This window comes from Mytilus edulis, chromosome 3, assembly GCF_963676685.1.
Source record: "Mytilus edulis chromosome 3, xbMytEdul2.2, whole genome shotgun sequence".
NCBI classification, from domain to species: Eukaryota; Metazoa; Mollusca; class Bivalvia; order Mytilida; family Mytilidae; genus Mytilus; species Mytilus edulis.
Window position 1 is genome coordinate 42,539,069 of NC_092346.1, and position 72,089 is coordinate 42,611,157.

Genomic DNA, 72,089 nt, shown 5'->3' on the forward strand with positions numbered 1-72,089 from the left:
CGTAAACAAACATATCACTGGCACTACCAAGCTATAACTTTAAAATGTTTGGCTTAAAGCCCCTTCCAAACATTTGAAAGTCCCTATTATGTACTGGTCACATAAACTACACAAACTACCATTTAAATTATGTTTCATTTCTGCATCTAGTAAGTGTTCTACTACTAATGAATCCATCAGTGCTTCTAACTACATCCATTACTACTATCAAAGAACTTGTTATTAACTTTTGTAATAAATAAAAGTATTAATTATTTGTGGATTGTTAATTTTTTTTTTGAAGTTTTAGATAAAATACATGCTTTTGGTGACATTTTGGATTTTTCAGCTCTCTTCACTAAACTTCCACACAAACTCATCAAGTAAAAGTTTTCATATTTATTTAAATGGTCTCTTGAAAAGTCTCATTGCAAATTTATTTGCTTTAACTCTTTTAAAGCCTTTTTCTGTAACGAAAGAGGAAAGTAGGCTAGATACACTTACCGGAAATGTGGAGATACGATTGAAGCTTTAGATTTTCTACTGGACAACATATATGTACATTTCGGTAAAAACGGGTATCGACAGGTAGTAGGTATTCCTATGGAAACTAACTGTACCCCCTAAATAGCAGATGTATTCCTATATTGCTATGAATCTCAGTTTATGGCCAAACTCAGTAAGGACCCGTCATTATTACATTTGGTTGATACATTCAACAATACCTACCGTTATATTGATGATATTTTTTTGTTGAATAATCCAGAGTTCTCTAAATTTACTTCCAAAATTAACCCAAAGGAACTTACTTTAATTAATTCTAACATAAACAGCAGTAGTTGTACTCATACTAAAATTTACGAAAAAAGAGACATATTTTCCATCCCTATTTTTTCTATATAGAGGTTAACTATCATACAACCGGTCGATACTTTTTTTGTCCATGAGGTTAAGATACTAAATCCCTAGGATGTGTTTAAGTTGATTTTAGTCTCTGATGCATGATTTATTATTTTTTTTTTTAATTAGCTTTCAGTTACTGGTATTACTCTCAATTCCCATTCGTACTTTTATGTTAATTTGACCTGTTGGTACAATTGTAATGTTTTTATTATCTAATGTTTCTCTGTTTTTAATATACATACCAGGAGCAGTATACCAGCTTATTATAGTATGATTATAATTTTCCACTTCTGTTTCTCGTACAATATGAACAACAAAATTATTTATTTTGTAAAAATATTTCTGTTCTCCAACTTACAACAAAATTATTTTTTTTACATATGCACAATTTTCTATTTGGCAGAGTTTATGGTTTACCTTCTGTAATGAAAACATTTTTAAACAGCTGTATAATACTGTTGCCTTTATTTATTCAAATCTTATTTTATTGGTTAGTATTTACAGTGTGTCATAGATCAAATTTATTCGTCAGTAAGTGTATCACTTGTGTTTATTATATATGTCGATTAAGTTAAGCCATTTTAATTGATATTTTATAGTGTGTATTTCTATGTTATTATGAACAGTCTATTATGGGGTAAGGATGAAGCTCGATACCTATTAAACCGTTTTAACCCGCCACAAACTGTCTTAAGTCAGGAACCTGATGTTCAGTATTTGTCGTTTGTTGGTGTTATTCATAAGTGTCAGTTGCGGATCTAGAATTTTTCATAAGTGGGGGCCCATTTACTGCCTAAGAGGGGCCCACTTTAGTCACGCTTCGATGATTCCCTATATAAGCCACCAAATAGTTTCCAAAAAAGGGGAGCCCGGGCCCCTGCCCCCCTCCCAATCCGCCTCTCAGTGTTTCTCGTTTCGTTTTCTTTTTATAGATTAGACCGTTGGTTTTCCATTTTAAATGGGTTTACATAAGTATTTTTCTGGAGCCCTTTATAGCCTCTTGTTTGCAAAAGTGATGCAGACGCAAAAGAAACCATTCAGCTATGTTCAGCCTGTCTGCATTGCCCCGGTCAGCACCTGTTAACAGTTTGGTGCCAGACTTAAAGAAAGTCAATAAAGAGCAAGGCCGCATGTTTTTAAAGCTCGTAAAGCAGTTTGAGGTTGTTGGTGTTAATTTTTGTTTCAAAACTAATAGAACATATTTTTATTAAAAGTTTTAATCCGAATATCGTTTTTTTTTGTTTGGGCTCGTATGCTTTAAATTGCTTATGTATATTATATATTTTTTTGAAAAGAAATATTTTCAGACTTCCTATTCAAGAGGAAAAGTCCTTATATCAATTTTACAGCAGATTTCAGTCAGTATGTAGATCTATGTAGCTAATGGTAATTTATCTTTGGTTAGCTTGCTTGTTAGCTGAACCGTGAAGTCATTGTTAGGTTAGATAAGCTACCCTCCTAATAGTAGACTAGCCCAACATGTAACCAATCTATCTCTTTGTAGGACTAAACTACTTTAAAGGGAGGGTAGTATACCTTACCTAACCATGACTTCACGGTTCAGCTAACAAGCAAGCTAACCAAAGGTATTACCATTAGCTAGATACTGACTGAAATTTGCTGTAATATTTATGCTTTTTTTCTCCTATTAAAGAAAAAGGTACTAGTATCAATTTTAATATTATTATGCATTTTTAAACTTCATGATATTTTAAAAAGACATGTTTTAGAGACTTCTTATTAAAGGAAAGAATATCAATTTTGATATGCACGTTTTGTATAAATGTTTGAAGAAGACATATCTGTATAGAGACTTCTTATTGAAGTGTATGTTTCTATGTTTTTTCTATTCTTTTAATTTCTAAACTACTATTTTATGCAAAACTCTAATTAAATCAAAAAGCCACTGTTATCATTTAAATATGCAATAATGCAGGAAAAGGGTGTCTGATTTTTTTTTTAGATATTTGAACACTTATTTGTTAATCTCGAACGATATCCATGGTATATGAAAACTGAGCGAGCACCTGTTATATTAACGGAAATTTTCGTTGCTGTTCCGAATTCGGACTTTTTAGAGGCAGTGTCCTTGACAGCCAATCAAATAGATTTATTTTTACCAGTGCAGCTGAGCTGACTTACATATTTTTCTGCAGCTGATCTACGTAGAAGGATGTCATCGTCAGTTTTACGTGCGATACGACTTGGCAAGCATGTAAGAAACTTAACCTGTTATCCACGTAAAATAAACTTCACAAATAAATTCGTTGCAACAACTTACAATTGTTGAAACAATGTTTTTCTTATGTAAAAAGCTTATATAGATTGTCATTTTGACCTACATGTATGAGGCTATGTGGTGCAATTAATTTGGCATGACATAATTAATGATAAGAATAAGAACCTGTTGAACATTTGTAGTAAAATGTCTACTTAAGAAAATATATCCAAGATAAATTCTGGAAACAAAACTATACCCTTGTCCTTGGGATATTTTTTGGTGATAATATTATATAATAGAAATGGAACACTTTACCTGCCAGTGTTGCTAAAGCAGGATCAGATGAAGATTTCCGCTCAGGGCTACAGACAACACATTAATACCAGACTCAACGACTGTACATAATTTTAATCGTAACAAGCTGATTTTATTGTAAAGTAAATAGTCTGTATATAGCCCACTATAGGGGACTAGATGTACATGTATTGACACCATGCATAGTCGGGCAGAATTTAATTGTTTCATAAAGGAACCAAACTCTTATATGGAAAAAGAAGATGATTAACACTTTGCAGCTGTCATGGCTGTCCAGAGCTCCAGATAAGCTGCGTATTTGCGTGATCACGCAATACAAATAATAGAAAACCCAATGCAATTGTCCATTGAAGGGTTCAACAACCCAATTAATTCAACGGAAAACCCAATTATATGCCAAAACCATGAGTTCTCAACCCTTTTATTGGCTACCGTTTGTGTTATTTACCCTGATCTGTTTACAGTCGTCGCGTAAACTATTTTTATAATATTTATAATTGGAAATTTCCTGTCGTTCTAAAAATAGATCCCTGCATCAAGTAGCTGAAATGGGTCCCTGTTTGAGTTTTCCGTTGCTCAAAAGGTACACGTGTTTTTGTAAATATTTCGATCTTCTCGGTGTTTATCCTATTAGCGTGTGTCATGGAGTCATATTTTTTTTGCATTGCTTGGGATTTTTCATAACATACATCGAATTAAAACGAAAGTGAATGTCCAGTTAAAATATTGAATAGAAGCATGTTTTCGGCTTATTTTGGAAAACTGAGGGAAAGTTGTAATGATGACAAGACTCAGCCAGTGTCTTAAGAAGCGTCTGTCGAACGCACGGGCGTGTGTGCGTACCATAACGAAAACATTGCTAATAAACACGGGGTTTCATCAAAAACGAATTCAGTTGGAAAAAGTGAAAGGCCCAATCAATTAAGAAATGATAAAGCATCAGAAATCAAAAGTTCTAATAAAAGACAACTAAACCCAGATTTATGTAAATTGAATAAAAGAAAATCATTCAAGTATAATTAGAGTTTATATACAGTAACTATTTTTTATTCATTTTACGGTTAATTAATGAATACACACACCATGCACACAGCCACTGATCAGGCACTGGTCTCAGAATTTATTATATAAAGGTATAAGACGAGTGCCTGTGAATACACATATCCTTTTTTGTGAGAAAATACAAAACTGGCAAAAGGTTTCAAACGGGACACAAATTAAACCTACAATTGCTCCTCAGTGAATAAACCAAATAAAACAGCTAGCAAATAACCCTAACCATAACCTTAAACCAAATAAAAGAGCTAAACAAAGACAGAAACATATTAATTTAAGATGGAAAAAATTGGGGTTGATATTGCCTAAATATTCAATTTTGTGTCGATGGAAAAACCCAATACATTAAGGAGCTTGGTGGTGAAAAACCCAATTTGATATTAACCTGAGGGGTTAATTGGAATTGATAATGCAATTAAAAAACTTTATCACCCAATTATATAAGAAAATGTTGGGTAAAAACCCCAATTAATGAATTCTTATCTGGAGCTCTGGCTGTCTTTTGGAAGTTGTTATTTTGAAAGCGAAAATATATGCATTTGCATGGGTAGACATTTTTAAATATATGTTTTTTACCATCTTATTTTGTTGTTTTAAAGAAGCTAGTATACAATATTTAGGTGTAATTTCAAATATGGAATGGTTTCATACTACTGTAAATTAAGAAATTATTGCAGGCATTTAATAGTTATGTGGTATTGTCATTTTAGACTAAAATGTGATTTTAATATTTGTGATAATATTGAGAAAAATCCTGTTTATTTCATATAAAAAGGTTCTGAAATGCCCATTGAAATTACTGTGAAAGTACTTTTATTCGTGGGGTACCAATTTTCGTGGTTTTCGTGGATGACTTTATCCACGAATTTAAGTGTCCAACGAAATAAAACAACCATTGTCCAAATCAAGACATAGAAAGATCCCTATCCGTAGGTTTGACTACTGATATGATCTAGAGAATATATTGAATAACACCAAACCTGAAAATACTTTAATAGCAGTCACATAAAATAAGAATGCAAGAGTATACCCATTTAATTTTGAATAACCCAAAGTGTACAACTTTTGATCTTTTAATTCTCATAAAACATATTTTTTTATTGATAAAAGTCAGATTTCCGGTATACATGTAGATATGCTAGCATACATTGTATGATATGTTAACATTTATCGGTCTCATCCGAGTGCTCCTAAACAGGAGGGATTTACAAAAGAAGAAGAAGTTAGTATGATAAAGCGAGTGATAAAGAGTTCATTTTATATCCTCATAGTTGTCGTACATATGGGTAATAATAATTTCATACTGGGCTTGATTTTGATAAGAATTACCTATTTGACAATCCAAGATATGTTTATAGCATTTGTTTATGTTACTGTTTTCTTAAGGTGACATGTGTATGGCCTAATTATAACACATTTGATGGTCTTTAATCTGTTGATCACTTTACCATGGGTTAATTAATTAGTGTTATCACTACGATTTACACAGTCAATGTTTACTTTGCAATTTCCATCAATCCATACTAATTTTAATCTTTGTTTCTACAATTTTTCAATTTTTGTTTTAGAAGTAAAATCCATGAATTCAAAAACCCACGAACATGTAAATATTGCTCAAACCACGAAAATTGATACCCACGAATTAAAGTACTTTCACAGTATTGCAATTATAACCCTATTACCTTTTTTGCAATAATAAAAACATCGCAATAATTTCTGAGTTTACAGAATGTATGGAATGATCTTTTGATATCACAGCCTTTCTTTTAACATGTTTAAGCTGGATTTCTTAACTGTGAAAATCTTACTATCCTTAACAGTTTACAGTTTCATGTAATAAATCATTTTATTACTGATTGATTGTATATCATTGACATAGTTTGAGAAGGAATTATTTCTGTTTGTCAGCATGTTAGAGGACAAAGTGCACAATTTCTTCTTGCCATGCTGCAAAGGGTACAATGTACAAAATGTATATCAGTTTGTTTTTATACGACCGCAAAATTTGAAAAACTTTTCGTCGTATATTGCTATCACGTTGGCGTCGGCGTCGTCGTCGTCCGGCGTCCGAATACTTTTAGTTTTCGCACTCTAACTTTAGTAAAAGTGAATGGAAATCTATGAAATTTTAACACAAGGTTTATGACCACAAAAGGAAGGTTGGTATTGATTTTGGGAGTTTTGGTCCCAATATTTTAGGAATTAGGGGCCAAAAAGGGCACAAATAAGCATTTTCTTGGTTTTCGCACTATAACTTTAGTTTAAGTTAATAGAAATCTATGAAATTTTGACACAAGGTTTATGACCACAAAAGAACGGTTGGGATTGATTTTGGGAGTTTAGGTTTCAACAGTTTAGGAATTAGGGGCCAAAAAAGGGCCCAAATAAGCATTATTCTTGGTTTTCACACAATGACTTTAGTTTAAGTAAATAGAAATCAATGAAATTTAAACACAATGTTAATGACTACAAAAGGAAGGTTGGTATTGATTTTGGGAGTTTAGATCCCAACAGTTTAGGAATTAGGGGCCAAAAAGGGACCCAAATAAGCATTTTTCTTGGTTTTCGCACCACAACGTTAGTATAAGTAAATAGAAATCTATGAAATTTAAACACAAGGTTTATGACCATAAAAGGAAGGTTGGTATTGATTTTGGGAGTTTTGGTCCCAACAGAATAAGGGACCCAAAGGGTCCAAAATTAAACTTTGTTTGATTTCATCAAAATTGAATAATTGGGGTTCTTTGATATGCCGAATCTAACTGTCATGACTGTGTATGTAGATTCTTAACTTTTGGTCCCGTTTTCAAATTGGTCTACATTAAGGTCCAAAGGGTCCAAAATTAAACTTAGTTTGATTTTGACAAAAAATGAATCAGTTAGGTTCTTTGATATGCTGAATCTAAAAATGTACTTAGATTCTTGATTATTGGTCCAGTTTTCAAGTTGGTCCAAATCAGGGTCCAAAATTAAACTTTGTTTGATTTCATCAAAAATTGAATAAATGGGGTTCTTTGATATACCAAATCTAACTGTGTATGTAGATTCTTCATTTTTGGTCCTGTTTTCAAATTGGTCTACACTAAAGTCCAAAGGGTCCAAAATTAAACTTAGTCTGATTTCAACAAAAATTGAAATCTTGGGGTTCTTTGATATGCTGAATCCAAAAATGTACTTAGATTTTTTATTATGGGCCCAGTTTTCAAGTTGGTCAAAATCAGGATCTTAAATTATTATATTAAGTATTGTGCAATAGCAAGTCTTTTCAATTGCACAGTATTGCGCAATGGCAAGAAATATCTAATTGCACAATATTGTGAAATAGCAATTTTTTTTTTAATTAGAGTTATCTTTCTTTGTCCAGAATAGTAAGCAAGAAATATCTAATTGCAAAATATTGTGCAATAGCAAGATTTTTTTTTAATTGGAGTTATCTTTCTTTGTCAAGAATCAACTTAAATCTTTGTTATATACAATATACAATGTATATTCACTTTTTACTACCAACTGATAAATTATAATAAATAACATTCAGTGATAACAAGCAGTTTTTTTTACATCTTAATATTTTATGATGTATTTAAATGAGTAGTTATTGTTGCAAACTCCATTAGAAATTTTAATTGAGATTAGTTTTGGAATAAGGGAAAGGGGGATGTGATTAAAAAAATTGGGTTCAATTTTTCTCATTTGAAATTTCATAAATAAAAAAGAAAATTTCTTCAAACATTTTTATGCCCCACCTACGATAGTAGAGGGGCATTATGTTTTCTGGTCTGTGCGTCCGTCCGTCAGTCCGTCTGTCTGGTCGTCCGTCCGTTCGTCCGTCCGTCTGTCCCGCTTCAGGTTAAAGTTTTTGGTCAAGGTAGTTTTTGATGAAGTTTAATTCCAATCGACTTCAAACTTAGTACACATGTCCCCTATGATATGATCTTTCTAATTTTAATGCCAAATTAGAGTTTTTACCCCAATTTCACGGTCCACTGAACATGGAAAATGATAGTGTGAGTGGGGAATTCGTGTACTGAGGACACATTCTTGTTTTGAGAGGATTAATATTCAACAGCATAGTGAATTGCTCTAAGAGAAAACAAAAATTTTAAGTTCATTAGAACACATTCATTCTGTGTCAGAAACCTATGCTGTGTCAACTATTTAATCACAATCCAAATTTAGAGCTGAATCCAGCTTGAATGTTGTGTCCATACTTGCCCCAACCGTTCAGGGTTCAACCTCTGCGGTCGTATAAAGCTACGCCCTGCGGAGCATCTGGTTCTATATATATTATTAAATAACTATGATGTTTTATCCACAGGTTGGATTGAGCAGTCCTTCTCGGTTGTATGGTTCTGTATCCCCAGTAAGTATGAATTATATATTGCACAAGAACTGATCATGTTTGAACTTATATCTATTGTAAAGATTGAAACTATTGTTACACTTCTTTCCTAAGGCATCAGCCTCAATTACTATGTAGAATGTAGACAGGTTTGCCACTAAATCTATACATCTGAAACATAGTCGCAAAAACTTCTCATTTCTTAGTAAAATATGCACAATCAACTTAAAAAAAATAAGGTTGTATATTTAGAGCAGTTAATTCAAGTATAAAGGTCAAAAAGTTCACTAGTTTGGTATTTTTTATAAAGAGTTCTGATTCATATCAATTCATACAAAACCACTATGCTAATATAAATGATAAATAAAAAAACAATTGCCAAAATGATGGGAGTTTTTATTGATACTCTGCCTCTCTTTCATATAGCAAAGAAAATACAAATACAATTACAAAAACACTTAGATTATACACTGCATGTCCTCTGTTTATTTCTGATAACTGTCAATCAATCGTGTTTTATTTTCCAGATTGACTTAACGCTAATAAAATTTTATTTTACTACAGGCCACTACAAAGTTGTTTATTGATGGAAAGTTTGTGGAATCAAAAACAGATAAATGGATTGATGTACATAATCCTGTAAGTATTACATATTATTATGTAAATCAATGGAGGTTCAGAAGTCAACCATATGAGTAAGGTGCAATTGGTTTTTACATGGAATCATAAATTCAGATTGACTACTTTTTTTGTGACTTTAAAGCATTTTGAATTAATCATTCAGGCATAGAACCGCTTATTTGGCTCTCTGTCAGAAAAAAACGTACAAGAAAGTACAAGTAGTAATCTTCATGTTTTAAAAAAGTGATGCATGTCCATAACTGACTGTAACTTTGTTAATAAGTGAAATGTTTGGGTAATTTTGGTATCATAATCAATTAAACAGTTAAAGGTATGTTGATTTTTTTCAGAACAAGTCAGGATAAGGTATAGTTTTGACAAGAAATGACTTTTACTTTATTTAAACTATATACAAAATAGCTTTGACAGCTTGAAGTTGCAGAATCTAACATAGAAAGCAAGGGGGCTATTGATTATTAGTGGTGTAATTTCTTTAGAAAATAATGCTTATACAGATACAAATACATGTATACAAGTTTTTAGACCTCTACGTGTTAGTGTCATTTTTGAACTCCAAGATACATGTACAATGTATAGACAATTGCAAAATTTGATGGATATATAAATGTTGTTGAAAAACTATCCAAGTATGCATAATAATGTATTTGTTGAATCTAAAATAAGATAAAATTTTGTGCTTTTATTTGATATTCTGCAATGTATTAAATACAGTATTTATGGGTTTCCAGTCTGGATGGTATAAATCTGATACTTAAGAGGTCCTTTTGATGGAAATTATCAACATCTTGATAAAATGTGTAGAAAACTTTGCAGTTTTACTGTAGAATAATTATGTCAACTTTTTAAATATTATTATGTCAGTTCCATTATCCTGGCCAAAAATTTTGAAATAATTCTGATTTACTTTTAATCAGTCTTTTACATATATATTAACCTGTCAATTGTTTTCCTATAGGCCACCAATGAAGTTGTGACAAGGGTACCAGAAGCTACAAGAGATGAAATGGAAACAGCTGCAGAATCATGCAAGAAAGCCTATGAAACATGGTCAAAAACGACAGTGCTCACCCGGCAGCAAGTTATGTTTAACTTGCAGAATCTTATTAAAACAAATCTGGTAAGTGCTCACCCTGCACCAAGTTATGTTTAACTTACAGAATCTTATCAAAACAAATCTGGTAAGTGCTCACCCGGCAACACGTTATGTTTAATTTACAGAACATTATCAAAACAAATCTAGTAAGTGATCACCTGGCAACAATTATGTTTAATTTAATACAGAATATTATCATAGCAAATCTGGTAAGTAAATTCTTATTAAGCAGCAGAACATAGAAATCATACTTACATTACTGATTTGATTGTTTTTATAATCGTTTGAAACTACATTAAATGTTGAAATAGAAATTAATTTTGATGCAAAGTAGAGAATAAATAATATGTTAAATTATCAAGAAAAAATATTGGCCTGTTCAACAGGTTTATCACACTATTCACAAGACCAGATACTGTGGATTCATTTATTTTTGTGGGGATCAATTTTCTTAGATGGAGAAAAATAGTATTTTTGTGGATATTTGATTTCATGGTTTTGAATAAATCTGCATAAAAGGCTATAGGAAATTGTATTTGACTGACATCTTGGTTCCACTATAACAACCTGATCAATGAAAATATGAACCTAACGATTAAAATGATATTACAAAGCTGTTATTTATTTCAATCTGGTTGAGATATCAATTTGTTATTATAATTGAGTGAGTGATTGATTTAATGTCACTTATTGTTCAAAGAAAAGAATTTTTAATTTGAAATTCTACATTTGTGTATTTTCAGAAAGATATTGCCAAGAATATAACACTAGAACAAGGAAAGACAATTGTTGATGCTGAAGGTGATGTTACCAGAGGTTTACGTAAGTAAGACATGGGCATACTTTAAAGCACTATCTATCTCTTCTAAAGTATCAACAGTTTTAAGAGAACCTAGGTGGCCGAGTGGTCTAAGTAGTTACTACTGTCATCACTGGCCATTCAACACTGAGGTTGTGAGTTCAAACCCTGCTCATGCAGGTGCACTCGACCCTAATCTTAATTGACTAGGATTATCAGTTTTCCTATCAGTCGTGGTTTTCTCCTGGCACTCAAACTTCCTCCATCAATAAAAACTGACCACTACGAAATAGCTCAAGAAGCGATGATTAAAAGAGGTGTTAAAAACACAAAATTCAAATCAAATCAACAAGGTTAAGAAAGATTACTGAAACTTTTCTAGTTTTGTTTTGGCATCTTCTTTTATATATATTAAGTAACTAGCCAAAATACTATCTTAAAAATCTTAGTAAGGACTAAGGAGCTTACCATAATTAAATATCTTGACTTTCACTGCACTTTACCCATACTTTAGGCAATGGTTGTTTGTTGATTGCCCCAACATTTATAAAAAGATGGCCCTATTTAGACATTGGACAATTTTTTTAACAAGAATTTCTGAAATTTGGTTTCAGAGATTATAAAAGTCAGCTAAACTGTGTGATGAGTTGATTCATTACTCAACAACTTCCTGTTTACCGAACACTTGTATCATTTTCCACATCATAGCCAAGTTTAAAATTTTTGCCACATTTTTCTCAGGAACTACAAAACAAGAATTTCTGAAAGTTTGGTTTCAGAGTTTATATAAGTCAGATATAAGTCAGAGTTTTCAGATTCATCACTCAACAACTTCCTGTTTACCTTATACTTTTAGTGGGCAAGGTATGTATCATTGGTGAGCAGTAGATCACAGATTCACTTGTTATTTTACTGCAGTTTTATATCTACTAATTATAAACAATAACAGGCAAATGTTTAAATTGTTTAGAATTTCACATGAAATTTATTTAATTTCAGAGGTTGTTGAACATTGCTGCAGTATTACCTCATTACAGCTGGGAGAAACAATGCCTGGTATTGCAAAAGACATGGATACAATGAGTTTTAGAGTACCACTAGGTGTCACTGCTGGCATTACTCCATTCAACTTTCCTGCTATGATTCCTTTGTGGGTAAGATATTTATCACTGCAAATCAAAATATCATTCATCGTGATTTGTATACCTTTGAGCTTTTGATGTGAGCTGCTATTCAATTTTAAACAGTGTGAGTCACTAAATTAAAAAAAAAAAGAGTTTTAAATTATTAAAATTAGATTTATAGGGATGGATATCTGGTCAGATTTTAAAAAGCTGATATCTAAATACTGTCACAATAAAAAATTCAAGGCTCATTCTTGCAAGTTATTGGGGAAACTAAGTTTATTTTACACTACTGTAGGAGTCTTCCATTAAAATTTACCAAAAAGAGATCTGAAGTTGCTATGAAGTAAAGCAATGAACAGACATATTCTTTTTTAACAGTCAAAGCCGGTGTCTCATTTTTTACACTAATTTTTATGCCCAATTTATGGGCATTATGTTTTCTGGTCTGTGCGTCCGTCTGATCAACTTGAAACTTAGAATACATGTTCCCTTCAAAATGATCTTTCTAATTGTAATGCCAAATTAGAGATTTTACCAAATTTAACAGTCCACTGAACATAGAAAATTATAGTGAGGATGGAGCATCTGTGTACTTGGGACACATTCTTGTTTTATGGGTTTTGATGATAACATTTTCACTTATTATACAATTATGGCCCGTTGAAAAGGTGAATATCCAAAATTGTCAACACTAGAAGGTTATTTCAATGAGGGCAAAGTCCGAAGTGAAATAACTTTCAAGGGTTGACAATTTTGGATATTCATAGATTCTAAGGGGCCATAATTGTTTTATTATACCGAACTTATTACTATATTAAAACAGTGGAAAGGCCTTTCAAACACTTTCTATATTTTTTAAACTTTAATCATCAGCTGCTGGCACTCTATTCATGTCCAATGCCTTATTTCCTCGACTCTCGGTGGGCTTCCAGTGTACGTGAACGCTGCCATTTTGTTTATTTACTTCTGTGACATCATTTTCATGGGAGATAACTCAAGTTCAAATCAACAATCTCAAAAGGTTATTCCCCAGTGAATAATAGGGTTATTCACCGCTGGTGGAAATTTTTAGGGTTATTCGTCCATCCCTGCAATTGAATGAAAAACAACTGAATTATTCCATGTCACGTGATAACCTTTTACCCAATAGAATTGTTTAAAATATATGTAAGGTATAATAATCTTAATTGTATACCCGGTAATATTGTATTTTACAAAATGATAAACATTTTGATAATTTGTTTATAGTAGCCAAAGTATTTAATGTTGACTCCAAACTCATTTAACAGCATTGTTTTTTAACAGTTAGAAGAGGATGAAAAATAACATAACATAACTTCATTTTTTAAATATTTTTTTCAGATGTTTCCTACGGCACTTGTCTGTGGTAACACCATGATAATGAAACCATCAGAGAGAGATCCTGGAGCCTGTATGATGTTAGTGGAAATGGCAAAGGAGGCTGGTCTTCCTGATGGAACCCTCAATGTCATTCATGGAAGACACGATTGTAAGAACAGAACTCATTGTGTTAATGTAAAGATACATGTGATAAGGCTATGGTTGGCAATGACTGATATTTGTTGTAGAAAAAATTAAAATAACAAAAATACCAACTTAGTAAAATCATGTTTTTTGCAAACATGATGCTGTTGTATCATATTTCACAAGACATAGCCCATTATTATTCTCCTGTCCCAAAGGAAGGTAAAGTTTGGTTTACATATATTTGTTAGTCTGTCCATGCATTAGTTGGTTCCAGGAACATTTCTGTCACATTCTTCTAAACAACTAAAAGTACATGCTTTTTACATACCTGCCAACTTTTGAAAGTGCCCATGGGGGTTTTAGTGCGCGACAACAATTTCAAAGGTTAAATTCTTTGCGATGTATTTTCCGCGTTCTGTTTTGTGGTGTAGAAAAAGTGTCATATTTGTATGATGAGCTTACAAGCCTTTTTCTTAAGTTTATTTGCATGATTCTAGTTATTATATCAGTAGAAAAGATGAGCGTGTAGCTATAAGACCAGGATTTATTTTCATGTGTAAGGATATTAAATGATTGTTGGCTTTTCCAATTTAAAATTATGCACAAAGAAGGACCTTTATCAAGTTGGGAACAACACCTAGGTGTAACCCCTAAATGTAAGGCCATTAAAACCCACTTTTTAACAAATGAGCACATATTCATACTATCTGAAGAAATTTTCCCAAAGAACTACATGTACAAATGTATACATCTTATGGTCTATCTGGTATTATATGGTCAACACATGTACAATAGTTTTGAAATGCTCTTAGACTTATATCTTCTTTATTATTCAAAATAATTGGACCCCTCATTTAGAAAAGTTTTTCCAAATATAATGAATTTTCCCATTTTTAAGTTAAAAAATCTAAATTTTTCTAATTTATTTTTTAGCTCACCTGTCCCGAAGGGACAAGTGAGCTTATGCCATCACTTGGCGTCCGTTGTCTGTCGTCGTAAACTATTTCAAGAATCTTCTCCTCTGAAACTACTGGGCCAAATACTTTCAAACTTTAACTGAATGTTCCTTAGGGTATCTAATTTATAAATTGTATCCGAAGTTTTGATCTATCAACAAACATGGTCGCCATTGCTAAAAATAGAACATAGGGGTCAAATGCAGTTTTTGGCTTATAACTCAAAAACCAAAGCATTTAGAGCAAATCTGACAAGGGATAATATTGTTTATCAGGTCAAGATCTATCTGCCCTGAAATTTTCAGATGAATCAGACAACCTGTTGTTGGGTTACTGCCCCTGAATTGGTAATTTTAAAGAAATTTTGCTGTTTTTGGTTATTATCTTGAATATTATTATAGATAGAGATAAACTGTAAACAGCAATAATGTTCAGCAAAGTAAGATTTACAAATAAGTCAACATGACGGAAATGGTCAGTTGACCCCTTTAGGAGTTATTGCCCTTTATAGTCAATTTTTAACCATTTTTAGCTCACCTGGCCCGAAGGGCCAAGTGAGCTTTTCTCATCACTTGGCGTCCGGCGTCCGTCGTCCGGCGTCGTCGTCGTCCGTCGTTAACTTTTACAAAAATCTTCTCCTCTGAAACTACTGGACCAAATTAAACCAAACTTGGCCACAATCATCATTGGGGTATCTAGTTAAAAAAATTGTGTCCGGTGACCCGCCCAACCAACCAAGATGGCCGCCTTGGCTAAAAATAGAACATAGGGGTAAAATGCAGTTTTTGGCTTATAACTCAAAAACCAAAGCATTTAGAGCAAATCTGACATGGGGTAAAATTGTTTATCAGGTAAAGATGTATCTGCCCTGAAATTTTCAGATGAATCGGACAACCCGTTGATAGGTTGCTGCCCCTGAATTGGTAATTTTGAGAAAATTTTGCTGTTTTTGGTTATTATCCTGAATATTATTATAGATAGAGATAAACTGTGAACAGCAAAAATGTTCAACAAAGTAAGATCTACAAATAAGTCAACATGACCAAAATGGTCTGTTGACCCCTTTAGAAGTTATTGCCCTTTATAGTCAATTTTTAACCATTTTTCGTAAATCTTAATTATCTTTTACAAAAATCTTCTCCTCTGAAACTACTGGATCAAATTAAACCAAACTAGGCCACAATCATCATTGGGGTATCTAGTTTAAAAATTGTGTCCGGTGACCCGCCCGCCCAACCAAGATGGCCGCCAGGGCTAAAAATAGAACATAGGGGTAAAATGCAGTTTTTGGCTTATCACTCAAAAACGGAAGCATTTAGAGCAAATCTGACATGTAGTAAAATTGTTTATCAGGTCAAGATCTATCTGCCCTGAAATTTTGAGATGAATCGGACAATTCGTTGATAGGTTGCTGCCCCTGAATTGGTAATTTTAAGGAAATTTTGCTGTTTTTGGTTATTATCTTGAATATTATTATAGATAGAGATAAACTGTAAACAGCAAAAATGTTCAGCTAAATAAGATCTACAAATAAGTCAACATGACCAAAATGGTCTGTTGACCCCTTTAGGAGTTATTGCCCTTTATAGTCAATTTTTAACCATTTTTCGTAAATCTTAGTTATCTTTTACAAAAATCTTCTCCTCTGAAACTACTGGACCAAATTAAACCAAACTTGGCCACAATCATCATTGGGGTATCTACTTTAAAAATTGTGTACGGTGACCCGGCCAACCAATCAAGATGGCCGCCATGGCTAAAAATAGAACATAGGGGTAAAATGCAGTTTTTGGCTTATCACTCAAAAACCAAAGCATTTAGAGCAAATCTGACATGTGGTAAAATTGCTTATCAGGTCAAGATCTATCTGCAACAACAAAAGAAAGAGAGTTTTTAACGACCTCAGCTGGCTATACAACCCTTGCACAATCAACTGAATTTTGCAGAAATCATGAATAGTTACTTTGCATTTCTTGTTAGATAAATTTTACAAAAATTCTCCACTGAAACAACTGTTGAATTTAAACAAACTTGGTTTAAATCACCACTAGGATATCCAGGGACCACTGTGTATGATGACCCTGCCTGCCCACATGGCTGAAATAAAACATAGGTTTCAAATGCACTTTTTAGTATTATATCTCTGAAACTAAATGACAGTACAACAGTTGCATTTATCATGCAACAATTGTAAATAAAAATATCAGGTGAGCGACACAGGGTCCTTGGACCCTCTAGTTCGTAAATCTTAGTAATCTTTTACAAAAATCTTCTCCTCTGAAACTACTGGGCCAAATACTTCCAAAATTTAAATGAATGTTCCTTAGGGTATATAGTTTGTAAATTGTATCCGAAGTTATGATCTATCAACAAACATGGTCGCCATTGCTAAAAATAGAACATAGGGGTCAAATGCAGTTTTTGGCTTATAACTCAAAAACCAAAGCATTTAGAGCAAATCTGACATGGGTAATATTGTTTATCAGGTCAAGATCTATCTGCCCTGAAATTTTCAGATGAATCAGACAACCTGTTGTTGGGTTGCTGCCCCTGAATTGATAATTTTAAGGAAATTTTGCTGTTTTTGTTTATTATCTTGAATATAATTATAGATAGAAATAAACTGTAAACAGCAATAATGTTCAGCAAAGTAGGATCTTCAATTAAGTCAATTTGACCAAAATTGTCAATTGACCCCTTAAGGAGTTATTGCCCTTTAAAGACTTTTTTCACAATTTGTTTATCATGTTGACTTACTTTAAAAAATCTTCTCCTTTGAAACTGCTGTATCAATTTCAGCCAAACTTAGGCTAAATGAGTTTCAGAGTATCTAGTATAAATTTTATATTTTATTTCCTTGTATGTCAAGAAACATAGCTCCTATGGCTAAAATAGAACATAGGAGAAAATGATCATTTTTTTGGGCTTTTGAAGAAAATAGGACGATCCAAAAAACATTTAAATAAATTGAAAAGCCAAAATAATCATTGATGAGAGATTTAACCAAAAGAATTAAGGTGAGCGATTCAGGCTCTTGAGAGCCTCTTGTTACAATAGTAAAATTACCCCTGGTCTTAGGGACAGACCCTCATTTAAGGGGTATCCCTCATGTGGGGGGTTGTTCCAAACCTGTTTGTTTGGTCCTTGTGAAAGAATAGTACATTGTTCTTTAAATGATTTGGTAATGTAATTGAATACATAAATAACATATGTTACAGCAAGTGTAATGTCAATAATTTAGTGAATAAACTACTATTTATTATCTTTATGGTAGTACTGCATCATTTAATTTTGTCAATCAGCCATTCTTTTATTCTTAATCTGTGTAAGAACCTCATTAAGTGTGCCATGTTCACGATTTTACAATTCTGACTAACACACAGATGAATACAACACAAGTTCAAAATCTAGCATGTTAGAATAATCTTGAGAGAAAACGTTTTTTATTGGCTCATTAATTTGATCATGAGAAACACTGAATTTGATTGGCTGAACATGATTTTCATCCCTTGGACACAGTTCAAAATTAGTTCAAAATCGAGAACAATGAAATTTTTCATGTAGATTTTCACAAAATTGTGTTTTAGAGGTTTTTTCACGATCACGATCATGCAATCCTGACAAAGGGTCAAAATCCTGTAGTACACGCCTAAATCGTGAAAGTTGGCAGGTATGTTTTTATATACTTCACCAAGCTTTATCTGTTTCTTTCTAGGTTATGATATATTTTTATACGACCGCAAAAATTTTAATTTTTCGTCGTATATTGCTATCATGTTGGCATCGTCGTCGTCTTGCGTCGTCGTCGTCCGAATACTTTTAGTTTTCGCTCTCTAACTTTCGTAAAAGTGAATAGAAATCTATGAAATTTTAACACAAGGTTTATGACCACAAAAGGAAGGTTGGGATTGATTTTGGGAGTTTTGATCCCAACATTTTAGGAATTAGGGGCCAAAAAGGGCCCAAATAAGCATTTTCTTGGTTTTCGCACTATAACTTCAGTTTAAGTAAATTGAAATCTATGAAATTTTGACAGAAGGTTTATGACCACAAAAGGAAGGTTGGGATTAATTTTGGGAGTTTTGGTTCCAACAGTTTAGGAATTAGGGGCCAAAAAAGGGCCCAAATAAGCATTATTCTTGGTTTTCATACAATAACTTTAGTATAAGTGAATAGAAATCAATGAAATTTAAACACAAGGTTTATGAACACAAAAGGAAGGTTGGGATTGATTTTGGGAGTTTTGGTCCCAACAGTTTAGGAATTAGGGGCCAAAAAGGGGCCCAAATAAGCATTATTCTTGGTTTTTGCACCATAACTTTAGTATAAGTAAATAGAAATCTATGAAATTTAAACACTAGGTTTTGACAGAAGGTTTATGACCACAAAAGGGAGATTGGGTTTGATTTTGGGAGGTTTGGTCCCAACAGTTTAGGAATAAGGGGCCCAAAGGGTCCAAAATTGAACTTTGTTTGATTTCATCAAAAATTGAATAATTTGGGTTCTTTGATATGCTGAATCTAACTGTGTATGTAGATTCTTAATTTTTGCTCCCGTTTTCAAATTGGTCTACATTAAAGTCCAAAGGGTCCAAAATAAAACTAAGTTTGATTTTAACAAAAATTGAATTCTTGGGCTTTTTTGATATGCTGAATCTTAAAATGTACTTAGATTTTTTATTATTGGCCCAGTTTTCAAGTTGGTCCAAATCGGGGTCAAAAATTAAACTTTATTTGATTTCATCAAAAATTGAATAATTGGGGTTCTTTGATATGCCAAATCTAACTGTGTATGTAGATTCTTAATTTTTGGTCCCGTTTTCAAATTGGTCTACATTAAGGTCCAAAGGGTCCAAAATTAAACTAAGTTTGATTTTAACAAAAATTGAATTCTTGGGCTTTTTTGATATGCTGAATCTAAACATATACTTAGATTTTTGATTATGGGCCCAGTTTTCAAGTTGATTCAAATCAGGATCCAAAATTATTATATTAAGTATTGTGCAATAGCAAGAAATTTTCAATTGCACAGTATTCAGCAATAGCAAGAAATCTTCAATTGCACAGTATTGTGCAATAGCAAATATTTTCAATTGCACTTTATTGCGCAATAGCAAGAAATATCTAATTGCACAATATTGTGCAATAGCAAGAAATTTTCAATTGGAGTTATCTTTCTTTGTCCAGAATAGTAGTTGAATCAACTTAAATCATTGTTTTATACAATATACAATGTATATTCACTTTTACTACCAACTGATAAATTAAAACAATCTTTACCATTCAGTGATAACAAAGCACTTTATTTTACATTTTAATATTTTATGATGTATTTAAATGAGTAGTTATTGTTGCAAACTCCATTAGGAATTTGAATTGAGATCAGTTTTGGAAAAAGGAAAGGGGAATGTGAAAAAAAAATTTCAGATTTCATAAATAAAAAGAAAATTTCTTCAAACATTTTTTTGAGAGGATTAATATTCAACAGCATAGTGAGTTGCTCAAAGGCAAAAAAAATATTTTAAGTTCATTAGACCACATTCATTCTGTGTCAGAAACCTATGCTGTGTCAACTATTTAATCACAATCCAAATTTAGAGCTGAATCCAGCTTAAATGTTGTGTCCATACTTGCCCCAACTGTTCAGGGTTCAACCTCTGCGGTCGTATATAGCTGCACCCTGCGGAGCATTTGGTTTAAGTTCCTTCCATTTTATACAATGGTAAGAACTTCACTTTTAACAAATATTTTTTTCTGTATTTTACAGCTGTGAATTTCATCTGTGATCATCCAGCAATAAAAGCTATTTCATTTGTTGGATCTGACCAAGCTGTAAGTTATCTGCATGTGAATTCTCCTATTTTTACAAAACTGAGAAATTACTTATTGAATTGAACATCTTAGATGGATGCTATTTATATAATCGAAAATTAAACTTGATAGTTTTCTGAGAGAGAAAAAAAAAAAAAAAATAAATAAATTTGGTCAATGTTCAACTTAGATCTAACATATTGTCAATGGCTTTTAAATTATTTTAATAATCCAACATTTTCACCGTTTAAATTGTATTATAGAACAAGACCTTTAAGGGGCAATCTTACCTTTGTCAAGTAAAATCAGAGACTTTATTGATTATTCACAAAACATATCAATTTTAGTGAGTTTTAAACTGAAAATTACAAAATAATAGAGAATCATTTTAATTTTAGGGAAGTTACATATATGAGAGAGGATCAAAGAATGGAAAGAGAGTCCAGTCAAATATGGTAGGTTAACATAAGCATGATAAGTTGAACAAATATTTGATACATTTTGTCTTTAGAGATGTGGCTGAATGCATTGAAATTTTTCAACTTAAAATAACATTATGTATTTGATCTAAATCAATCTTCATTACATTTTACTAGCTTTCTTTCACTCTACCTGACAGATAGCTATTCAAATATGTAAACTTGAATGGACTGATGTCATTTAAATGTTTTACATAGCTACAGCCTAAACAATTTAAATGAAACTTTATTACAGGGAGCCAAAAATCATGGAGTTATTATGCCAGATGCAAACAAAGAAAACACACTAAATCAGGTTAGTTTTTATTGTTATACGACCGCAAAATTTGAAAAATTTTTCGTCGTATATTGCTATCACGTTGGCGTCGGCGTCGTCGTCGTCGTCGTCGGCATCGGCGTCAGCGTCGTCGTCGTTGTCGTCCGGCGTCCGAATACTTTTAGTTTTCGCACTCTAACTTTAGTAAAAGTGAATGGAAATCTATGAAATTTTAACACAAGGTTTATGACCACAAAAGGAAGGTTGGTATTGATTTTGGGAGTTTTGGTCCCAACATTTTAGGAATTAGGGGCCAAAAAGGGCCCAAATAAGCATTTTCTTGGTTTTCGCACTATAACTTTAGTTTAAGTTAATAGAAATCTATGAAATTTTGACACAAGGTTTATGACCACAAAAGGAAGGTTGGGATTGATTTTGGGGGTTTTGGTTCCAACAGTTTAGGAATTAAGGGCCAAAAAAGGGCCCAAATAAGCATTATTCTTGGTTTTCGCACAATAACTTTAGTATAAGTAAATAGAAATCAATGAAATTTTAGCACAAGGTTTATGACCACAAAAGGAAGGTTGGGATTGATTTTTGGAGTTGAGGTCACAACAGTTAATGAATTAGGGGCCAAAAAGGGGCCCTATTAAGCATTATTTTTGGTTTTTGCACCATAACTTTAGTATAAGTAAATAGAAATCTATGAAATTTAAACACAAGGTTTATGACCATAAAAGGAACGTTGGGTTTGATTTTGGGAGTTTTGGTCCTAACAGTTTAGGAATAAGGGGCCCAAAGGGTCCAAAATTGAACTTTGTGTGATTTCATCAAAAATTGAATAATTGGGGTTCTTTGATATGCCGAATCTAACTATGTATGTAGATTCTTAATTTTTGGTCCCGTTTTCAAATTGGTTACATTAAGGTCCAAAGGGTCCAAAATTAAACTTAGTTTGATTTTAACAAAAATTGAATCCTTGGGGTTCTTTGATATGCTGAATTTAAAAATGTACTTAGATTTTTAATTATTGGTCTAGTTTTCAAGTTGGTCCAAATGGGGGTCCAAAATTAAACTTTGTTTGATTTCTTCAAAAATTGAATAAATGGGTTCTTTGATATGCCAAATCTAACTGTGTATGTAGATTCTTAATTTTTGGTCCAGTTTTCAAATTGGTCTACATTAAGGTCCAAAGGGTCCAAATTAAACTAAGTTTGATTTTAACAAAAATTAAATTCTTGGGCTTATTTGATATGCTTTATCTAAATATGTACTTTGATTTTTGATTATGGGCCCAGTTTTAAAGTTGGTCCAAATCAGGATTCCATATCAAGTATTGTGCAATAGCAAGAAATTTTCAATTGCACACTATTGCACAATAGCAAGAAATATCTAATTGCACAATATTGTGCAATAGCAATTAATTTTCAATTGGAGTTATCTTTCTTTGTATAGAATAGTAGTTGATAATATATGTTGAAAATTTGCCAGACATGACTATGATGTCATTTTCTATTTTTATTTGCCAATAACTTTATGTAAATAACTTCATTGGAAATTTGCCAATATAAAATGTTGCTGATGAAGCTTTTTTTCCTTATCTTATCTAAAATGTTTTAGATAATGTATGTTGGAAATTTGCCAGACATGACTATGATGTCATTTTCTATTTTTATTTGCCAATAACTTTATGTAAATAACTTCATTGGAAATTTGCCAATATAAAATGTTGCTGATGAAGTTTTTTTTATTGTTTTATACAATAAACAATGTATATTCACTTTTACTACCAACCAATCTTTACCATTCAGTGATAACAAGCACTTTATTTTACATTTTAATATTTTATGATGTATTTAAAAGAGTAGTTATTGTTGCAAACTCCATTAGAAATTTGAATTGATATCAGTTTTGGAAAAAGGGAAACGGGGATGTGAAAAAAGGGGGGGGGGGGGTTAAATTTTTCTCATTTCAGATTTCATAAATAAAAAGAAAATTTCTTCAAACATTTTTTTGAGAGGATTAATATTCAACAGCATAGTGAATTGCTCAAAGGCAAAAAAAAACTTTTAAGTTCATTAGACCACATTCATTCTGTGTCAGAAACCTATGCTGTGTCAACTATTTAATTTTAGATTTAAATAAGAAGAAATCTTTAATTGATTTGTAAAATCTTGACATTTGTTTTGTGTAAAAAAACCCATGTAATGTCAAAAATTTGATCACAATCCAAATTCAGAGCTGTATCACGCTTGAATGTTTTGTCCATACTTGCCCCAACTGTTCAGGGTTCGACCTCTGCGGTCGTATAAAGCTGCGCCCTGCGGAGCACCTGGTGTCAAATATAAGATGTGTTGGATTTGCAATTAAGATTTATTCCAATCATTCTTTCAAAAGTGAAAGAATTTCTAAATTTGTTGTGAGGATTAACAAATACATAGGATTCATATATATATATAGTGAATTAATTCTTGACACAAAATCAATATGTGCACATTAAAATAAACAAAGCTTTTATTCCTGTTCATGTTCCAAAAGTCACTGAGGCCTTCAAAATAGGGCAACAACTCTCCTCCCTGCAAGTTTAAGATGGCTCCTAGCAACAGTTTGAGCAGAATTTCTTTCTAGATGTTCATTAAAGGACACAGTTGCAGAGAAATTTCAACAAATTGCGAACAAAATATGCAAAGATATTGAACTAATACTGACAAAAAAAAACAAGAAAAATTGAATCTTAAAATTATACAGATTCAATATAAACTAGATTAACATGAGGCTTGTCATAATATATGTTAGATACCTTGGCAGGTAAGTACATATAAATGTGGTAAACAAATTAAGTGAACTGAATATAAGTTTCAGTATAAAAACTGGCCAAAAAGAAAGGAAAAAAGAAGCACACAAATAACAAAAATTATTTTAAAAATGAATACACCATTATAATAAAAATATAAGAGCATACATCTCAGAAACTGATTTAGGTGGGGCCTCCCTTTCGAGGAAAAAAAAAAGGTTAATTATAGGGAATCACTGAAGCTTGACAATAACAGTGTATAAATGTGGAAGGTTTAAAAATGTTTTCCTGTGCTATAGATGCAGTGGCGGATCCATAAATTTTATAAGAGCTGGCCTTCTTTGAGGCAGTTAGTGGGCCCCTCTTATAAAATTTCTGGATTCGCCACTGCATCTATAGCACAGGGAAACATTTTTCAACCTACAACATATATGCACTGTAATTTTAACTTTTACCATATTGCTATTTAGTTGATAGGTGCAGCCTTTGGAGCAGCAGGACAAAGATGTATGGCTTTGTCTACAGCCATCTTTGTTGGAGAGGCAAAGGAATGGATACCAGAACTTATAGAGAAGGCCAAAAAACTCAAAGTTAATGCAGGTTTGTATTACCATTTTTCTCGTGCTTGCATTACCATTTTTCTCATGTTTGTATTACTATTTTTCTCATGCTTGTATTACCATTTTTCTCATGCTTGTATTACAATTTTTCTCATGTTTGTATTACTATTTTTCTGATGCTTGTATTACCATTTTTCTCATGTCTGGTGATAACTACTACTTACTTTTGACAATTGTGTAGAAATAAGTGTAATATTTTAGGTTCCTTGAAGAATAAATCTCATGTAATTTGACTGTAATTGCTTAATAAGACTTTCCTTAAAAAGTAGGCGTGTTTAACATGCCTTGACCGATAACTTTAACAAGTTATAGGTTAAGGTATAATTATGACAGAGCATTCATCCATTGACAGATTTAAGATTTTATTTGGTAACTCCTTGGTTTTATTTTCTTAGTTTGACTAGTTTATGTAGCTTCTTCTTACATGGTACATCAATTTTGATTTTGAATAGATTTTTGGTGTTTTAACACCACTTTTAAGCACCACATTTAGGCTATTTCGTGACATCCAATTTTTATTGGTGGAGGAAGTCAGAGTGCCTGGAGAAAACCACGACCTTCGATAGGAAAACTGACAATCCTAGTCAATTTTAAGATTTGAGTTGAGTGCACCCGCACGAGTGGGGTTCGAACTCACAACTTCAGTGTTGACTGGCTAGTGATTACAGTGGTAAATACTTAGACCACTCGGCCACCAAGGCCCCCATCAATTTAGAAAGATTTGCATTATGATTTTATAAATTTATATAGCATTCAGTGTGGCAAGGTTTTTTTTCTAAATATAGGAAATGAACCAGATGCTGATATAGGACCACTCATTTCACCTGAATCTAAGAATAGAGTTTGTGAATTGGTCCAGAGTGGTGTTGATGAAGGAGCACAACTGTTGTTAGATGGTAGAGATATTACAGTCAAAGGTTATGAACAAGGAAACTTTGTTGGACCTACCGTTTTGCACTATGTCAAGGTAAAACACCATCTAGACAATGGTACTCTGTAAACTAACTCAATTTTCCATATTAGCAAGTGGGGAAGATGTGGAGGAAAATAGTCAAAATTAAACTTGGATTGTCTTTACTATATAATGAATACACAGAAAATAAGAAAATATTGATTTGAAATTGCCAGACAAAGGTTAAAAATGTAAAAATGAATCTGCAATAATAAGTTGGTTAGCATTATGCATAACATAGATACATGTACTGACTAATAAAATATGATAATAAATTATATACAGTACATTTTTCATCGAAAATATAAATCGTTTAGAATTTGAAGGCTCTCTATTCTTTTAACTTCTTGAGTGATAATTGCTTAACATTCAAGATTCTTTTCCATGCTAAGTTAAAGTCGTATTGATAATTTGTAATAAATCAATATTTGGGGAAGGTGGTGGTTTCAATGTTGTTGAGCACTTGCACGAAATATATGTTCAAATATTCTTTTTCATGGATAAATCTATCAGAGTTTGTAATATATTTAGAATGCATTGCATCCTTTTTACTAGAAGATCTTTCAATTATTAGCTACTCAAAGGAATACAAGTTGAAAACCATTTCTGTGTTCTGTATATCTGAAATTATGACTAACTTGTGACATTTCAATTTGTCAACTTTGCTCATTCTTTGCAAAATGAAACAAAAGTTCTCTTAATGATAAAAAAAAATAACAAATATAAACGCTATTGTTATAATTAGCATAAAATTATTAATATTCGAAATTCTTTGAAAAATGTGTAATGATTGTATTTTCACAGCCTGAAATGAAATGTTACACAGAGGAAATATTTGGTCCAGTGTTGGTCAGTATGGAGGTTGAAACTTTAGATGATGCCATTAATATGATTAATGCTAATCCCTATGGAAATGGAACAGCAATCTTTACTAACAATGGCGCCACAGCCAGAAAGTTTACAATGGATACTGATGTTGGACAGGTATGTATTTGATTGGATGAAATTGTTATGCCCAACCTACAATAGTAGAGGGGCATTATAGTTTTAGGTCAGTGCATCCATTCGTTGTCTGTCCCACTTCATGTTAAAGTTTTTGGTCAAGGTAGTTTTTGATAAAGTTGAAGTCAGCTTGAAGAAACTTAGTACTCATGTTCCCAATGGTATGATCTTTCTGATTTTAATGCCTAATTAGAGTTTTGACCTCGATTTCAAGGTCCATTCAACATTGATAATGATAGTGTGAGTGGGGCATCTGTTTATTATGGACACATTCTTGTTTCAATATCATTTTGATCATACTATGGTTAAAGCAGTGAGGTAAAGTAAAAAAAAACCAGTTAAAGTATAATTATTCTATATTGTCGAGTAAATTTCTGATCAGAGATGTGAAAGAAAGACTAAGTATATTATATAACATTTTTTTGGGTCAATTGATGACCTTTTAACATCATTCAGAGTGAAGAAGTTTTGTATTTTTCATTGCTATTAAAACATTCTTGGGTTGTTTCAAGATAGAGAAATATTAACACTTGTTTTGTTTTATTTTCAGTACTCTAAGAGATGTAATATGTTCCCGAGTTGAATAATTTAAATAATTTCAAAAAGGTTATGTGATTTAGATTGAAGATTGTGTGCTCAAGCCATTGAAAACCTATATCATTTGTTTCAGGGATACAAATAAACAAAAAAATGAACACCTCTGCTGTGATGCCCTATTTAGTGAAAATATTGAAGAACTTAGAAACAAATATTTGCAATTAAGATAATTTATCATAAATGATTCATCACTATTGCTTTGTTATATATTTTGTGTATATTTTACTGTAACAATACTAATTATCTAGCATATTACAATAAACTGGTATGCTGTCCAAAATTGATAATCTATTTCTCAACAGTAAAGAAGACTAAGAAAGACATAAGGTTTCCTATATATAATTCAACTTGGTAATTTTATGCTCTGTCCTTTATTTTAATATCTTTTTATAAACAGGTTGGAGTGAATGTACCTATCCCAGTGCCTTTACCTATGTTCTCCTTCACTGGTTCTAGAGGATCATTCAAGGGTGACCAAAACTTCTATGGAAAAGCTGTAAGTATTATACATATCTCATTTATAGCAATAACTATTAATGACTCTTATTGGTTTGGAATCAGTTACCATCATGAATATTGATAGTAACAAATACAGTATTGTGTAATGATCTTTGCATAATATTTATGGGTAGGAGGATCATTTACCTTCACTTTTGAATCAAACCACAAAATGTTTTAAAATTTGAAATTTACATTTGTTTTTGAATTTGAAAAAAAAAAGAAATCTTTAGCAAGCTTCAATAGTTATTTCCTTTCTCTGAAAAAAGCAATTTTGCCCAAATCTAGAATGTTGTGTGTATATTTCGACGATGAGTGAACAAAACAGAAATTTAAATATTTTTTTTTAATCAGATCAAACAGAACAAGAGAGTTTACAAATTTCTTCTTAGAACAAGAATACTTTGAAATGCAGAAAATCATAAAATAGGAAAATGTTGTATGCATATAATTGAAATGTAAAATCAGAACAAAATTTTTATATTGAAAAAAAAAACTGGCTAATTTTTATCCAAATAATTTTCATGTAACTGCTTATAGCATTGTTCACTTACAATGCCTTTTGTTTGTATAATAAAGTTATAGTAAAACACATAACATATCTTTTACAGGGAGTAAACTTTTACACACAGTTAAAAACAGTCACACAGATGTGGAGATCAGATGATGCAGATTTATCGTCCAAAGCTAGTCCATACGCCATGCCAATCATGAAATAAACAAACAAACATTGCATAATATTTAATTTGGGAATTTGGTAAACTGTTATAATCAGATATGCATAGATGTGGCATTGATGAATTAGAAAATTTAAGTTGATGGTAGTATTTTCAGACTTGCTCACTTGAACAAAATTTCTTGTTTTTGAAGTGCTATTAATATATACATTTTTATATGTATTTTATTGAGATTTATACAAGTGATAAGCATTTGCATTTTGTATATTTATCAGATTATACAGAATTGTTATGGAATTTATATGATACTTTTAAATCATTTATTTTATAAAATGATGAACGAAATATTTATACACATTCACATTTGTAAATAAACCACTTATAAAGAATGATATCATGTCTCTTTTTCATTTTCTAAGATGCTGGAGTACTGATTAATTATATAGTTTTATTACTCAAAAAAGTCATACACTATGATGAACCATATTTTATCATAAATATAAAACGCCATGAATATGTCAAACTCTGATCTTCTCTGATGTGAAATAAGGAAAACTGTGAAATTAAATTACTTCTCAGTATACTGGAAAGGGGATATATAGCCTTCAATTGAGAATGGAAATAAGGAATGTGTCAAAGAGACAACAACCCTACCAAAGAGCAGAAACAGCCAAAGGCCACCATTGGATCTACAATACAGCAAGAAATTCCTGCACCCAGAGGCAGGCTTCAGCTGGCCCTTTAAACAACAATATGTACTAGTACTAGTGAAATGGATGTCACATTAAACTCTGAAACATATAAATCAACTAAAAAAACAAACCAGACAAGACTAAGGCTCCTGACTTGGAACGGGTGCAAAAATGCAAAAAAAAATCATATTGGAGAATTTTACTGTGTGACACATTTACAGATATCTCACTTTTTACTTCCTGTTTGGCCTACACATGTATGTTTTTCCATTGACAATGGTTGATGCATGTATATGAAGTTTTCATCACATAATTTCAAACAACTACAAACCTGTGCTTCTTGGTAATTTGTTCACCAAGCTTCATATTGGTAGGCTGTAATGTGTCATTATGTGTGACTCACTTATACATCTGCAGATATGAATAAGGGGAGATGTTCAAGTACAAAATGTATATATCAGACAACAATCCAATTAAAAAAAAGACATTTAGAGAGTAACAAATTGTCTTCAACATTAAAAGGTGTCTACAATACTTCAAGCCATAAACCATCCAACATGTGAATAAATATGACTAACACTCTAAGACCTGACATCAATACCCAATTCTCCAAATAGAAAAAAAGTATTAGTATATGATATACTTCTACTGACAAGGTTCCTGACTTGGGACAGGCACATACAAATGTAGGTTCTTGGCATGGGTGCATATTTAAAAAGAAATACAAACTGTAAATCTGTGTTTAATTCTTAAATCGTTGTAAGTGCTACTTGATAATGAAGTATACATGTAATTTTATTATTGCACCATATGGGATTATAGAGAGGATGCATATGCCTGCCAAATGACTTGATTTCAGCAGTAATGGTCCAGGGTATTTCCACTTGTCTTAAATTTCTATCAAACAAACTGAAATTTCAGTCTTATTTTAGTTATACATGTATATTAAGTCATGTAGTTCAGATCATGTCTGAAATACAGCCCTTTTTTATGCCCCATTTATGGGCATTATGTTTTCTGGTCTATGCGTCTGTTCGTTTGTTCGTTAATTCGTTCCTTCGTCTGTCCCGCTTCAAATTATAGTTTTTGGTCAAGGTAGATTTTGATGAAGATGAAGTCCAATCAACTTGAAACTTGGTACACAGGTTCCCTATGATATGATCTTTCTAATTTTAATGCCAAATTAAGAGTTTTTACCTCATTTTCACGGTCCACTGAACATAGAAAATGAGTTTGGATGGGGCATCCATGTACTTTGGACACATTCTTGTTTCATTGAGAGTTAGTTTAATTAAACTGTTCTTTGTTTTAAATGATGGGTTAACAGGAGTTTAATAGTAAGACAATATTTTATGGAAAGGAGATAACTTACTGACTAGCTCATTTGGATGTAAAAGGAATCAAATCTTTAAGAAGACACCTAAAGACAACAAAGTTTTCATACCTCTGATTGCAATCACACGAACAAGAACAGTGAACAGCAATTTAGATATACATGGATGGATGTTGATCAGATAATTTAAATGACCATTATAAGTTTTACAGAATACCAAAGATATACCAGTCACCAGATTTTAGCTTTAAAGGAACATAATACCCTTAAAATATTTTGCACTACATTTTGTGGTGGCCACTTTTATTGATGGAGGGAGCTGGAGTGCCTAGTAAATAATGATCCTTTTGTGATTATTGGTGAAATGAAATAAGATTTGGGCAAGAACATTGCCAATTTCATAACAAATGTTTGGCTTTCAAATTTGCATCCATTGATGCCACCCAGCATCTCTGAAAAATTAACACTCAAGTATTGCTGCAAATATGAAGTTTTCACAAAAGGCCTAAATTATGATGAATTGTTCAAATATCTCCTCTTTTTGAACAACTGGGTCAATTTGAACCAATATCTAACCTGAATTAAGTAATGTGTCAAGTTACTTACGTTGGTAGATATAATTTTAAATTACCATTACTCTTGTCTGATGTAAATTCTAATAAAGAAATGATACCAAATATAAATACAAATACAAAAATTAAATAAACAACATATACAGAGACATATATACCAGTACATTGGTAGTTCACACATAATATTTTTAAAGTTGTATCATTATTAAAGATTTCACAAGATAAAATTTTCTTATACTTTGCCAAACCTTGAATTTATCATATGATTTTGCAAAATATAATAAAATTTTGAGTCACTGTGCTATTTTTGAAACTACAAGAAGGATTTTTCATGAAATAAATCTATTAGAAAGAATAAAGAAATGAAATATGAAAAGATATGCTTTTTAAAATGGTTTTAGAAAATAAAAAGAATAAATGGTGTCACCAAACTTGTGTTCTTAATAGTGCTAAAATAAAGAAAAAAAATATTTTCATTCCTACATTGTATATCAAAATTTTACTACAAGAGTGATCTCCACTTATATTGTAACCGGAGAGCATGTACTCTACAAATATGTTCTAAGGGAAGCAATCCTGTCACAATATGACAAAGTTGAAAAGTAGAATCTAACAAAAAACAAATTTTCAGTATTTGTAAAAACAAACTTAATTAATACAACAAATCACTTATTTATCTTTATTCAATTGAACTGTCTCAACATTTGCAGATTTTATCATTATCCAATAAAGAATTTCTTGTAAGTTAGATTACATGGCTGTATTTTAATCCTGTGTGTAAGGTGTAATGACAAATTTCATTTAATAATAAGGGATTTCATAGATTTAATTTTAGATAGGATTGTATGTGATTTATCGACCGTTGTCAGTTATTTTATTTTATTGGTTTTAGTCTAGGTTAGTTTACAAATCCGTCACCGATTTTGACTCTAATATTACTATTTTCTGCAAAAATGACAACAAATGCGGGTAAATTGAAAGTCAAAAACAATACATTTGTCATAATGAATACATGTTAACATTATCCATTTAAGGAAAATATTATATGAATCATTACTGCATTATAAATCTTTATATCTGTTCTACACAAAACTCTCACAGCGCCCATAAACATAAGTCTTAGACTTATAAGAGCTTGTCTTCAGGGAAAACGGTACTATTTATTCTGCCATAGGCGACAATATTAACATTTTCTAAATTTACAACTTTTTAAGATAAAAACTTGGATAAAACAGTTATATGTTGTGTTAGTACTTTATTATTGTGTTTTAAAAATTAAAGCCAAATAGTATCATGACCAACTTCCAACGGAGCTTGTTTATGTTATCCATGCCCACCGTCATTTTGCACCAAATTTATGAAATTTTGCAAGTCTTTTCAAATAATTCTCTAGAAAATATTTCAATAGGTTTCAAAATTTATGTTGTAAATATACACACTGCAGTTATTCATAGATAAATAAAAAATATATTGTACCCTTACATCCAATCACAGCGCTGCTAATTTGACTTCCTTCACCTGCCTTGGGTACACAAAAGGCCAACCTAATGCTGGGAAAATTAAATACTACCGTTTTCCCTATACTGTGACATAAAGATATAAAGAATTCTTATGACATTATGATTGCAATACTGGGCTATTGTGAAAACCTTGGCTATAATAAATACTTGTATGTTCCCAGTACTTAAAGAAACATAGATCATTTTATGTCCCCACCCCCACATGCTGGTTTGCCTCATTTTCTACTTCTTTCAGAAAAGCCTAAATAAACAACCTGTATCCAATCATATCTTATCTTATTCAAACAGAATGATAAATAGTTCCATTTAAACAGATAAAATGGACAGTTCCATTCAATTTGTATTCATTTTATCAAAAATTTACAACAAATGCACAAATTCAAGATTTTTCATACTAATCTCCATTCCATGCTTTAGTATATGCCATATTGTGGTTAAAAATTTCAGAGCTTGTTATAAAATCTACTATTCTGTCTTGAGATGATGAAAACAAAGATATTAGACACTTTAAACATTAAATATGCAAAATACTCAGCTGTAAAGTTGCATTTGTTGCCTGTATTAATCAATGAAAAAGCTGAATTATATCCCTTGGGAGTATTAATTTCCACCAAAAGTCCATTCAAACAGTAGGAAATGAAAAATTATTAATGTCTGATATAATAAAAGAAAGAAACTACAAAATGAAGCACTTTTGAAATATTTGCTGCATGAATTATCAAGAATGTGAACAATTCTTTACACAGGAGAGCATAAATTCTATGTAAATTTAGCCTCAAGTGGGCCTCTTTTTTTCTTAGATGAACAATTCTAACACTGAAAATGCTTCCAATGTGACCAAATATTGCCTAATTCCATAAACAGTACAAACTAAACCAGACAATTTCCCATTTTAATAGATAATGTTTACAGAAATACCCAAGTGATACATTTAGGGAATTACGCAGCAAAAAAGGCAAACATTTCAGTAAAAAATATTTGTCGCGACTTGAATTCTGGTGTTTCCAATTGAAAAAATCATTGCGAAAGGTGAAATCAAATACAAAAGAACTATAATATGGTGCATTTTACACAATATAGTTAGTATTGACATCCTAGAATAAAGTTTTATATCATTACCAATCAATTTGACCTATCGTGATGACTCAGCACTTTTCTCAACACAGTATTGTTCTCAGTGAAAAATTTCTATTCTTTGGGATAAAAATCAAATGTACTAATCAAAAGCTTCAAAATAGTATAAAAGAATTGAAGTCTTAGTGACTTTGATTTCCCTTGCTATCTTCAGTATAGGGAAAACGGTACTATTTATTCTGCCATAGGCGACAATATTAACATTTTCTAAATTTACAACTTTTTAAGATAAAAACTTGGATAAAACAGTTATATGTTGTGTTAGTACTTTATTATTGTGTTTTAAAAATTAAAGCCAAATAGTATCATGACCAACTTCCAACGGAGCTTGTTTATGTTATCCATGCCCACCGTCATTTTGCACCAAATTTATGAAATTTTGCAAGTCTTTTCAAATAATTCTCTAGAAAATATTTCAATAGGTTTCAAAATTTATGTTGTAAATATACACACTGCAGTTATTCATAGATAAATAAAAAATATATTGTACCCTTACATCCAATCACAGCGCTGCTAATTTGACTTCCTTCACCTGCCTTGGGTACACAAAAGGCCAACCTAATGCTGGGAAAATTAAATACTACCGTTTTCCCTTCAGCTGTTACCAACACAGGAGTTTGAAATCCTATCAATAAGGGGGTAAAAATATACCAAAGTCGACTATCACAGTAGAGCTTCTCTCGAATTTACCCCTCGACTTTGGTATATTTTTACCCCCTTATTGATAGGATTTCAAACTCCTGTGTTCCCAATCAGTTTTTGCAGTTCACGCCAAACTTCTTCTTCTTCCTTTATAGAACAGTCCATGTGGGAACAACAAATTATATGCGGGGAAGTGCCAAATAACTAAAGTGAATAGTAGTCCGAGATTAATCTGACGTCCAACAACTGTTTTGTCTGACAAGCTGGGGCCGTTCACATTGGACGACAGAGTAATCTCGGACTAAGTGAAAAGGTGCTTTTTAAAATATAGTCTGATATTACACTGTCCAGACAAGCTGGGGTCCAACAGAGTAATCTCGGACAACTTAAAACAATGTTTAAACAAGGTTGAACATCTATCCAAGCTGAACAACTTGCAAACCCCTTGTAAATGATTAAAGGGCTGTGCAGCTTCTAGTTGTTGTTGCAGTCCATTCCAGATTCTGATGGTGTCTGGGAAAAAATAGTATTGATATTATACTTGCATTGAGTTTTGGCAAAAGGAATAAGGACTCTTTATTTATGTCCTTGCCATGTTGATTTTACAGGCTGTAAATTTCTATATGGATGGTATGGCAATACTCTATAAAATTTTATAGATATCCAAAAGTTTTGAAAACCTTTGCAGTTTTACTCTCATATATCCTCGTATTATGGGTTTTTGTGCTATTACATGTAAGAACCAATTGTGACATGAGTGACGTCACAATTTCCATTGAAAAAGCATTTGTAGTACGAATTCATAAACATGTAACATACATTGTATCATATGGTCTGACCAAAAGTGAAACAGCTACCATGTTTGTAATTACTTTAAGTACAATGACAATAAGTTGAATAACTGATGTAATCTTTTATTATGATTATTTTTGTGACACACGTCTGACCAAAAATTAAATCATATTAGATTTATTCATTATGTTTAAGTTTGTAAAAGTGCATACAATACAGTCAACATTGTACAATATAGACAATATTTTATTAGCACAAACACATTTACATTAAATGGTTATGGCATACAAAATCAAGACAATAAACTGACAATAGTAATATTGATTATAATTATATTAGAGTGACAGTGATATTCACAGGGAAGGAAAAAAAGACTATAAATATCAACAGTTAACACATTATTAATGTTCATGAACAATCAAAAAAAGAACACAAACAAAAAATAGGTTGCATATTAAAAGAAATACAAGTTATACAGATGTTTTCAATATAAATACAAGTTGTACATGTTGTATATAAAAAAAGAAGATGTGGTATGATTGCCAATGAGACAACTATCCACAAAAGACCAAAATGACACAGACATTAACAACTATAGGTCACCGTACGGCCTTCAACAATGAGCAAACCCATACCGCATAGTCGGCTATAAATGGCCCCGATAAGACAATATAAAACAATTCAAACGAGAAAACTAACGGCCTTATTTATACAAAAAAAATGAACCAAAAACAAATATGTAACACATAAACAAACGACAACTACTGAATTACAGGCTCCTGACTTGGGACAGGCACATTCCTAGCATTTTCATTTTCATTGATAAAAATCTGCCTCTTTACAATATTGCTATAATATTTTAACTGTAAAGTGGTCTATTGCCACAAATTCAGCATGATAAGATGTGTGATGATTAGATATTTACTTCTTATCAGAGTTGTTAAGCTGGTCTACCTGATAACTGATTTAACTGTCCTCTGTTTTCCTTGTTAGTCTGTTTACTTATCTTTAGGGAAATTTGTCCCTCATCTAATTACACAATAATATAGGACCCCTGAAAAATCTGCTTTTGATTGTTTGCTGTGTCTTCAGAGTCATGCAGTATGTTTATTTAAACCTATAAAAAAAGAAGATCTGGCAAGATCGCCAATGAGATAACTCTTCACAAGAGACCAAAATGACACAGCAATTAACAACTATAGGTCACCGTACAGCCTTCAACAATGAGCAAAGCCCATACTGCATAGTCAGCTATAAAAGGCCCTGAAAAGACAATGTAAAACAATTCAAACAAGAAAACTAATGGCCTTATGTATGTACAAAAATGAACGAAAACAAAAATGTAACACATAAACTAATAACATGCTTGTTGTGAAGCTGAATGTAGAGATGAAAGCAGGCTGCCGAGGAAAATCAAATTACACAATTATTGCTGACTTGACCTGTCCCTATTGTCAAATTTGTGTAACTTTGTTGACCTTATCAGACATGTCAGATACTCTAAATATAGAAAAAAGTAGTTTGTTGATTATTTTTGAATCAATAAAGATATAATTGGTCCTCAATGCTCTTCAACTTCGTACTTTATTTGGCCTTTTAAACCTATTTTGTATTCGAGCGTCACTGATGAGTCTTTTGTAGACGAAATGCGTGTCTGGCGTATATACTAAATTTAGTCCTGGTATCTATGATGAGTTTATTTACAACCACTGGGTCGATGCCACTGCTGGTGGAGATTTATTTCTCCGAGGGTATCCGACTATCACAAGGCCAGGTGTCAGCACTTTTTGTGCTGACATGAATTTTATTGATATGGTTATATTTATAAATTTACTGTTTACAAATTTTTTAATTTTTTGAAATACTACAGCTTTTCTACCTCAGGCATAGATTACCTTAGCTGTATTTGGCAAACTTTTAGGAATTTTGGTCCTCAATGCTCTTCAACTTCGTACTTTATTTGGCCTTTTAAACTTTTTTGTTTTCGAGCGTCAGTGATGAGTCTTTTGTAGAGGAAACGTGCGTCTGGCGTATATACTTAATTTAGTCCTGGTATCTATGATGAGTTTTTTATATTCAGTAAGGCTTTTTCTCATCTGTCAAAACTGAACACTATTTTAACTATGACCTATGTACACACAGTAACCGTGTAATACAGATCACTAAAATATTTCAAATGAGATATTAGTAATTCATTATAAATAAATATGAAAAAATTTAGGAGACTTTTTTTTATAGTTATTAATAAATTATATAACAATGCTATTTAGTTCAGAATAATTTGATAAAAAGACTTTGTTTCAAAAAGTCGAAGTTAGTTTGTGTGTCATCTTAAATGCAGTAAAACAATCAATTGTATAACAATACCCCAAAAGTTGATGTAAGTGGAATCAGAAAACTTACTCTTAACTCTTCACTTAATGTTGTTTTCCGGTTCAGGTTCATCATGGTTTCTTTTCACCAGACTCAATTATTCTTTTTTTTTCTAGGAAACACAGCTGCATTTGTTTAGCATCCCTTTTACATAATTTTTTCTACACTTATGTTTTTTTGAAGAAATAAATTCAATGTAGCTTCCTTCCAAAAGTTGGCAAGTTTAGTAACAAATACGTACAAAAGTAAAATATCATATTATGGAAATAGGTCAGATACAATATTTTAATAACTTTCATTTAATTTTTTGTTATGAATTTTTATCCGTATGAATCAACATCTCTGAAGAAGTTGACCACTTAAACATGTTAAAGACTTAGAGGAACAGTTGAATATTTTCTTAAATTCTTACTCAAAGCAAAGTATTTCATTTTATTTTTAGAAACAGAAGAGCCAGATCTTATGAGCTTTGAGAAGTTGGACAGAGCATCACCCGATCTTTGGCCAGAACAAAGTAAGTTTTTAGCACTATAAAAATAGCCAACTGGAACAACTGGTTGCATTGACATTCATCAGAAAGTACTCTTAAACTGCAATTGTGCAACAGATGTTGAATTTTTTTTAGCAGCAACATGGTATATCTGAACAAGTTTTTAGAAGAATGACAATTTTATATTATTAAAGATATAGAATATTAATAGATTTTTCTCTTTTCTCCTTTTTTATATTGATTAGGCCATTGGTTTTCCAGTTTGAATGGTTTTACACTAATCATTTTGGGGATCTTTTATAGCTTGCTGTTTGGTGAGAGCCAAGACTCTGTGTTGAAGGTCCTACTTTCACCTATGATGGGTGTTGTTGTCTTTGTTATCGTTTTATTTCACCTATAATTGTTTAACCATACAAATTGTGACTTGGCTAGAGAGTTGTCTTATTGGCATTCATACAACATCTTCTTATATTTATGGAAATATGAAATGCTTGATTTTTATTCTTTCAGTTCCTGGTGTATCAGAATTTGCAGCTGCTAAAAGTGTAAGTAATTACAGTGTTGGTAAAACATTTTCACTGTATATGTGTACATGTATATGAGTGAATTATATACAAAATGCAAAAGAGGCCAGATTAATTTGATTGTTCTGTGTTATAATCCCATCTATGATAGTACTGTAGGGGATTGGGTTCTTCATTTCTATTTTTCAATGTTAAAGCTATTGGGTGTAATACCACCATTGATTTTTCCCTATTAGTCTTTGTTAAATTGGCACTTTTAAAAAAATCGTACAGTATTTACCTTTATTTCAACCAAAGAAATACTTTGCATGTGTAAAGTTCAATCCTTTCCAGTGATACAGTGAAAATTTCACACTACATTTCATTGCATATAAGAAAGTAACCACCGCCGAGGGTAGACAACCCAATTTTTACACTGTTATTTACTGGTTACCTGCTTTGGTAACTATGTAACCTTAACGTTCCAAAATATTTTATAAGACCATCAAATAAAAAAAGAATGATGCTTTCAGACACTCAACATACATATTTACGACTCAGAAAAATTTAAGTGCATTGAAATGCAGGGTTAATTTTCTACAACTGTCAAATTCAAGGGAATATTTTTTTAGGCCTACTTTCATATGCAACCGGATGTGACGTACCATGATTTGGTGGTATTACACCTAAAGAACACCTAAATGTCAAATAAACCTAATTCAATTTTTTCCCCTCCAATTGCAAGTTATTTCAAGCATAACTGTCAAGTTTTGTCTCAGTCAGAACTATAGTTTCAGAGAAAATCACTATAATGTAAGGCCATATCCTACGGCAATTTCAGTCCAATTTCTTCGAAAAATCCTAATTTCAGTGTATCATTATAAAATGCAGTGTTGACTAATATCTGATCATAAACTCATGATATATGCATTCAAACAATTAAATAGAATACAAAAGACAACTTTAAGATGATAAACAATTTTGTTGCACCTTTTAGAGTTCATTTGAAGGTCTGTTTTGGTCCATTTTTCCTCCTTCCTTCCTTTTTCATCAAAACTTGATATCTTTTGTCTAAAAAATAAAACAAATGTGATTATTTTCCCACAAAAATGAAATAAATGTAATGTTAAATCAATAATTAAAGTGTTTTAGCTGAAAGAACTGTCTCTATAAATGTTAACAGTCTACACGAAAGTTTCTATAAGCCCTTATGTGTAACTTGAGTTTTTGGTCTGTTCCCCTAGTGTGAGAAATAATGGTTCCCTTTCAGTCAATCATTTATTGCTACTGGTATCAAAGTCTTTTTATTTACTCATAACAGTATATTTCTAATAGATTTACACAAAAAGTCCACTTTCTTGTATTTTACATTAGAAAATGGGGAGAAAGAGTAATAAAAAAATACCTCAAAATGTTTTTAAAAAGGGTTATGTCCCTTGGAATGCTGGTACAAAAAATAATTGGTAAGAATTATAAAGTTTAAGTATGTGAGACTGGATTCTGATGTGTATAAATCCAGGACAAATGAGTGTTTAGATGAGTTATTGTCTGTGCAAAATGTAGACGGCACAATGGCAAATTGTAAACTTTTGCGGCCAAAACAAAAAAAAACATGATGATAGTTGATACATACTTTAATGCTGAAGTGTCATCTGCAGACCAATTCACACATAAGAGTTTTCAACAGAATGCTCTTCAGAACATGGTTAACACTGAAATAAAAAATTCACATGTTGTACAGTAATCTAAATACAGCTTCGTCTGTCCACCCATTTGACTAAGAAAACACCCGTAAACCCCCATTTCAATGCAATTTTACCTCAAACGTACTTTCTGTGTCTAAATCCATTTCGAATAGTCCATGTTTACAATGTATGAACTGGTTTATTAATAACTTTTAAAAATGAAAGTACAATAGGGTCACGAGTGCACATTTAGTTTCCCTAAATAGGTGTAATACCACCATTGATTTTTCCCTATTAGTCTTTGTTAAATTGGCACTTTTAAAAAAATCGTACAGTATTTACCTTTATTTCAACCAAAGAAATACTTTGCATGTGTAAAGTTCAATCCTTTCCAGTGATACAGTGAAAATTTCACACTACATTTCATTGCATATAAGAAAGTAACCACCGCCGAGGGTAGACAACCCAATTTTTACACTGTTATTTACTGGTTACCTGCTTTGGTAACTATGTAACCTTAACGTTCCAAAATATTTTATAAGACCATCAAATAAAAAAAGAATGATGCTTTCAGACACTCAACATACATATTTACGACTCAGAAAAATTTAAGTGCATTGAAATGCAGGGTTAATTTTCTACAACTGTCAAATTCAAGGGAATATTTTTTTAGGCCTACTTTCGTATGCAACCGGATGTGACGTACCATGATTTGGTGGTATTACACCTAACTATTAATCATTTTATTTTAAAAAGAAGAAAAAAAAAGAAAAAGAAAATGTGGTATTATTGCAATGAGAAAACTCTCCACCAGAATGCAGGATGGAAATGGGGAATGTGTCAAGGAGACAACAACCTAACAAAAGATCAAAAACAGTCATTTATATAAAAAAAAACTATAATATACATGTATGATTAAGAAATAATTCGTACATGTAGTCATGTCTGATTTTTAATTATCATAATAATTTTTTCAAGAACTAATGAAAAACTTATCAGTGAAGGCGAATAAATGTCAATGATGTTCATGGAACAAATATTATCACCCCAATATAATTTAATTCGATATCTTGGACTAGACTATTACATGTATTGGGATGAACCATTTTAGACTTGGTAAGTCAAATGGTACATGCACTTTTCCTAACCAGATTTACCTGCTCTATAATAGACTCTACTGCTAATGGAATAAACCAAAATTTGAGCTTTATTTACTTATACTTAGACTAACCCAACTGAAATGGCTTAAAAGGAAATCCTGAATTGCACTGATGATGAGTTCTGAACAAACATTTGGCTATTAATAATTGAGATGATTTAAGTTCAAATGTGTAAACATTGTGAACATGTTCTTAACTTTTATTTGAAAAGAAGTCAGTATTTCATATTAGTTGATCACAAGCAGTATTCACATTTGAACACTTTTCTGAATTTAAAACTAACCTGTATTACCATTATTGGAATAAAATTGCTTATGATTAAACTCATTAAAGTGATTTGATAATCTTGTACACTAAATTTTAACTGATTATCTATCATCACTCATTGGGTGATAAGTATAAAGGGGATTTGTTTACCTGTTCAAAAAAATTGGACTGGACTAACATGAAATTTGGGATAAACCACTCTCTGACAGAAAAAAAAATACCTTTTTTGAAATGGACTGTGCTGTTTATAGCTGATTTACCCATACCAAAATGTCAGTGGGAAGAAACCAAATGTCCAGTCAAATTTGCTTCTACAATTATCAAATATTTTTTTAACATTATGTATAAAACCTGAATGGTAACATTAATGTCAACAGTATGAAAGTGCATGCTTTTGATGAAGGGTTGAAATGGATTGATATTTACACCCAGTGTCAAATTAAATGCGTATTTGATATATGTTAATGTGATGAATATGAACCATGCTTTGTACTAGACTGAAGTGCTTAGCTAGATTTTTTTTAATGTGTATTTCACAATGTTACAGTCAGCATGAAGACAAGTCCTCATAGACACATTATTCTGATACAGAGCCGACCAGTCTTTTACTGTACTTCTGAATACTATAATGTGCTTAGGGCAGCATCATAAAAAGTGTCATGTAAACCAACCATCAAAACATTGCTGGTACTAAGAGCCTTATAACCTTCTTGATTTAAAAGTCATTGAAGGTGACCTTTGAACATGAAACAAATGCTTTCACAGGACTACAAGTTGCAGAAGATAAACATTAAGGGCATACGATACAGTTTTGATCCTACGAGGTCGAAATTTTGTATATTTGCTCAAAATTCGGATTTGTGGCCGTATCTTATCTTTCGAAAGAAAGCCATAACTTTTTTTGTTTTTAAAGATAAACACAAATTGTTTTTTGTAAAATAATTTGTAATTTCCGTATTTTATAAGTATCTTAAAAATTTATGCATTTTTATTCAGAAATAATACATATTTATCAAATGGTCATGAATTGAGAAAAAAACGTCAATTTTTGCTGTATATTTATCAAAATTTTAAAAAATGCACTATTTACAGTTTTATAAAATTTGGTCCACATAATCTTCCTGCAAAATGAAACAAAATGTCATTTTAAAAAATAGGGGTCCATGCACTCGTTTTCAAATTAAATCAGTTTGAATGATAAAAATCAGTCGAAAAATGCATCTTTTCCCGATATGTCACAGTTTGACGTTGCGAAAATAACATTTTACGTTAGCAACGTCATTACCTCCCCTGTAACTGTATCGTATGCCCTTAAGTCAGTCTTAACAGTTGTATAAAGTTATATTGAATATATTGTAGCCTTTATCAGGAACAAGCACGCCATCTAAATGGATGACAGAGTTAGAGAATGAAGATATTGGTCTTTTACAAGGTTGGTTTAGCCATCATATGAATATAGCTCTAGTAGACATACCAATCTGACACTATGATATAGATTCATTTTTAAACTGAAGAAATGTCTTTCATATAATTGTACATTATATTACTTTTTTCATTGTCTGAGGATGTATGGCTTTGATGCATAACTATTTTTATAGCTACTATATAGCTACCTATTGAAGATTGAAACAACAATTATATGTTAGAAACAAACATTCCATATAAATGAAAATTTTAATCCGTTAAGAACTCAACAGACATGTATTGTTTAATAAATCATTTTCATATGACCATCTTTTTACTCCAGAGTTTTATAATTTTTCTGCAGATTAGATACTCTGTTGTTAGACATCCTGGTACTCAGTCAAGTAAAATCAAGCTTAAAATCTGCAAAGTCGGTTATATGAAAATAGTCTATTGAATAAAGATGGTATAGTGTTTGTTCTGTCTGTCTCCATGGAATTTTTCATGTAAATACTTAAAAGTATATAATTATAGCAAGTTATTAAAAACTATTTCTCAGCTGATCCTACTTAGTTTTTCATTGTAGAATTTGGAAGCTTAACTACCTCTCAGTTGATGGAGAAAATTCGAGGTTTACAAAACTTGGCATATCAACTTGGACTAGATGAAGGTATTTAGTATGGGATTTTTGTAATAATATTGTACCTTCATTATGTAGAAGACAGTCTACTGAACTTATCAAACATGTTTTATGGTGATGATATTTGCCTATCAAAGTGCACATCTTAATTGTATAAATAGATGTGCACTTTATAATGTTTATTGAATTTTATACTTCACCATTCCATATAGTATTACCGAATCTGTCGTGATGAAATCCAACAGTTGTCCCATTATTTTTGTAAAATGTGTAACAGGTCAAGAACTCTAGATTTCCTGATGTCAGAACATATTTGCATAGTAATTTCCAAAACACAAGGCCAATTGCTACAATGCATTGTCGGCTACAACGAGTTTACTATCACTTGAAAATATGTGGAATTAGTTGGAAAACTAATATAGTGTCTGGGAATCTCATAATAAATCTTTTTGCTCTGCGAATATTTTTTTTGCAAAATATATAACATAATCCTCAATTTAAAATTGAGAATGGAAATGGGGAATGTGTCAAAGAGACAACAACCCGACCAAATAAAAAACAACAGCAGAAGGTCACCAACAGGTCTTCAATGTAGCGAGAAATTCCCGCACCCGGAGGCGTCCTTCAGCTGGCCCCTAAACAAATATATACTAGTCCAGTGATAATGAACGCCATACTAATTTCCAAATTGTACACAAGAAACTAAAATTAAAATAATACAAGACTAACAAAGGCCAGAGGCTCCTGACTTGGGACAGGCGCAAAAATGCGGCGGGGTTAAACATGTTTGTGAGATCTCAACCCTCCCCCTATACCTCTAACCAATGTAGTAAAGTAAACGCATAACAATACGCACATTAAAATTCAGTTCAAGAGAAATCCGAGTCTGATGTCAGAAGATGTAACCAAAGAAAATAAACAAAATGACAATAATACATAAATAACAACAGACTACTAGCAGTTAACTGACATGCCAGCTCCAGACTTCAATTAAACTGACTGAAAGATTATGATTTCATCATATGAACATCAGGCACAATCCTTCCCATTAGGGGTTTAGTATCATACCATCATAACATATATGAGAAGAACATAACCCGTGTCATGCCAACAACTGTTTTTGGGGAAAGACGGCTTCAAGCCGTCAATCCCCTATGGGGTTGACCAGAGTGACATTCCCTCACATCATTCATTTTGTTTTTATAGTGTGGAAAACCCCCCAACAAATCTTACTTAGATTGAAGAGATGGAGACCCAGAAATGAATAGTTTGACTTTAAACACTTTTTTACACATTTCCCTTCTGTTTCTAACGAAATTATCGTATCTTGAGCTCTCCTTTACACTATTTACGTTTCTTTTACCATCCGGAAAAATCAGTATGACGAGATATTCTAAATATATCCAACCTACATTGTATTTTATAGTGACGTCATTCTTGGAATGCCACCAGAAGCAGGGATATCCTTCATTGGTTATTTAAATCATTCCAAGAGATCGTGCACTAATTACAAATTGGTATTTGCTAAATCTAAACATAATATTGTTTGCTGTAGATGATTCAAACATCAACATGCAATACATTAATTTGTAGGTCAGCAACTTTCAAAGTAAACAAAGATCGTGGGGTTACATGAGATAGGGGAGTGAAACGATTTTATTGATTTTTTTCTGTAAAAATTTTGTTTTGTGTATCTTCCTCCAATTCAGGAGCACCTCAACTGATGAGTAATTATCCACTAAAATAAAAGTTGTATTTAAACACTTAAAATGTGACAAGATTAGTAGTCTTCCATTAAAACTTATTTTTTATGTACCAACATAATCATTGTAACGGTAAAAAAAAAAAAATTAAAAATGTTGCATTTTGTAGTTTCAACCTATTTATTCATGAAATTTACAAATATTTCAAATTTAGGATTTGGAAACAAGCTTCACACAGTTTACGTCAATCATATTGTTTTTTATTAGTACCTGTTTCCCTGTGATGAGAGTTGTAACTGGGAACTTTATCAATTGAAAGTTAAAACTGAATAGAAATTTCAGTCCACACTTTCTTAAGAAAAAAATTAAAAATCCAAGAGTACTGTCACAAAAAATGGAAAATGGCCCTAGCCTGCAGTTCAGTGGTAAACAATCAAGATTTCAAAAAATATTGTAGTTATTGTGAAATGACAGAATTCAGTTGAATTTTAGATAATTAACTATCAACTTTAATCAAATGTTTAGATTTAGAAGATGCAGATCTCTTCCATCATTTGTCCATTGGTCCAAATTGAATCCTAAACTAAGGAAATGAAATTACATAAACAACAATTGATTTCAATATTGTCAACCTTTCTGCATGTTCTAGCTGTTCTCTTTTATCATTCTTTTTATGAAAACTATCAAAAGATACCCCCCCTTTCCAAAAAAAATTAATTAAATAGAAACAAGGACCGTCTTTCCCCTCAGAGCTATTCAGCTCTTTGATTAGAATAAATGTGTTTAGTTCCGATGCAAAGACCTTATCAGTGACTCAATATTAACGCCAAAATATGCAATCTTTAATGACTTGACAACAGTATCGTAATTATATCCCTTCTTAATAAGTCTATTCAAAGGTTTTGTAAGTTTCTGAGGTGAATACTGACACCTTTGTGCTTTATAAAGAATATTACCATAAAAAATTGGATGTGAAATACCTGAACGTATTAGAAGTCTGCATGTTGAGCTATATTTAAGAATGATGTCTTTATACCGATGATAAAATTTAGTAAATGTTTTGACTAGTTTGTGATATCCAAAACCCTGGTGTAATAATTTTTCAGTTATACATAAATTTCTCTTGTTAAAATCGAAAACATTGTTACATACACGAGCGAATCGCATGCTCAGATTAACAAAGTGTTGTTTACTGGCTTCACAATTCGACTTTCTTTTTTCACCTTGTAAAAGTAGTTGAACAGGTTTTTTTCCATTGTTATGCATTGTATCTGAGCAATAATTTTACAGCCTGAAACAGGGAATTTTCAGATGAAGTGACCACTGTCCAGTATGAACATTTGTTGAGCTCTTTTTTATCAGGACCAGAACTAAAAGAAAGAATATCATAATATTTAGTATGTTACAAATAAGTGTTATAAAAGTAGGGACGGTAAATAACTTTACATATTTTGTATAGTTTCATCCATTGGTCAGCAACAGACGGACTTCAATGATCATTGCTAATTTTATCCCAAAATAAACCTCAGAGGTATTTTTATCGTTGGGCTGCTGTCCTATTGACGTATGTGCAATATCTCCAATCATTTAAATCGTCTGGATTATAGTGGATGTCATATTATCTATAAAGGTTTTCTAAAATGTGCTTTGTATATAAAGAAATAAGAAGTTGAGGTATGAGTGACTAATGAGACATCTTTCCAATCAAGACACAATATAGTAAAGTAAACAATCATAGGTTCAATCCTTAAAAGTAACCTATAAACGGACCAAAAATTACTAGTGTAAAAGAATTTTTTAAAAAACCCAACGGCCTAATGAATTTACAAAAGTAGAAGAAAAATTATCCAATAAATAAAAGAAATATACTAGTACCAGTAATAGGTTTATACCCAACGGTGCAATTACATGTGCGAGGACATAAATATGCTAATTCATGCATATCCATATAAGGTAGTGTTCCTGACCTGTGTAAAGATACAAAGAAAAATGGTGTTCTTGTTTTTGTCACATGAAATGTTTCGCATGTCAAATGAAAATATTCGTTTAAATGTGGTGATTTACAATTTAATTATCTCCCCCTGAGTTAGGCATATTTAAAACAAGTTTTCCCAATAGTTTTTGTCTTGTTTGTAAATGTTAAATATTTTCATGAGACACAAAGAAAAATGGTGTTCTTGTTTTTGTTTTCTTAGGTTTCATCAAAAGTGAAAATATTGGTTTATCTGTACTGATTTACAGTTTAATTATCTCCCCCTGAATTAGACATATTTTGCACATTTTATCATTCTTAGCCAAATATATGATTTTACGATTGTTCCAAACTATCTCTTTAAAATAAGATGTGTTAAGCAGTTTTGATTCTGACAAACCCTTAATTCTCACATTTGTTATATCATTTTTTTAAAAAGCAACATATTGGTGTCAGACTGATAATATTTAAGATGGCTAACCATATACTTTTTTCCTGTGTTGATCTTACTAAAAAGTAAATTTTCTCATTTAAGAATACCTTTCCCAGGTATACCATATAGTCTTTACTTGAAATCTGTTCCTGTACATTGAAGAATATTTGGAAAACAATTATTTTTTTAATCATGAAAGGGCACAATAAATGATTTTAAAAATCTCATATTTTATGTTTGTATGTACATGTAAATAGTATGTCAGCAACTGTATTAATTAATCATTTTAAATATGTTGGCCATCACACATTTTTTATGGTGGAAGTTTAGAATGATAAAGGAAACATCAGTAAGTTAAACATTTAATTTATAAAATATCATATTAAACATGACAAAATTAAACATATATTTCTTTAGACAAACATCAAATAAATGACCAATCTGAAAACCAACTTCTAAAATTAAATCTCTAATCATAAATAATAATTGTCACATTCTGCATTGTTTTTAACTTTACTGAGCTTTTCTTTTTTTGTCCCCTACTGACAAAGTCTAGGAGATAAAAGGTTTGCACTCTGACTATCTGTCCATAAGTTTGTATATATGAAAAAGAAGATGTGGTATGATTGCCAATGAGACAACTCTCCACAAGAGACCAAATGACACAGAAATTAACAACTATAGGTCACAATGCGGCCTTCAACAATGAGCAAAGCCCATACTGCATTGTCGGCTAAAAAAGTTGACTGTTTTGACCTGTAAGATTTACACATTTTTTTCTGTAATGCTCAAGCTATTGATAATATATTTGGTATGTATTCATGTTAATTTTAGAAGTTAACAACTTCATGCTTTGTTCTGGTCGAGAGATCTTTGCTTTTAAAAGTTATGAATCTTAATACAAAATTATTTTTAAAAAGGTATTGGGTAAAGATGTGTAGTGTCCAACCATTAGAAGCTATGGATCAATTTTGAGTTTTGGTCCAGGTGCATTATTTTGCAGGTGTTATACTGGTAATCTTTTCTTTTCTTTAAACTTATATTGTGTTCAAATAATTTCATAATATTGTTACTATTTAATTTTATACTTTCAGCCAGAGAAATGACAAGAGGGAAGTTCCTGAATATATTACAGAAGAATAAGAAATCCTGATTAAATTATTGACTTTATGTGTATTGACTAAAATTTCTACTGATCATTGTAACCATTTATTTTGCAATAAAACATAGAAGACTTTTAAAATGGCTAAGCCTGTTATTTTGTATTTGTTGCATCCATTATAAGCATGCATCATTTAGGAGTAAAATCAAAGACTGGCTGGTTTGGGGTCAAAATGAATTTTGAATTCATATACAAAGAAAGCCTCCATGACAAATGATAAATACAGACAGAGAAATGTTCACAACTAACCATCAGTAACTGGTAAATAAAGAAAAACACAATCCACAGAAGTAGCTAATAAATTCAAAATATGAGAAACAACCAAGTTGCAACCACAAGGAGTAAATAACAAACACCTAAAAATCTAAGTAAACCAACTAATAAGAGTGAAAAACACATAAAAATTTAAGTAAACCAACCAGAATAACCTGAGGAAAACTAAAAATCAGCATTTTTAATTTCTTATGGATATTAACATTGGGAAGGGAGGTAACTCTGCAAAAATGAGTCTTTTTTTTTGTCAGTTTTGGTTGATTTTCTTAAAATTCATGTAAAGTATGATACTTTGATGGGGTTATCAGTTCATATTTGACTATTCTTTAATCTTCTGCTCATGAAATGTACAAAACGGAAGTGTTATGGGTATTTTTATTTTTTTTGCACAATTTTCATTAAAGAAATTTCAAATTTATGGCTTTGTAACCATTTTTAAAAAATAATGTGAATATATGGTATTGTTTATATCTGTAACTTATATTTGTTCAGCATCTACCTTGCTTAAAGAAACAAAAAGAAGAACATATACTTATTAGTTTTTATTAAATTTGATATTCTTTACCTTGACATACTGAAAAATCTAATAAATTGTCAACTAATGAATTACGAAATCTAGGTTATAACTTTAAAAAAGATAAGAGTTGTTTGTTATACTCCAAAGACGGCTAAAATATCAAGAATCAATACATTCTGTTGAACAGAAGTGGTAAAGTTATAATTTGGTATCAATTTTTATTGATATTGCTGCCTCCTATGCAGAGTTATCTGCCATTTTAATGCAAATCTCCGTAGGAATTATAAAATCGATTTCTTTTAAGTTTTACTCAAGTTAGTTTTTGTTGGACTTTTTTCTGTATATATTTGGGGTATAATGCTAAAGATTAAAACTTAAAAATCTTCTGTTGCAATTACTTCAAGGTTACCGTCAAATTTATGCTAGATCGACTGGAAGTTTAGTCCTTAATTACTGAATAATGTATTTGCTGAAAATATAAAGTATGATTTAATGTATTAATATTGAGACAAATAATCTGTAGTTGTGTTAATAAACCTCTGAGATGATTTCTTGGCTTGACATTCCTGAAATTAATGATGAAGAGCATAATAAAAAAAAACCTTTGCAGATGATAATTCTCCCCTTGGCCTTCTCAACCTCTTAAATGCGACTCTTATTTCAGAATAAGTAATTTAGACATTGATATTTTTATAATCTGTGTAATTTTTTCATACATCTCAATTGCAAAATTCTTCATTTTTGTGGAGAAATTTACAAAAAGCAGACCAAGAAATGAATTTGTTACCTATTTGTACCAATTTATAATGTTATTTTTTTGTTTCCAATACAGCATATTGTTTGCTGGAGGTTTGAAATTACTTCAACCACTGTAAACAAATAGGGGCCTTGGTGGCCGTGTTGTCTGAGTAGTTAATACTACTTAAATCACTATCCAGTCAACACTGAGGTTGTTAATTTGAAACCCTGCTCATGCAAGGCAGGACAGGAGTTTTGAGTAAAAGAAGTCAGGCCAGATGTAAATTAATGTTAAAAAAAAGTCAGGATAAACTAATAAAATAAAGGCAGGACCGCAAAGTAAGATAAAAAGGCAGGACAGAGAATACAACTAAAATAATGTAAGACAAAATTTTTCATCATTGGCAATATTCAAAATGATATGTGATCACAAGTGCATTTAACAAGGTTACCCGCCTAATATCGGAATCTACACTTTACCGTTAATATATGACTAGTTCCCTGTTAGCCTATATTGCTTTTTACCACCCACAGTGTACAAGAGACCAGTTTTGTAATGAAACGAACTTGTGATCAGTGAATTTTTAAGAAAAATAATACAAATGACTAGACTTTCAAAGATTTTTGTTTCCTTTTGGTCAAGAACCCAACCATTTCAGTCCAGTGGAAAGGTTGTCACAGCACAATGGAGGAGATCTTGTGCATCAATAGCCCCAGCAGTTCGCGTTGCAGAAAGAAGTCAGATTCAGGACAGTGATGATGAAATTGAGGTATTTGAACAGTTATGTCATTAATTTTGCATTCATTTAAAGCGTTGTTAAATATTTGAACAACAACAATTTCTCTGCAATTATCAACTTAATTCTGTTTGATACTGATATAATGCTTAAAAAAATAGCTTTATAAAAGGGGGCGTGAAGCACAGACACTTTTGCACCAATAAGGGTTTTACTATCCACACTCGTACGAAAAATAAGAGTGTGGGTAGTAATCCCCTTATTGACAGAAACAAGTGCCTGTAGCGTGAAGGTTGGGTGTACATTGATGACAACTACCCTTGCGGGAAATCTCTCATGGCAAATCCGAAATTCGCATGATTTACACTTTTGAACTAGCTAATGTTGCAAATACATCTAACCATAGGTAAAAACTGTTGATGAAGAATATGTTTAATGTGCAAACTGTGAAGTGAAGTCATATATTTAGAAGTTCTTTGATTTACAGGTGAGCATTACCTTCAGCAGTGACACCAAAACGAATTAAGGTTGACATTGTTTTCTTGACAAACATTATTTCAGTATGGTACAATTATATGTATCATCCTCAAAATATCAGTCTTAACAACATATGTACAAAACCTTAAATCAAGAGTGTTATATAGAACATGTATGATGTGTATATGGATATGATAATGTTCATGATGATCATGATGATGTTTTATTATTCTTTTAGGTAAAATCAAAGCAAGAGGCAACTGAGATATCTCCTAATCTAACAGATAAATTTGGAAGACATCATACATATCTTCGAATTTCTCTCACAGAAAGGTGCAATTTAAGATGTAAGACATATTTTATACATGATTTATATACAAATGATAAATGAAACTTTAGAAGGTAGTAAAGAGTGGTAGTTTTATCCAATCATCGGCATATCAATTTTAATTTGCTAATCGTAACTAATATAGTGTATATATATATATATATGTACGGAGATGCACCAGACTCAATTTACTCCTACTATGCGGGATTTGACAACACTATAACCATCCAGAATGAAAGCAATTGAAGTTCAACTACATGCCTTCACATTGAGCAAAACTCATACTTTATTGTCAGTTATAAGGTAAAAAAAACTCCACCATGACAAAATGTGAAACAATTAAAACAAGGAAACAGGAAAACAAATAGCCTTTTATATGACAAAATATTATCGGAAAAAAATAATTTACCCTTTTTTAATATTTTCTCATAAACCTGTACAATGTCGTATGTGGAGATACACACATATCTCAGAACTCATGTAGTGAATGTTTTGTATCTTATAGCAATACACAACCTCTGTCTGTCTAAACATTTCCATATAAAACCTCATGCTTTACCATCAACAGACAGAGGGTTCCTTATTATTGTTTTATGTACTGTCTGCATTCCACTGTATTTACAAAGGTTCTTATCAGAATAAATAGTTTGTGAGTCATTAAAATGAAGTAAATATTTATTACAGTTTATGATCATATTTTATACTGTAGGTCAGTACTGCATGCCTTCAGATGGAGTAGAATTGACACCAAAACAAAAATTATTGTCCACAGGGGAGATAATCAAGTTATCAGAACTTTTCGTCAAAGAGGGAATACAGAAAATACGATTAACAGGAGGAGAACCTTTAGTCAGATCTGATCTTATTGAAATAATTGGTAGGTTATAATTAGTTGTGGGTAGAATGTAATGCTATGTTAAGATTGAATTTAGCAATAGAGCTTGAGGTTTAGGACAGAATAGTTCCATGAAAATTGTTAAAGTTGATTCAAAGTTCAACTTTCACACTTCTGGACAAGATTTAGTGTGATGGCGAAGTGTGAAACTTTTTAATTTTTGAATTTATTAATATTGATGAGCCAGTGAATTTGTTTTGAATTATTTCAAATTTCAAATGATTAGAACAACATTGACAATTGAATAAATGTTTTTTAAAGAAATAACCAGAAATGTCATTTTTTAGATAGATTTTTTTTTGGATTGGGATATTATATACTAATATGTAAATTATTTGTGACTTATTAACCAATTTACATAGCTGACATGGCTTAACTAGGCTGCAACTGGACATTGTCAAACCACAATATAACAAACAATTGAAATTAGATTGATTGATTGACAAGCATTAGGTCTATACCACATCAGATCAAAAGGATATATCATGGAATTCGAAATAATAGTACTAGAGAATTAAAAATGTGAAATGAAATAATGGAAATGACAAAGAAAAAATCTTAATATCTTCTTTTGACAAATGTCATCTAATATTATAATTATGCTGATAGCATCTGTTTTGGGAAATAAAAGAGTAAAGAACCTCAAATATATGTTTTTTTATATTTCAAAATCCGGTGTTAGTAGTACATGTATATAGAAAGATAATATATGAGATGTTTCTATCATTATTGCAGGTGCTTTAAATGACCTGCGTCCACATGGGTTAGAAAACATTGCAATGACAACAAATGGCATTACATTAGCAAGAAAATTACCTCAGCTGAAAGCCAATGGGCTTGATAGTCTCAATATTAGTTTAGATACATTAATTCCTGCCAAGTTTGAGTTTATAACCAGAAGAAAAGGTTGGGATCGAGTAATGAAAGGGATAGATACTGCAGTAGAGCTGGGATATGGTCCAGTAAAGGTAAAAATTAAAGTTTAATTAAGGATATTGAAAGACCATCATGTTATATACTGTGGATTCATTAATATTCGTTGAATACCAATTTTCATGGATTTAGTTGGTACAGGTAAACCACGAAATTAAATATTCAATGAATGACAAATTTCCCATAGGCTTGTATGCAGACTTTGGCAACACCATGTAATTAGATATGCATGAACATGTAAGTTTTCCTTAATCGAAAATTGGTAGCCATGAAAATAAATGAATCCGCAGTAACATTAAATTCATTGGTTGACCTCTAGATGTTTTTAATGTTGTTAGGTTTAATGTCTAATAACAGATTTGATATAATTCCCTTATCTATTAACCATGTTAACTATAGATTCTTATCCATGCATCATTTCTTCCCTCCTTCCTTTTGCTTTTACAGACACTTTTGAGTTAGCAGACAATGACTGAAATCACTTAAATGCTGTTTTCTACATCAAAGTGGATTAGTCATATCTTGCTATTTGATGTGAACCAATGCTCCACTTATATCTAAGAATTTTTAGGGCATATGGTTTATATTTTATTGTAATATTTCTGTCTTTTCTTAAACAAAAAAATGAATATTTAATGTGAAATGGAATGTATAGGTGTAAGTTGTGTATTATAACTTGAAACATTAGAACACATGTGTACTTTCTTATAGGTGAATTGTGTGGTAATGAGAGGTGTCAATGAAGAGGAAATCTGTGATTTTGTTGCATTAACAGAAAAGAAGGTATGGAACTTAAAATGAAAAAAAGAAGATGAGGTATGATTGCCGATGAGACAACTCTCCACAAGAGACAAAATGACACATAAATTAACAAGTACAGGTCACTGTACGGCCTTCAACAATGAGTTAAACCCATACAGTGTAGTCAGCTATAAAAGGCCTTGAAATGACAAATGTAAAACAATTCAAACTAGAAAAATAAATCTGTCATTTATGTACCCTAGGTCTCGGTCATGATTTATATGGGATACTTCATATTACTGATGATGATAATTAAAAACTATATTAAACTAGGACAACATTTTGCCAAACTGACAAACTTTTAAATGGATTCAAGTTGCAATACACTGAATTTTTTTGTACAGACAAAAAAGTGAGGCATTTTTATTATAGGTTTAGCTGATTGACAGGAGTGCAATACAATTGATATTAATTGTGGGTTGAAACCAAATCAAAACGCAAATTGTAATAATATAAAAATTTGAACTAAGAGAAACTACTATGAAACATTGAAACTTTAGGAAACACTGTATGTATTTATATGATGATTAATATTTATGATTTTAGAATGTTGACATTAGATTTATTGAGTATATGCCATTTGATGGCAATAAATGGAATTTTAAGAAGATGGTGTCATACAACGATATGTTGGATATTATTAAAACAAGATGGCCAGATATTCAGAGAATACAGGATAGACCAAATGACACCTCAAAAGTATGTAAACATAAGCCTAATTTAATTTGATAAAGGTCTTTTTAAATCATTTTGAATTTCAAGAATGTTTTCTAGAAGATCCCTTCTTGATGAATTGAATGTATTGGGTTGTCAAATGCACTTCAAAAATTTGATTGGTGGTGATTGTTTTTGAAAAATTGAAAGATTACAAGAAGAAGACATATGTAGAAAACTAATTTTTATCTTGTATGCATGTAGAGGTGAAATAAAAAGTGCAAACCAATCCCCCATCCAAAAGAGGAAGAATAATGGTATAAGGATAACCATAGGCAATACTAAAAGATTTATTTGTTTACAAAATGTTTTATATACTCATATGCACTCATGTTTAGCGAATGGTCCTACGACACGATCAGTGAACAAAACTTAATTGGATCGACACGTAAAGATACGATCATTGTCATTGGTCGCTTCAAACCTGATTCGACCTTCAAGCGCTGAAGCTTCGCCCAGACACACATGCTAACAACTCACATGATAAACATAGCAAGAGTTTTGTGAATGAATCAATGGGTGAAATGTGTATTTGTTTACACATATCATCGGGAGTTTCCCTTGCATTTCTAGTGTTGATGTGTAAATTTTATAAATGTATAAGTATAAGTATTATTCAAGTCTTTTGTTTTACGTTTGATCAATGTAGATATCTTTTCACGGCGTCACAGAGATATAAAGTCAATTAGATCCCATGCACATGCAGAGGCGGATCCAGCCTCAAAAGGTGCGAGTTTTTTTTTTTTGTATTTAATTTTGTTTTTTTTGAAAGGGGGGGGTCATACAATAGGAAAAATGGGTGTTCCAACCAGTCCATACGTCTCCATTTAAAAACATTGATCGTCAATGTATTCGCCACTGACATGTTATTTCTGTTTTTAAATGTTTAAAAAGGAAGAAGATTACGTCAATAATTAATAAACGACAAAAATATCCAAAAAACTGTTCAAGGTACACATTCAATTAGAAAGGAAAGCCTTAAATAACTAACTAAACAAATACGCTCCACTATATGGTCAATCAACGGAAGGAATGGATGTCATATTCCTGACTTGGTGCTGTATATATGTATATGTTGTTGTATACCCAATTATATACGTAAATCAAATGTATCTGATTGTATGCCCTTTATGGGCCCTGTAATTTGGGAAATTATTCTATTCTATTATATATGTCGGTCTAGTACACTACATGCACTTCGAATTTGTGGATTAAATTTCATCGGGTATGGAAAATCTTAAACTTCCATGTCAATAGCAAAACCAAGGTTAAACATTTGACACAAAATAAAAAGCTAACAAAACAAGTTTAACTCCGCCACATACTAATTGTAAGAGCCTGTCCAAACCAGGAGCCAGAATTTAGTAATTGTCGTCTGTTGATGTGGGTATATTTGTTTTTCGTTTATATCGATTTTACATAAATTTTGTCATTAGAGTTCTTGTTTAAACTACATTTGTCATTTCGGGGCCTTTAATATTGGACTATGCGGTTGCTCATTATTGAAGGACGTACGGTGACATATAGATTTAAATTTCTGTGTCATTGGATCTCTTGTGGAAGAGTCGCATCATTGACAATTATACCACATCTTTATATGTACCACATATCAGGTGCTTATTTATTTTTTTTGTAAATATGTGACAAATGCTAAACATCACAACATATAATAATAGCTAGTGTCAACGGTGATGTATTTTTTTACCTTGTTATATGTATTAATGTTTTACTTGTGCATTAATTTGGTTCGAAAAGACGAAACACTATATATCTGGTCATTGCTATTCTTTTTGCAACCATTTCGCACTTCATCACACCTTGGCATACATGTAGTATGCTAAGCGTTCTGTTTAACTGTTAATATAAAAACATGTTTTGTTCACATCTTCTGGTGTCCATATAAAATTGAGAATGGAAATGGGAAACGTGTCAAAGAGACAACAGCCCGACCATAGAACAGACAACAGCAGAAGGTCACCAACAGTTCTTTAATCCAGCGACAAATTCCTGCACCCGGGGGCGTCCTTCGGCTGGCCCCTGGGCAAATATATATACTAGTTCAGTGATACTTGTAATGAACGCCATACTAAACTCCAAATTGTATACAAGAAACTAAAATTAAAAATATACAAAAGACTTACAAAGGTGAGATGCTCCTGACTTGGACATGAATAGTTTTCTCATTAACAATCATGCACATTGCATTTCACCAGTGGGGCTAGGGGAGGAAATTGTTATCCGATTGATAGATGGCCCATTTACAATCATACTACATCTCCATTACGATCCGAACATTCGAAATGCATCAGGGGCATTATTTACGATTTTGCTTTGCTTGGTAAGAACTGAAATTGTCACAGACAGGATGAGGGGGGGGGGGAGGGTATTGATAGTCGTTTCTTAACAATCATACTGCATCTCTATATCATTGTATCATTGGATGGTTTCACCCAACAAAATGGAGGCCATAGTGGGAATAATTTTAAGCCCCGCAAGGGAACTGATGGTTTTCTCCTAACAAAGAAAACATCAATATAACTGAAAACTAGAAAATTAAAAACAAATTTTAACAATAATAATGTTTCACCAAGTCTTATGGTCAATCATATTTCTTATACATTAAGAACTCCGTGATGTCAATATCACTGAAATTTGCATTTTGAAATAATTAAATCCAAATTATCATTGTTTAAAGTTCAACTGATCAACCTTTTTTTAACGTTTTGATTATCTGTTTTAATGCACAACATGAAATAATGTCTTTCTGAACTAAAAATAAATGAAAGCACGAAAAATTGCATTTTCGGAGTTTAACTAAGAGTATAATGAAAATGTTAAATATTCTACAGTTTTCGCTTCTTTGGAGGTAAACAGGCAATATACTCCGACTCATCATCAAATGCATCAGGACCTACTGTGTCCATCTCAGTACACCCAAAACTAGGGGACTGCGTCGGATTGCAAACCGTCATCGGCAAAGGAGACCCTACTGGCATTCTTCTTTGGTTCATCATTAATGGCGATGCATTAAATTGATACGGCATTGGCATTGGTCCCATCGGATAATATCCATAGGTTGGCATATACTGTACGGGAGGAGCACTCGCGGAAGTTACTGTTGAACTAGTTGTAGTCGTCGTAGTTTGAGGGGTCTTGAATTTTGGAAACTCGACACCTCTGTCCTCCATGAATCTCTGGATTGGATTCTTTGGTTTTTCAGTAGGTCCGCGATTATCTTTTTGATATTTCTCCAAAATTTGACCAAAACACCTGGCAGCCGAGTCCAAGTCTTTAGGTATAATGCCACGGTAATGTTTATCTAAAATTGCAATGTCAGGGTGAATTGCACCCATGGAAAGTTGTCTTAAACCAAAACTTCCTACCGGATAGTACTTATCTGTGTTTGTGTTTACAAGATGAGGTAACACTCTACTGAAAAATGTGTCGCATGTATTCTCATATGTTTGCTTTTTTAAATGAAGGTTTTGTTTCACCTTCTCAAGATCCTTGGTTATATTTTTGACTGTTGTGGATGCGTCGCAAAACTGCTTTTTCTCAACATCGTGCTTGTCAAGATCATTACACATCTGTGGACCTTCGCAAACTCCAAGTTCGCAATTCCGCTTCGTATGTCCTAGTCTCATGTGACACTGTCCACACTGAGATTTAGTTTTGTCAATCTTTATATTTGGATTGGTGAACTTTTTCTCCAAAGACTTGAGGTGTTCTTTAGCGCTTTCAAACTCCACACTTTTAACATGAACTTCATCTTCTAGCTCATCAATCAACAACTGTAATGGAGATCTGTACACACTTTTTCGTAACTGACGCTTACAATCGGACTCAATTGCTTCAACAGGATCTCTGCTGGATTCGAATAAGCATTTCGGTTCCATAACATCTCTCTTATCTGTTGAAAACCCACTAACTTGTGGGGAGCATCCGTCAAAAATTCTCAATTTCATCCGTCTCATGTATGTTCCCTCGATCTCCCTTGAGCATCTAAAGGCTTCCGATATACACGTATCACTAACAGCAATTATCCAGTTTTCTTCATCGTCAAGATATTGGATTCCAAACATTTTCCCTACTAAGCTAGGTATCCGACACTGAATGTCACTTTTTAATTCCTCATACGTGCATGGAGTTTCTGGAATATTGAACTTTCTTATTTTCCCAGGCCCATACGTTACTTGAACTTGTGTCGTGTCCATGATCAAGATCTTTGTTCTGTGGCTGAAACTCGTGCATCCAAAGCTACATTCGGTTTAGTCTATTTCTAAACATCAGGTCATTTAAGCTTCATACATGTTAAATGAACTGTTATAGATCAAAGTTATCAGTGTACTAAACCCCCTCTTCTGGACGATACCACTGGGCTTTTTTTGTTTTTTGAAAGGTAAGCTTTACTCACTTTCCGTATACTAAAGTTATTTGAGGGTGTGAATGGGGTTTACAAAACAAAATTACAAATAATATTTAAAAACTGCAAGACGAGAGTATAAAATAAGAAAGAAGGATTAGAGAAAATTAGTGAAAGTAGATATAGAATAGCGAATAATGGGTGCAAATCTATAAAGAATACAGAAAATGACCTCAAACGTGAATTATAAAATACACAAATGAAAGACCCCACATTTAGACCCTTTTAAATTGTTTTAGAATTAAAAAAAAGTTGTTAGGAACAATGTACCGGTATTAACATATTTATGGATTTCATGAAATATATTTTAAAAAAACACCACAAAAATAACACTTGAGCAGTTTTTAATCACAAAGTCACATCTGAAAAAGGGCACGAACCAAATCGATAAGTAGAACAAAAAGAGACAACACAATTGACCCAATATAAAAAGTAGGAAACCACAAAAATACCCCCCCCCCCCCCCCACGTTTCCCCTCGAAAATAACAGATTACAGAGGCACCATTTCATTTAAATTTAGTTATACAATTCTTTAAAAAAAAATTGAAGCAGTTGCATAGTCCGAGAAATGTATATTTTCCTTTCTGTTATATAACCGAAACGTCATTAAATCCATTTATTATTTATTTTTTTAACCCCATAAGATCAGTCATTTTTTTGGCGAAAATAAGAATAGAAAACAGTTATCTATGTATTAGCCCGCCCATATTATTTAACTAAGCCAATCGCATGCATCCATAAATAAGCTATTTCGCGCTCACTTAATATTTGGCGCATTTCTGAATAGATTGCCGGAACCTTACATTATAATAAAAATGGCAACAAAGAAAAATATTTACGGCCGGGAATACTTAGCAGGAAAGGCTACCGGGCGAGACATGAGAAGTTTAATAGTACAGGAAATGATAGAAGCTGGTGCAAATTTGAAAACTGGTGAAGTACCAAGAGGAGTGTACACAAAAATCGCCGACAAATTTAAGATTAACAGACAGTCTGTAACAAATTTCTGGAAGAGATATGTGTCAGAAGGTACAATATCACAGAAAAAGAAAGAAAAAACAATGCTTGGAAGGAGAAAATTAAATGAACCAGACGTCAGATTAATTGAATTTATTAAGAAAGAAAATCCCTCAATTACAGCCAGGGAACTGAAGGATACGTTACTTCGTTATTCGCCTGCGAGTGCTAATGTAGATGTGTCAACTATTTATCGCACAATGTCCAGAGATCTTGATTTTACATTCAAACGATTACATCGTCCGTCCGGGGATAGATTTACACCGAGAAATATGAGATATACCCAAGCGTATTTAGACTTTTGCCAAACTAAAAGGCCACATCAAATCAAGTTCATGGACGAGAGCGGATTCAAATTAGTCACTACAAACAGAAATTATGGGCATTCGAAAAAGGGGGAACAGTGTATTGAAATAGGAAGATTTATTGAAGGTGCAAATTTAACTTTAAACTGTTTGATTGGTCTTGACTGCGTTTTGTATTTTAATTTTGTTGACGGTCCTTCAAATTCAGAGCGTTATCTTAATTTTTGGCACGAGGCAAGTTTGTCACAGGACTGTTATGGCCGACCGACCTTTTTACCGGGAGATTTGATAATTGTTGATAATTGCGCCATCCACCACAATCAATCTGAGAGAATCCTTAATACTTTCTTTAATATGCAAGGCATTGATTATGGGTTTCTTCCGGTATACTCACCGGATCTGAATCCCATCGAAATATGTTTTTCAAAAATTAAAACTGTCATAAAACAAGAAAGATTTAAGGAACTTGTCAGCAAAAACCTTAAATTAGCCGTGATAAAAGCCATTCAGGAAATAAATCAGTCTGATATTCATGGATTTTATAGACATACCGGCTATTTTAATGTTTAGATATTTTGTTTTGTTTCATTGCAACAGTGAGTAGTTGTAGTAAATTCTTTTGTAGTCACGTGAGTTCATTGATGAAATTAAATCAATACTATGATTGTTGTGTTTATCTTATTGGCCAATGAAATCGATCGATACATTTCAATTTCTTCAATACAAACAACTTTGTTAGTAGTGATCGGGCAATCGCTAAACATGAGTGCATTTGGGTATAAAATAGGTTTTGTTATAGTGCTGCTGATTTAGGAACTACATGAATATAGATAAAGAATTAAAATTAAGCACTATTCGACTGCTCTATGGAAGTATGTACAGGACTGGTGTAGTTTTAAACTAACAGTAACTTGCTGCTTGGGCCAGTACAAAATGTTGAAATGTAATAGAAAAATAAATTATATTATTAAATATTAATCTAGTTGTTCAGGAAGTGGAAATAAGATCTTTATGTTTAATCTTAACAAGAATGTGTCCCCAGTACACAGATGCCCCATCCACACTATCATTTTCTATGTTCAGTGGCCCGTGAAAATGGGGGAAAATCTCTAATTTGGCATTAAAATTAGAAGATCATATCATAGGGAACATGTGTACTAAGTCTCAAGTTGATTGGACTTCAACTTCATCAACAACTACCTCTACCAAAAACTTTAACCTGAAGCAGGACAGACGGACGAATGGACGGACAAACTGATGGACAAACGGATGGCCAAACTGACAAACGAACGGACGCACAGACCAGAAAACATAATGCCCATAAATGGGGCATAAAAAAACCCATTTTGCCACTTTATTGCAATGAGAATTGTTGTATTAAAAAAGAAATGAAAGATACCAAAGGTTGTGACAGATAACTCAAAAGGTCAAAGAGAAACTGACAAAGGCATGTAAAAAACAAATAACGGCCAGAAAACAACAGTCTAAAAACACTACTGTGGAAACAAAAGCGGGAAATAGGATCCTTTACTTTAAATTTAGGTAACTTTATGTTCTGTTTGCAGGAATTTGATAGTGTATTTTAATACAAGTAGAATTATTTTCATAGGCTTACAAAGTGCCAGGATTTGAAGGACAGGTTGGTTTCATTACATCAATGAGTGAACATTTTTGTGGATCCTGCAATAGACTCAGAATGACTGCTGATGGTAACTTGAAGGTATTTTATTTAAACAATAGTCCTTACAAATATGCATCTTCCTTAACTCACAATACTTAAATACTAAAAAAATCATATCTGGATATTTTCAACTTCCTTCAATATTTTTAACTTTAAGGGGGTATCTAACACTTGAACTAAAATTAATTTGGCTCGTTTAATTTTCTTAAAATTTGGACAAAGTATTTACTTTGACCCTTTGCCAAAAAATCAAAAAATCAAAAAAATTGAACCAACCTTTTAATCAGAAAAATTACACTGGTTATATAGCAGTTTGACAAACACTCATTTTGATCATTGAGAAGCTTAATATTCCCTTAAGAACACAATGTCATTAAAATGTTCTGCTGATTTTACAGAGTTATCTCCCTGTAGTGTTAGGTACCACCTTAATAAGCTGACATAAATGTCACTCTTGTTGGAGATTACTTACCTAGATAGTTTTGAGGATTGGATTGATAATTGGTCTGAATTTATTATGATGATCAACTTTCATACCTACTCAGTAGTCACTACATGTTTGACGATACCTTGAATTTGAATAATACCTAATGCTCATGAACATTTTTCATCCCACATTTCTATGTTGATTGTGTAAATGAAAAGAAAACAATAAAATTATTAACAACACTGAACAAAACTTTAAAGTTTAAGGGATTTTTGCTATGAAGATATTTAAAAAAAGTTTTTTTATGACAGGTATGTTTGTTTGGAAATTCTGAGGTTTCTTTACGAGATATGATGAGAAGTACTGATAATGATACAGAGATACTGGATGTGATTGGAGCAGCTGTCCAAAGGAAGAAAAAACAACATGCAGGTGAGTGCTGTCAAGTAATCGACAAAATAGTGGCCTGAATTGATATAGTTAAAATAATAGTTTTGAAAGATTTTTTTATATTTTTTAAGAAGTATCTTATGTTTCATCTAATTGTGAAAAAAGAAAAAATCCCATACTGTACTATTTGTAACTGGTCAGGACTTTAATGATACATTTTAAAAAATATATAATTTATAGTTGTGTTTTAAATCTAATCACTCAATCAAGAATTTCATTTTGTAGTTGTTATCGAAGATTGTGCATTATAGGGATGAATTTTTTTTTTTATATTTTTAAAGGAAAACTACTTAGTACTAAATATTCCTTCAAGAAAACTCTATCTTCTTGTTCGAAAACTTTTTTTTTCACATTATAATGTTTTATATGTAGATTTTCTCAAACATTACTTTTTGAAGTAAAATCATTTGACTTTTATTTGATTTTGTAGGAATGTTTGATCTTGCCAAAATGAAGAACAGACCTATGATATTAATTGGTGGGTGAAGATTAGTAAGTAAAGGGAGATCTCAAAGTAGAATAAGATTTTTACTATTCTACAACCTATCAAAAAAAGTAAAGAAACATACTTAATATTGCTAGATCTTGCTACAGATAGCATGTTTAATTTTCACCAAGATTACTTATATACAGATCTAAAGAAAGATTTGTTGTACATTAAACATTTATACATATTAATTACGAACATGCTATACAAAGTTTACCTAAGTTTAGCAGAAGTATGCTAGCAATGATTTTATGTTGTTTTACAACTGGAACCATATGTGTACATATGATTTTAGCTTGAATAAATCAGGTTGTTAGTTTTCTAGTTAAATTGTTTCACATTTTGTCATGTCTGGGTCATTTAAGATGACTATTTGGTATGTATTTTGCTGATTGTTGATAATTGTGATGTGGCCTATAGTTGCTTGCATTCACTTCATTTGGAATATTGTGGATTAGTGCTGGCAATCATACCACATCTCCTTATTTATCAAGTATATCACTTTTTATACGACCCCAAGTGAATAGATCTTTATGAAATTTTCTCAGAAGGTTCAATACCACAAAAGGAAAGTTGGGATTGATTTTGTGGATGATTGTCCCAACCCATTAGGAATAAGGGGCCCAAAACAAGCATTTTTCTAGTTTCAGGATAATAAATTGTGTAGAAGTATTTCAATTGCTCTGAAATCATACCGCAATGTTTAAAACCACAAGTAGAAGGTTTGGATTCATTTTAGGAGTTTTGGGGCCAAAGTTTGCGAATTAAGGGCCCAAAAGGGGTCAAAAGAAGCATTTTTCTAGTTTCAAGACAATAACGTATATGTAATTGTATGGATCTCTCTGAAATTGTACTAAAATGTACCATATAACAAAGGGGAGGCTGGGATTAAGGTTTAGGTTAATTGCCCAAAATATGTAGGAATAAGGGGCCAAAAAAGAGCCAAAAAGAAGCATGTTTCTAGTTTCCAAACAATCATGACAATAACTTGTGTTTAAGTATATAGATCTCTCTGAAATTGTACTACAAGGTTCAATACTGCAATGGAAAGCATGGGATTGAGTTGGAGGATTATTGCTCCAAAGGGGTTTCAAAAAGTCGGGGGGGGGGGGGGGGGGGGGGTTGTTTACCAATTTTTGAAGGGCTTCCTTTTTTTCAAATTTCGAACAGTATTGTGCAATAGATTTGTTAAATCTTTGACCACATTAATTTTGTGACAAAAACCTATATTATGTCAAAAATTTAATCACAATCCAAATTCAGACAGAATCAAGCTTGAATATTGTGACCAAATTTGCCCCAACTTTTCAGGGTTCAACCACTGTGGTCGTATAAAGCTGCGTCCTGCGGAGCGCTCACCTGGTTTATTTTTTAGAGTTTTTTTTAGATAAAATATATCCTGTAAAAACATTGAATAGAAAAATGAAATAAAAAAATGGGGTCACCGTTCATTTACGCTCACAATCTGCCTTCGAAAGTAGCATATATTTTTGTCAATGTCCTTTTTTTCTGTTGAACTAATAGGAGAAATATCGGTAATATCGAAATAAAAAAAGAACTAAATTACAGAAATCGCTTAAATTTTGCAATTATTTAGTTTATGTACAGCATATTGGAAAACAACAATAAAAAATATAGGTCACCGATGAGTGAAAAAAGATACTTCAATTTTGATGCCAAAAAATGTCATTTTTGCACCAAAGGGAGATAATTTGGGACTTTTTCAATGATATCAACATTTTAAAAGTCACCTGGGGCCAACACGAATTGATTTTTTGGAATGATTTTTGGATCATATGATAAAGTAACAACTACTAAAGGTAATAAATAAAATTTGTAATAAAATACTAAAGTTTTTTTCAGAAAATCTTATACCTGCGAGCCTCCTTAAGTTCCCAAATATTCAGGATGTTTTTATTGTTGTGAAAATTAGGACACCTAAGGAATGGCAAAAATAAAAATGTTATTTTGAATTACAATAGGGTTATTTGTATGTGCAGCATTACCCTCAAAATTTTGTAATTTGAAAGATATCAAAACCATTATAGAACCTATCTTTGGTTTCATGTTAATCAATGTCTTGCTATATATTCATTAATATTATTGTTTGTAAACTTAACATTCGGTTTGCTAAGCTAGACCAGAAATTTTAGTTAAATTGTATACTCCATTGACCTGGTAGTTTGATTTGAACACAGATCACTTGCCGCTAATCAATTAAGTACACAAATCACCATTCAACTGTTCATTTTACTGGACCAGGTGTTTTATAGAACAAGGTTTCCTTATTGAAAGTAGGTTCTTATGCTGTTTACTAGGTGCATTCAATCAAATTTACTTTATCTGAAGTGGTGTGCATATTAAATAAATATATATATATATATATCAAGTTGTCGAAAAAAGTTAATTAAATTCTTGAAAATAATGAAATTATTGATTTTGGCATTGATTCTGACAATTGTTTTATTTTCTTTAAACTGTCAAGGGACATAAGTGTGGGTGTTAAATAGATAAACAGGAGTAATAAATACTTAGTTAAGTTTTTGCTGTTTCTCACCATTTATGGAAGTCTTTACTCATCTCTTATGTAAGGATTTACTCATCTTTAATGTAAGGCAAATGATGCCCCCCTACTTGGAAAACTTTTGGAGAAGTTTTAAAAATATAAGATTTTTTAAATGAATAAATTTAAAAAGCTGAAAATGTGCCAAATACCCTAGATCCTGAATCTGCCTCTTTGTTTTCTAACATTATTAATTATAACTAACTTAAACTGTCTTTAATTTCAGGAAATCAACAGAAATTTGATGGTCTTCCTTTCGCCAAGTCAAGAATCTTCAACATGGTGAATCATTTAAATCAGACATTTAAACCAAATTGTGCCATGATGGCTGTAAGAAATTTACACATCGATGAAAACAGTGCCTTCAAATATTGGGAAAAAGAACCAACTGATAAAGACGATATTACAGAAAATTATTGGGAAATAAAATTATCAGATGATTCTTCGGTAGTAAAGGGAGATAATAAGCACACCGCCACCATTAGTGATCATGTTTTTAATTCAAATGACAATTATTCTAATAAGCAGAGCTGTGATAAACAATTAACCCATGTTGATTCTTCTGGAAAAGCTAAAATGGTGGATGTTGGTGGGAAAAACGAATCATATAGAGTTGCTATGGCAACGGCAACTATCATTTTAGGGAAAGAAGCATTTGACCTATTGAGAGATAATAAGATAAAGAAAGGTGATGTTCTCTCAGTGGCCAATATTGCAGGAATTATGGGAGCTAAAAGAACCCATGATCTTATACCACTTTGCCATAACATTCCGTTGTCTAAGGTTAGTGTCGACTTCATGTTAGAAGATACAACCCACAGTGTGATAATCACCTCTGAAGTTAAAACTTATGGCAAAACTGGTGTAGAAATTGAAGCCATAACAGCTGTCAGCATTGCAGCAGTTACTATATATGATATGTGTAAGGCAGTTACAAAGTCAATGGTTATAAATGATATTAAACTTTTACATAAATCAGGTGGTGCTAGTGGGCAGTATAATATAGGAAAGAATTGACCAAACAGGTATAACAAACATTCAAATAGTGTCACATTTCATCATTGTTTGAACTTTAGGCCTTTTTTTTTTAATTAGTTGGTTTACGGATCCGCCGACCCGATTTTGTTTAAAAGTGAAATAAAATTAAAATTTTGATTTCGTGTTGTTTTTTATTCCGCCGACCCGATTTTTCGAGTGCTGTGAATAAAAAAATCCGAGGCGTTCCAAAACGTTTTGTCTGTGTCAATAAAGCGTTTGTAGTGAACGACGTATTTTGAAAAGCTTCGAAATGACGCAGACGAATTCAAAAACCCAACGAGGGAGGACCATGGAGTCTGACGGCTTCATCTACTTTCAGTTGAATATTAACTTTGATGGTCAACGTACTGAGAGCACTTTTATCAAATGCAAACCTAAGCAAACAATCGGCGATGCCATATTCGACAATATGGCTGATGAAAATGTTGCCATTGTCAAGGTACCTGTTGAAAATAAAACATTGATCTCAACTTTTTATTTCTTTGCCACCATTTCCACTTTTCAGCGAACGGGATTCATGCATAATTTAGATGCTAACAAATTTCTTGTCTGTACAAAATATGTGTTTTAGTCAAACTTTGGTACATTGCTATTTCTTCATCAGCATGATAGGATCATGAACACAGTTGATTATCAAACATTTCATAAATCAAAGAAATTTGTTTATGTCAAGTATATTGTCCTCAAAAGATTTTTGGGTCAAACATGCACATATATTCATACGTGAAGACCAGGTGCACCTTAAATGTGATGGTATTGTGTTCACCTGGAGAGTGAGAGATCTTGGGTTTGAACCTTGACCCGGTCAAATCAAAGACTTAAAAATTGGTATCTGCTGCTTCTTCGCCAAGCACGCTGCAATTGCAATTATTAAAGGAGTCAGAATAATGTGTTTGGGTAAGGTAACATATCTTTGGGGGAACTGTTACCTTGTGAGCTAGCACATTTAAATTCTGGCTCAGTGTGTCAGTTTAGCATTTCATTTCTCATTATCATATTCTCATTCTTATTATGCATCTGATTAGCCACTAGACATTAAACAACAATTGACCATCCATCCATCAAATGCAAAGCATATCAAGATAAGAGCTAAACTATTTCTCCTCCTCAACCCCTGTAATGTCATGAATGAACAGCATTTTTTTTTATTTTTTTTCCTCCGACTCAAATTTTTCAGAACAGTTATACGTGAACAAAAAAAAAATCTAAGATTGCTATTTTATTTTTATTTTTTTTACCTCCTCCGACCCTAACCTTTGACACTAGTTGTCCGTAAACCAACTAATTAAAAAAAAAAGGCCTTAATTAGAAAACTAAAGTGATGTTGAATCAATGATCCTATTTCAATGCTGATATTGGTTTCAAATATACTGTGGATTCATTTATTTTTGTGAGTACCAATTTTCGTGGATACAGGAAAACTTGTATGTTTGTGGATATTTAATTTCATGGTTTTGCCGAGGTCTACATACAAGCCTATTGATTTGTCATTCATTGAACATTTAATTTCGTAGTTTACCTTCAACCACGAAATCCATGAAAATTGGTATCCAACGAATAATAATGAATCCATAGTAATTGAATATGGTTGTGTATATTTAAATATGGTTGAAGTTTGATTGTTCTTCTAAGTTTAAATCTTGTTTATATTTTATTTGTTTTTATGCCCCTGTCACTAAGTGATACAGCTTTGGGCTATGTTTTCTTTTTTTCCTTTTGAGGGGAAAGTTTACTGTTTTCCTAAGATATTTTTTGTGTAAACAAAATATAAAGCAGTTAATTTTCCCCAAAAATTGTACTGATTGAAAGCTTGATATTACTTCTTTACGTTGCTCTTACTTGATTTGATACCAGGATGTCATACCACAGAGTAGTTACCTGTCTATTGTTCAATCTAAAATGCCATTTTGATATGCCAAGTATTGCACGATGTGTGAAACGTTAACTGTTTATGGTCTATTGGCATGGGAAGGGAGAAATTTCATGTAGGCATAGCAATCAAATATAATACCTCTTTTCCATTGTATGGATTTTTTTTTTTATATCGCTTATCCAGTATTTTCTTTATAGTGTACCTGCAATTTGTGGCATTTCTGAATCTGCATTTTTCCCCACAGGGTTTGTTTTCATTCTATTAAAATATGATGAATGTGTCATTTGTAAGATTTTAACTTTTTTTGAAATCCATTGCATTAAATTGTCATTATGTTTCAAGTTTGTAAAAAAAAGATTATTCAATTTGGTATAGCATTTTATGAAGCTGTCCCACTTTATGCTGACAGAAAGTAATCAATTTCATTTCTTGAGGCATTGCTTACAATAAGAAGAGAAGATATGCCAATTTTTGCTGTATATTTGTTGAGTAAGTTGTTAAATTCTTTATCTCATAATGTATAATTTTAAACTTGTTTAACATGTTTAATATAATATGCTACATAATTAGAATTTTAAAAGAATGTTGAATAGAAAAATTATATTATTTTTGATTGAACATGTTGAATAGGTATGATATTTAAGAAAACAAATTTTAGATTCAATTCTGTTTAAATAAGCAAAAATAAAATTGAAATATCTTGGAAAGTTCATATCACTTTATACCTGGTGTGAAAATTTCAGGAAAAGATCAACACTGGATCTAGTTACCTATCCACAGCTACACTGGATCTGAAGTAGTTAACTGTATTAGATGTTGTCAAGGCTTCTTTGAGAATTTTTCTCAGTATTGTGAATACCGTATGTAAACCCAATATTAAATTCTATGATGTGTTGGGAAGGAATACCTATCAATGCTTATGTAAACAAGTACAAATGTACTTATGTTTTAATTACTTGATATTTTGATTTTTGTTGACAATCACACTTGAAATCAAATATATCTAACATTGTAAAGTTGTGTTTGTTGTTTTTCATTGCTTTGAAAGTCTATGAAAATGTTGCTGGATAAAAGTATATTTATATCATTATGTTTTATTGCTTGACTTCATTTATAATTTACTGCTGACCTTTGAACATGATGAATAGTACAGTTAACCTTGCTACTTTTAATTTTGTTTAAAGATTAGAATCAGATGTTAATGATTTTATGTATAATAATTGTTTTGTATCTTCATTGTTATTGTTTTGTGTTCTGTTTTTTTTCTGTTAGAAAGATTTTCAGCATTTATATACAACTGCACATTTTTTATGCCTTTATTATAAGATTTGTTTGTTGTAAGTTTGGGGTCATTATCTAATGCAATATTCATGATGTTGCAAGCTCAAGATTTTTGTTTTTTTAACCCCATTTATTCTGAATATATCTCGAGTGTTATGTTTTAAAAAAACAACAAGAATTTTGCTAATATAATTGTATGATATAGTGCTTATAGCTTATGTCCATCTGTAGACAAAATAATTTCTATTCAATAACTGTTGATAAAGTAAAGCAATTATTCTGTTATTTAAATACAATAATCTTTTCTTCTAAGTGATTTTTTGGCTTTAGGTTGTATTTTCAGGTAATATCAAGTTTCATGTATTGTAGAACCTCACCTGATTTGAGACATGCTAAAAAGGGCATAAAACCTAAAGTTGTTTTTTAAATATTTTATTTGAAATCTGATTTTGATAGATTATGACTTTAGACATGTTAGATGACATAATTTTGAATATTAACCAGATTTTAACTTACTCATACAGTATCCAAGTTAAAGGGGAGTAAACATGGTTTATTTAGTCTGTGTAACCCTTCAGCAATTAAAGAAGTCCAAATTTTTTCTGAGTATGTTATTAAACAGTTTTCCATATACTTTTGAATCATTTTTATTCAAGGGATACCAATTTTCATGTAATTTGTTGTAACAAGTGAAGCACAAATTTAAATGTTGAAATAACAAATTTTCTATAGGCTTGTATGAAGACTTCAGCAAAACCAGGAAATCAAATACAGTAGAACCTGTTTAAACCGAACCTCTTCGGAACTTAAGATTTTGTTCGGTTTTGGCCGATATTCGGTTTTATCAGGTTCACAACGCATGCAATTTGATATGACGGTGCTTAAGAACATGTTTGGTTTAGACAGGTTTTCGGTTTATACAGGATTCGGTTTAGTCAGGTTTCACTGTAACTATGTAAATGCAAGTTTTTCTCAATCAGTGAAATTCACATTCACCAAAATAAGTGAATTCTTTCGTAATCATGTAAACAAAACATATAAAAGGCTTGC

At 31.8% G+C, this 72,089-nt stretch overlaps 4 protein-coding genes and 1 long non-coding RNA gene across 7 annotated transcripts; 4 read left to right on the forward strand and 1 right to left on the reverse strand.

Moving 5' to 3' along the window:
* Positions 1–2,481: 2,481 nt before the first annotated feature.
* Positions 2,482–28,995, forward strand: LOC139516545 (probable methylmalonate-semialdehyde/malonate-semialdehyde dehydrogenase [acylating], mitochondrial). Of its 2 annotated transcripts, XM_071306714.1 has the most exons (15): positions 2,482–3,097; positions 8,790–8,834; positions 9,378–9,452; positions 10,411–10,572; positions 11,292–11,370; positions 12,347–12,501; positions 13,837–13,984; positions 20,685–20,749; positions 21,127–21,183; positions 21,443–21,502; positions 24,728–24,857; positions 25,663–25,844; positions 26,634–26,813; positions 27,826–27,924; positions 28,538–28,995. In XM_071306714.1, the coding sequence occupies exons 1-15, from the start codon at positions 3,056–3,058 to the stop codon at positions 28,643–28,645; spliced, it is 1,587 nt and encodes a 528-aa protein (XP_071162815.1). In that variant the 5' UTR covers positions 2,482–3,055; the 3' UTR covers positions 28,646–28,995. The 2 variants fall into 2 exon arrangements, with proteins under 2 accessions (XP_071162815.1, XP_071162816.1); XM_071306715.1 differs by lacking the exons at positions 2,482–3,097; positions 8,790–8,834; positions 9,378–9,452; positions 10,411–10,572 and adding an exon at positions 10,582–10,633.
* A 3,128-nt stretch (positions 28,996–32,123) lies between these two features.
* On the forward strand, positions 32,124–49,161 carry LOC139516546 (protein lin-52 homolog). The gene is made up of 6 exons (XM_071306716.1): positions 32,124–32,169; positions 38,104–38,175; positions 38,662–38,696; positions 43,126–43,198; positions 43,757–43,840; positions 49,013–49,161. Exons 1-6 carry the CDS (start codon positions 32,154–32,156, stop codon positions 49,069–49,071), a joined length of 339 nt encoding a protein of 112 aa, XP_071162817.1. The 5' UTR covers positions 32,124–32,153; the 3' UTR covers positions 49,072–49,161.
* On the reverse strand, positions 39,645–41,060 carry LOC139514865 (uncharacterized). Its single transcript, XR_011662733.1, has 3 exons — positions 40,682–41,060; positions 40,288–40,366; positions 39,645–39,725 (listed from the first exon to the last, which is right to left on the reverse strand). It is a non-coding gene; the product is annotated as an uncharacterized lncRNA (long non-coding RNA).
* Positions 49,162–51,092: 1,931 nt separating the features above from the next.
* LOC139516561 (molybdenum cofactor biosynthesis protein 1-like) lies at positions 51,093–70,039 on the forward strand. Of its 2 annotated transcripts, none has more exons than XM_071306742.1 (11): positions 51,093–51,378; positions 52,061–52,169; positions 52,860–53,027; positions 53,781–54,013; positions 54,690–54,761; positions 55,326–55,478; positions 62,849–62,959; positions 63,659–63,779; positions 64,228–64,275; positions 67,074–67,923; positions 69,195–70,039. In XM_071306742.1, exons 1-10 carry the CDS (start codon positions 51,211–51,213, stop codon positions 67,862–67,864), a joined length of 1,974 nt encoding a protein of 657 aa, XP_071162843.1. In that variant the 5' UTR covers positions 51,093–51,210; the 3' UTR covers positions 67,865–67,923; positions 69,195–70,039. The 2 variants fall into 2 exon arrangements, with proteins under 2 accessions (XP_071162843.1, XP_071162842.1); XM_071306741.1 differs by having other exon boundaries at positions 51,122–51,378; positions 69,205–70,039.
* Positions 60,638–61,908, forward strand: LOC139516562 (uncharacterized). Its single transcript, XM_071306743.1, has one exon. It carries the CDS (start codon positions 60,733–60,735, stop codon positions 61,807–61,809), a length of 1,077 nt encoding a protein of 358 aa, XP_071162844.1. The 5' UTR covers positions 60,638–60,732; the 3' UTR covers positions 61,810–61,908.
* Positions 70,040–72,089: the final 2,050 nt, after the last annotated feature.

Coding starts and splice junctions, on each gene's coding strand:
- LOC139516546 (XM_071306716.1), top strand. Junction 38,697..43,125: donor AATTTGCAGCTGCTAAAAGT/GTAAGTAATTAC, acceptor AATATATTGTAG/CCTTTATCAGGAACAAGCAC. Junction 43,841..49,012: donor TCAACTTGGACTAGATGAAG/GTATTTAGTATG, acceptor TTATACTTTCAG/CCAGAGAAATGACAAGAGGG.
- LOC139516561 (XM_071306742.1), top strand. CDS start 51,211: ATGACTAGACTTTCAAAGATTTTTGTTTCCTTTTGGTCAAGAACCCAA. Junction 51,379..52,060: donor ACAGTGATGATGAAATTGAG/GTATTTGAACAG, acceptor TTATTCTTTTAG/GTAAAATCAAAGCAAGAGGC. Junction 63,780..64,227: donor GAAGAAAAAACAACATGCAG/GTGAGTGCTGTC, acceptor TTGATTTTGTAG/GAATGTTTGATCTTGCCAAA.
- LOC139516545 (XM_071306714.1), top strand. CDS start 3,056: ATGTCATCGTCAGTTTTACGTGCGATACGACTTGGCAAGCAT. Junction 9,453..10,410: donor GGATTGATGTACATAATCCT/GTAAGTATTACA, acceptor GTTTTCCTATAG/GCCACCAATGAAGTTGTGAC. Junction 20,750..21,126: donor TTGTTGGATCTGACCAAGCT/GTAAGTTATCTG, acceptor TTTTAATTTTAG/GGAAGTTACATATATGAGAG.
- LOC139516562 (XM_071306743.1), top strand. CDS start 60,733: ATGGCAACAAAGAAAAATATTTACGGCCGGGAATACTTAGCAGGAAAG.